A 72,089-nucleotide genomic window follows, 5' to 3' on the forward strand; every position below is an offset into this window, starting at 1 on the left:
TTTGAAGATCCAATATAAGTGCCACAGCCGCCATATTGAAAATCGTCAAATCATATCTCTGCTTCTGAATTGTTGGTCATATCGTCTTGGTGTTTTCACTGAAAGACTTCGTATGACCTGTAGATAGTTCAAATGGAAATCTAACGTCCAACAGGGTGGTCATGTTGAAAATATTGGTATCGCTACTGCTTGTGACATATAGTTGGTCATACAGGAAAATTATGTCGATCTGACAGCCAAAGTAGTCAACATGACAACCATCTTGAAAGAATTGTTAATATAATGGCCTTAATGCTAATTAACAGTCACATAGATTACACCTTTGACCCTTACTTTACATAATAATGAATTTCTTAAATTTCAGTTGTAAAACGTATCTCCAGTTGACAGTCACGCAATTAAATATTCTTTATTGGGAACTTAATACAAGTGTATCAAGTTATGCAGTGAATACTTTGATTCATGTAGAACACTTGTGTTCATATAGAATACTTCGATTCATATAGAATACCCATCTTCGCTAGAAAGGTTCCGATAACCCCCTCTACACCTTGGCATATCGAGCAGATATTTCTGTTCTTCGGGTCTGTGAATTTCATTGGATGCGGCGGCAAGCCACCGCATCCAATCAAAATTAAGTTGTTCAAATTTGAACACTTTTCCTACGTGATCGAGACAAGGGAAGTAGACAGTTCTAATGAACTGATAAATAGGGAATTTTCCAGTGCCGGTCCGTGTTTGCAAAATTACCTTTCACTCGAATACATCTGTGCTTGCGTCGCTCTTGTACATAGTCATACTTTCGATGTTAAACTTACAAAGTATCCTTGTTAGATCAATTGCCTCCACCGTTTTCGGCCGATGTACAACACACCACGCTATTGGTTAGTTGGCATTACATACTAAGGGAGGCAACACATTACACCCAATAGATGTCGCTAGGTCTAAGCACCCATATAGCTGTTCGATCCACCACGGGGCAGATAGGGTTAGCGGAACATTGGCTAGCGAAGCTGATATAATACCTAGATAAATATGGCATGCTTAAGTACATATATAATACTTGAATTCACGTAGAATGCTTAGATCCATCAAGGCGTTCCCACGTGGCTCTCGTGGAGGCAGAATTGCTGTAATCGCAAAGAACTCCATAATCTAACGTCTTAACCACAATACAATTTTCAGTTTCGACCACACATCGTTTGAACTGATCCAAATCTCACTCACAGTGGTGCAAAGGTTGGTCCATTTTTTCCTGCCTCTACCGCACTCCTCCTAGTCGAAAGTGATTATTCTTGGAGATTTCAATTTTCATTTCAACAGTGCAGGGGGCCAATACTCGTAAATTTTATTAATATTTTCAAACTCATACAGCCAGTGAACCATCATACCCATAATATGATCACGTGTTAGACTGGATTCTTCACAGACCTGATGATAATATTCTACAGTCGTCATTGGTATCCCAAGAACTTGCATCAGATCGCCTGTGCGTCGTATTTCTTCTCAAGGTATCAGTCTCTAATTCTCCATCTCTGTTTTGCTACTACGAGAAATCCACGTGTGATAAATAGAACTCAACTGATGCATAACATACAAGCAAACCTGAAAACATCGTTACTTCATACAGCTGTGCATCTTGATAAATGCTTTATTTACTGCTTGACAAACATGTCCCAGCAACCAAGTGTAGAAGGTCAATTCAACAGTGTTATCCATGGTATAGTATTGTTGGGGGCACTTCGCAATGCTAAATGAGAACGCAATAAGGCTGAGAGGATTGGGCTTACCACCAGCCTCACGATTCATAAGCAGATCTATGAAGCTGCTAAGAAAAATGTCACAAATATAGTTTCTGTAGCAAAATCAGCATCCTACAGTACTAAAATCATTGAAAATTCCATCTCAAAAACCTCTTGAGATTAAGAACAAGTTAATCTCAAGGAATAAATGTACACCACTTCCAACGACCTTCTCTCTGGTCAACCTTCCGAAACTGTTTGCGAATTTCTTCCGTGACAATGTACAATCCACTAGAGATAAACTTGACGACACAATTTCATTTGACTCGGCGTCACTGTACAGTTGTGATACAGAGTATCACCGGCAACCTTTGACAGCATTTGAACCTGTCTGTAAGGATGGAGTACAAACATATTTGATGAACAGCGCCCCAAAGGCAGGTGCACTCGAACCGCTTCCGACACCACTGCTGCATGAGTGCTTAGATTCAATGTTGCCTCCACTAACCGATGTTATCAATATTTCTCTCTCCTCCGGGGAATTTCCGTCACTTTTCAAAACTGCCATTGCAAAGCTGCTTTTTAAAAACCGACGCTAAGCCATAAAATTTAAAGAACTACCGCCCTGTTTCTAACCGCCCATTCATGTAAAAAAAATCTTCGAACAAGTTGTTCTATCCCAGCTTATATCTCATATGTATTCAAATATTCATTCTAGCTATGTAGTCTGCATATCGCTTTCGCCATAGTACTGAAACTGTCCTTCTGAGAATATTTAACGACCTTCTCTCTAACAGTCCTCAACCTTCTTGACTTGTCTGTGAGATTTGACACAATAGACCATGGCATATTACTTCAACGTTTTTAGCATGTATTTGGTATTCAAGATGCAGCTTTACTCTGGTTCAAATCATACTCAGTCAACAGGACATAAATCGTGTCCGTAAATGGAAAATAGTCCAGCCCATTTGTTTTATGTTTTGGTGTTCCGTAAGGCTCTGTTTTCGGCCTCTTTCTTTTCATTTTATACACTCAGCCGCTCTCAAGTGTCATTGATCGGCACTCAAATGCACAAATTTAGCTGCCCAACTGAAGTTGAGGCTGCCATCCAAGGCATAGTGAGGTGCATTTCCGATGAGAAGTCATAGATGAAACGTTACAAGCCGCAGATGAATGATGATAAAATCGAAGCCATCCTGGTCACCACGTAAAGACTTTCTCATTCACATCCGTTACATCAAGCAATAATCATCAATAATGCCAACATTAAATGCACACAATCAGTACGAAACATTGGCGTCACTCTCGACAGTACTCTGATTACAGCTGCATACCAAGGCTGCATTTCTGGAGCTCAGACGCATCAGCTTCATTTGCAATTTTCTTTCGCTTGATACTACTAAAACGCTTGTATTTCCTTAGTACCTTCACAACTGGACTATTGTATTCACTTATATCTGGTTCGTCTCTATGTCTGCTGGAGAAACGTCACAAGTTCAAACACAGCTGCTCGGTTTATCCTTTGAGTACGAATAACTGAGCACACCTCCTCTTCCCCATCCCCGCTCTGTAACCTCCACTGGCTACTCGTTCGATCCAGAATCAAATAAAATCTATTGACTGTGCTACAGTTCGTTGACTGGCTCCAGTCCAATATATCTATCTGACACCACCCATGTGTATACCCCATCTAGAAACTTAAGCTTTTTTTTCCGGACACTCTTATTTTCATTGTTCCCACTTTTAAAAGAAGTCATACGGATAACGTTATTTTGTGCACTAGGAACCTGCTACGTGGAACCAATTGCCCATTGATCTCAGACACAAAGACACCGTAACCTCATTCAAGAGTGCTCTTGAAACTGACATATTTCGACTACAAGTTCAGGCTTAGAGAATTATTAATATTTACTTCCTTAATTATTGTCAGCATGTTTTTGTTTTGTAATTTCATGTGTTTGTTTTTCTAATTTTATGTTTGTATATGTGTTTATGCTCTGTCTTATACCGAATAGTGGACCACAACGTTACATTTCCACATGGGTGCTTTAGTGGACCACCGCGTTAAATTTTAATATGGGTGCTTTAGTAATTCACTTCTATCTGGTTCGTCTCAGTATCTACTACAGAAAAACCGAGCACACCTTCCTTCTGTTTTGTAACCTTCATGGAATCAATAACAAAATAAGTTCACCAAGCTATATTTTTTGTGTGACTGGCTCCATCCATCTGACCTCACCCATGCATTGACCCCATTTAGAAACTTACGCTTTTCTTCGCATTCTCGCATTCTCATTGTTTCCACTGTTAAAACGTCATTCGGACAACGTTCTTTTGCGTATCAAGGCCCAGCTACGTGGAATCAATTGCCCATAGATCTTAGATCTTAGATACAAGGACATAATCTCATTCAAGAGTCTTCTTGAAACTCATCTATTTAGACTACAAGAAGAAACTTAAAACTTAACAATGTTTGCTTCCTTAATTATCGTTAGCATGTTTTTGTTTTTTAATTTCATGTATTTATTATTGTAATTTTGGTCACTATGTACGTTTTTATGTGTTCAAATACTGAAAAGCACTAAATTCTTCTTCTTCTTCATCATCATCATTTAGAATACTTGGATTCTTGTTGAATAATTGGATTCTTATGATATGATCATATTTTCTCCGTTAACTTTACATGGTCTTAACGGTGCAGTATTGTTCCATACTGCACGGCCTTATATTGCAAGACACGCGTGTCTAAAATTAGTAGCATGCATTAGGAACTCCTTTGATTGTTAACAATGTATGTGCATCTAGCTTTTGGTTTATTATATTTGTTTGTGGATGAACTAAGAAGCCGTTTCGTCTATTTGTAAGTAGAGATGATAAAGTTTACGATGTGACGAGTTTAGTGATGTTACAAATGAAACTTGCAAACAAGAAAACGAATGAACGTGGTATTCGCAATGTCCACAAGAAACGCGAGAGACTTAGTAATGACACTACCATTCTGATCATTTAAACAGTTATCTAAGAGAAATGATCGTAAGTTGTGGTAAATGGATTGGTTCAGACTACGATCAGTGATCTCTGGGGTCTATAAAAATAGCATAGAAAATTACATTGAGGCTAAGGGCAATTGTATATCTATAGAATCGTACCATTTTATAAGTCAAAGTACTAAATCCTAGAAAAAATGCAGCTACAGGTTTTAGTAAAAATGTAAGAACCCCAGTGCCAATAAATCATGACGAGGAAGAATTCTTATTTCCGCTGGCTAAATGGACTGTCACTCAGCAACTGCTTTGCAATTTTCCACGTTAAATATTTTGATACAATGTTTTGGATTTAGGCTAGAGATAGAAGCCATACAGGTTAGGTAATAAGCCGGGGTCCCTACAAAGACCATGCAAACGACCAGTCATAAACATGTCTTCTTTAGCTTGTAATAAGAATGGCAAAACATATACTTACTCACATCCTCTTTACTGCACTCAAACTGAATTGAACCTGATATTCTGCAGTGTCTGTTTGAGAAGTTCAGTTGCAAGAATTATTATTTTCCCCACATTATGAGTCCAAAAATTCATGACAGAACAGAAACACCCATGCAGCCGATTCAAGGCGGTTCCAGTGCTCAAATCACATGTACATCGTACGGAATTGACACAGCTAATAAATCCAGACCCTCACAAGCAGAAAAGAGGAACTGAGTAAAAACAACAGAGGAAGAAAAAAAATCCGTACATTTCAGACCAACTGGAAAAGTTGTTTCAATGCGCATTCATTCACAATATGACTCTAAATTTCAATTTTAAGTAGACCAGAACGAGAATTAGTTTTGATACTTACGAGGGCGCGAACAAGGTCAAAGGTCGCTAGGCGGTGCTATATGCTCATTAATATTGTTACTGTGTATTGATGAATGTACGGTTGTATATTTATTTTGGAATGCAACATACATTCAATTACTTTGTTTCTTGAAGTGTGTTTTTATTATTAAGCCTTATGTAGATAAATGAGCATAAAATAAAAAGGTTACTGTATTTGTGTGGGGAAAATATGAACTCGTTTTATTCGGATTAATACTGTACTCCCAAAGTCGTGCAGTATTACTAAGAAAAATTCGTTCATATTATCCCATTATCATGTAGATAACTCAGATCCATGTGGAATGCTTAGATTCATATATAGTACTTGAATTTACGTAGAATACCTTTATTCATGTAGAATACTTGGATTCGCATAGAAATACCTGGATTCATGGAGAATATCCATATTCATGTAGAATACCCCAACTGTTATAGAATACATGGATTCATGTAGAATACGTGGATTCATGTAGAATACGTGGATTTATGTAGAATACGTGGATTCATGTAGAATACGTGGATTTATGTAGAATACGTGGATTCATGTAGAATACGTGGATTTATGTAGAATACGTGGATTCATGTAGAATACGTGGATTTATGCAGAATACGTGGATTCATGTAGAATACGTGGATTTATGTAGAATACGTGGATTCATGTAGAATACGTGGATTTATGTAGAATACGTGGATTCATGTAGAATACGTGGATTTATGTAGAATACGTGGATTCATGTAGAATACGTGGATTCATGTAGAATACATGGATTTATGTAGAATACGTGGATTTATGTAGACTGCATGGATTCATGTAGAATGCATGGATTTATGTAGAATACGTGGATTCATGTAGAATACGTGGATTCATGTAGAATACATGGATTCATGTAGAATACGTGGATTTATGTAGAATACTAAAATTCATGAACATTGCTTAGATTGCTGTAGAAGACGTGGATTCATATAGAATACTTATATATGTGTAAGATAGTTAGATTTCTGTAGACTAATTGAATTCATATATATATATATATATATATATATATATATATATATATATATATATATATATATATCTGCGTAAACTTCTTACCTTGGATATAGTTTTAAAGACTCATTGATCAGCCACTACAACAATGCGAGTATGACTGTATTTCACGGATACCTTTAATAAGTCATGACTGTGTATTTCATGGATACCTTTAATAAGCCATACTTAAACTACAAGTGAAGATTGATGTTGTATACATAACGGAAGCAACGCCATTTAATCAGCTTTCTAATAAAATCGTTGTCCTGTGCGTTGTAATGAAATTCCACCATTAAATGGCGATTACACGTTTTTTGCCTGTGAAGACTGTTAGGATTGTATTGTGAATCAAAGAAGAAACAAATAAAAAATCACATCCTTGGTTCCTGCTTCCGCCATGTTTATGGTTGCCATTGCGTAGAAGTATTGTTTACGTTATGTTTTGACTGAGCAATGTATTTAGATCTTTCTCGAAATATTTTTCGGTACAGTTGACACTGGAAGACTTCCGCGGGCACCATGTCCAAATAAAATGTCCGGGAGTGTGTTTGAATTTGTAACGTAGCCTTAACAATTTTAGTGATATCGCTACGATGTGGCAATGTGACAGTTCATGGTGATTATCACTGTGGCATCCTGCACCAGACATGTAGCATGATGTCCCACTCAGTCCCATTATCCTGACACCAGGCCGACCAGTCCTAACACTAACCTCTTAATGCTGAGTACCAAGCGTGGCAGCTGCTTGTACCAATTTTAAAATAAGTCTATGGTATGACTCGGCCGGGGTTCCAACCTGCGTCCTCCCGCGTCCGATGTGGACGCTCTAACCACTAAAGCCACCGGAACGGTTCTTAGAAATGAAGAAACACTTGAATAACGTAAAACTTCGTAGATATTCACGCGATCTCTCTGTGGCAGAGAAAATGAAATCGCATCATAATATTTTATGAAAATAATTACATCATATATCAAATTCATATTATTTGTTTATGGAATCAACAACCAAACATGTGTCACTTTTATAAAAAAAAACAAAAAAAACCAAAACAAACAAGAGCATCAAATAACTTGTCTTAGATGATGCAGCAGGTGCCCCGTGGTCATGCACATGTTCAACAAAATTTGTTGTAATTTAATAAATCACGTATATGTAATTCAGAATTGGGCAAGAAAAAAATAAACAAAACACAAATGATACAGAGTTACCAGAAAATTTTAAAGTAAAATACAAGTTTTACGGGATATGAGGTCATAATATTATACGAAAAAAGTCGTTGTGTTTGAAAATGTGCTTTTCATTAAATTTACAGTAATTAAGTAAAAATGGAGTCGATACAACTGATAACTCTAGCTAACACAAGCTAACTCCACTTGACACATGCATGGCATGACACTAATGAATATGACCTCCACTTGACATACACATGATCTGAAATACAAACTTCTCATTATTAATACATGCTTGATGCAAATGCACGATTCGTGTCTGGTGGTGCTCTGCCGTTTCGTATTTTGCATCCGGTTAGATTTGTAAAGAAACAGAATATACCCGACTGTCCTCACTGGTTATACTGGCTATTTCAAAAATACCGTGTAGATATTTTGTATTGTTCAAAGAACGTTTAATTCCTTTATTTTGGTGTATGGTTGATAGGTGTCATATGGGTTATAGAATATACAGCTTGGCTTACTTCAGATATACACCTTTCAAACAAGTGCTAGTGCCGCAATGTCTTTATCACTTCATGGACATAAGAGGTCAGTTGTAAAAAAAAAAAGAAGAGCTAATATCATTTTTTAAATACATTTTACATATTTGGGAATTCATTCGTTGCAATTTTAGAAGCTACAATTGTCTAGTCTGGCTAAATTCGTTTCCCTACTCTAGTAAGCCATTCTGTCAATTTTGATTAGCGAAAAGTCGTTGGATTAAACCATTATTTCCTGTTTGAATGGCTGGCACTCAGGTGTCTGACCCATTGTCTCCGTTTTGATTAGCGAAAAGTCATTGGACTAAACCATTATTCCCTATATGAATGGCTTTCATTCAAGTGACCGACCCATTCTTTCCGTTTTAATTATCGAAATTCATTGGACTAAACCATAATTTCCTATAAGATGGCTTTCATTCCAGTGACCGACCCATTCTTTCCATTATGTGCAGTATGTGTTGATTCAAAACTAAATTCCTATATAATAAGATAAATCTGGATGGTAAAATATCACATGTCCGCTAAGGAAGGTTTTGGCTTACTTGTATTTCTTGAATATAGTTGATTACGCAGTGTTATAATGGGAAGGTATATTTTTTTGTCTGGAAATTGGGATTTTTTTAAGCAAAGATGTCTAGTGTCTAGTTGCCATGACTATCGTGTCGCTCAAACGAAACATTCTCGCACCTCATTGGGGTACATTCCCGTATCTCATACATATACTCTTGGACTATGGAAATTCGATAGGTGGCAACCTAATTGTTCTTGGAGATTTCAACTTTCACTTTGACTGTCCCGGAAACTGAACTACATAAAAACTCCCAGATTCCATTAATGTTTTCAACCTCAAACAGTCAGTTAACCAACCCACCCATAAGCATGGTCACATTTTAGACTGGATTCTTCATAGACCCGATGATACAATTCTACGGTCCTCCCTGGTATCCCATGACCTTGCATCAGATCACCTCTGCATTTTATGCCATCTTGACGTATCAGTCCCTAACCCTCCACCTTTATCTGCTACTAAGAGAAACCTCCGTATGATAAATATAACCAAATTAATGCACGACATCCAAGCTAACCTAACAACTTGCTTACCTCCTACCGCAGAACAACTCGATAACTGTCTGCGTTCATTACTTGACAAACATGCCCCAGCTACAAAGTGCAGAGTATCAATTAAAAAGTGTTCTCCATGGTATAGCAGTGTTAGGGACCAGCTTCGCACTGCTAAAAGAGACCGCCGTAAAGCCGAGAGACCCTGGCTTTCCACCAGACTCACTATTCATAAGCAAATCTATGAAGCCGCTAAGAAGAACGTCACAAATATAGTCCATGCAGCGAAATCAGCCCACTACACTAATAAGATCATGGAAAGTTCCAGCTGCAAAGAGCTCTTCGAGATTACTAACAAGCTAATGTCAAGGAACAAATCAACACCACTTCCAACTACCTTCTCTCCCGTCGACCTTCCGGACATGTTTGCAATTTTTTTCCGTGACAAAGTACAAACCATTAGAGATAAGCTTGACACCACAATTTCAATTGACTCGTCGTCACCATACAGTTGGGATACAGAATTTGAGCGGCAACCATTAGCAGCATTTGAACCTGTCTCTATGGATTTTGTACGTACAATCCTGATAAAGAGTGCACCAAAGTCATGTGAACTTGATCCAATTCCAACATCACTGCTGCTTTAGTGCTTAGATCCAGTATTGCCTCCACTAACTGATGTTATTAATACCTCTCTCTCATCTGGAGAATTCCCATCATTTTTCAAAATTGCCATTGTAAAGCCTCTGCCGAAGAAACCAACACTAGACATAATGATTTAAAAAACTACCGCCCATGTTCTAATCTCGTATTCATTTCAAAATTCTTAGAAAAAGTTGTTCTATCCCAGCTTGTATCTCATCTAAATTCAAACAGTCTTTTTAGCAATGTACAATCTGCATATCGCCCTTGCCACACTACTGAAACTACTATTCTAAAAGTAGTTAATGACATTCTCTCTGCATTGGATAGTGGAAAGATTACAGTCCTCACCCTCCTTGATTTGTCTGCAGCATTTTACACAATAGACCATGATATATTACTTCAACGTCTGCAGCATGTATTTGGCATTCATGATACAGCCTTAATGTGGTTCAAGTCCTACTTGGTCAACAGGACACAAATTGTATCTGCAAATGGAATACACTCCAACTCAGTTGATCTATGTTGTGGTGTTCCACAGTGGTCTGTTCTTGGACCTGTTCTCTTCATTCTGTACACTCAGTCGCTCTCAAGTGTCATAGATCATCATCCAGTGTCTCATCAATTGTACGCTGATGACACGCAAATATACAAAACTAGCCATCCAACTGAAGTTGATGCTACCATCCTAGGTGTAGAGAGGTGTATTTCTGATGTGAAATCTTGTGGATGACTTGTATCAAGCTGCAGATGAATGATGATAAAACTGAGGCCATTCTGATCACAACACAAAGACTTTCTCATTCACATCCTTTACCTAAATCAATAAATATCAGCAACGCCCACATTAAATTCACACAATCAGTACGAAACCTAGGTGTTACTCTGGACAGTACTCTCACATTGCACATCTTGAGCTGAGACGCATCATCTCAATTCGCAAATATCTTTCAGTTGATGCCACTAAAACAGTTGTGTGTTCATTAGTACTTTCAAGACTGGACTATTGTAACTCAATTCTGTCTGGTTCATCTCAATATCTACTCCAGAAACTTCAAAAAGTTCAGAACACAGCTGCTCGGGTCATACTTAGAGTACCACGATCAGAGCATACCTCCCCGCTGCTCTGTACCCTACACTGGCTATCCATTCGATCCAGAATCAAACACAAAATTTGTTCTCTGTGCTACATTTCACTGTCGGACTCTAGTCCAACATACCTATCTGACCTCACTCATGTGTACACACCAGCAAGATACTTACGCTCCTCTTCTGACAATCGTACACTCATTATTCCAAGTATGAAAACAAAGTCATATTGACAGCGTTCTTTTGCATACCAGGGCCCAGTAACGTGGAATGAATTGCCCACTGAACTTAGACACAAAGACACAGTGATCTCATTCAAGAGGGCTCTCAAAACTCACTTATTTCGACAGCAAGAACAAACTTAAAGACCTAATAATGTTTCCTACCTGAAATATTCTCAGCATGTTTTTTATTTTTTTAAAATGTTTTTCTAATTTCATGTTGTTTGTTGTTTGTTTTTGTAATAATATTATTATGTTTCTTATCTTATAGGTTTTGTCTAAAGTTGTAAAGCGCTTAGAGCTTCTAAATATTAGGCGCTAGATAAAGTCCTCATTATTATATATATATATATATATATATATATATATATATATATATATATATATATATATATATATATATATATATATATATATATATACGACAAGAAGTCGATGGTGGTGCGAGAATAAAATTCTCATTTACTCGTTTTTTTTTCTTCTAATATCATTTTGGGAACAGTGGTTATTCAGGAATATTTGTCTTTGATACAAGAATAACTCGTCAAGAATTTTTGATTATTCCACATATCCATTGGTCTTCAACATAAAATGTAAATATAAAATTTTAAAGTCTGAAAATCGCAACCTCCGTAGAGCATATAGTCGTTACAACAGTGTGGACTGGGAACGCCCTATAAGTTTTAGCATTAACTGTGCTAAAACTTAATGGATAATATAGCGTCGTTACTGTGAACCATGAACGTAATGTGTCTGTAATATTAACCAGACTGAAATTTAATGAAAATATACGGTTGTTACAACACCGTGAAATTTGAACGTAACAACATCCGTAACATTATCTCGACCAAACCTTAGAGGAAAATATGCAGTTCTTTGTAGTATAAGGAGGCGATAGAGTCTCAAGTAGAACTCGGCCTCATTTTCCTCCATTTTGAAGTAGGACACTGTGGCCTCACGGGAAATTTAGCATTAATCCATAGTTTTGACATAATTAATCTATGTGCACTCAAGGAAAGAATTATAGTCTCTAACTGGAATCTTTATTATACAAATTGTCTTTCGGTTTAATATTGTGGGGCTGAATGATCTCAAGGAAAAGTTATGGGAAAGTTAAAGTTAAACATGTCCAGATGTTTGAACATTTAACAGCTATTGATAAGTAGCCACACCTAATAAACAACACACAGATGCACTGATCTGAACAATGCCTACTAACACCCGCATCAACTGAAGAAAAATCTATATCTACTGCCTAATACCGACGCTTACTGACCAACACCCACATGTACTGACTAGCATTCATATATACTTACCTATGCCACACATTTACTGATGAACACCTACACTTACTTAGCAGCATGCACACATATTTACTAAACCACACCTACTAACCATCACGCTGTCTGCCTGACCAGCACCTAGTCATCGACTAACCAACATCTACACTTGCTTAAAGAAAGGGTTTCAATGAGTCTACGGTTAATACTGGACCACATTCTAGTTTCTTGTTGAGTCGACGTCGAATGACAAGACTGGTGAACGCACAACTTTATATTCCTTGAACCAAAATATGAAGGAAAACACCCCTTAGATATATATATATAAATTCTAGTTGTTGTTCTAAGGTTTAACGCCATTTTTCAGCACAAGATAGGCTATACATGGCGGCCAGTATAACTGGTGGAGGAAGAACCCTGGAAAACCCAGGGAAGAACCACCGACCCACGAGAAGCTACTGGCAGGCTTTCCCACATGCCCACGCTAGCCAAGCCTTGGACTCGAACCCACGCAGACAGAGGTGAAATGGCAGTGATCAGGAACGGTGTATATATATATATATATATATATATATATATATATATATATATATATATATATATATATATATATATATATATATATATATATATATATATATATATATATGTGTGTGTGTGTGTGTGTGTGTGTATGTGTGTCTGTCTGTCTGTATGTGCGTGCGTGCGTGTGTAACTTCGATTGCGCGACGCTCATTCGGCTTTCCATTGATGGCCTTTTACTGCTACTTTATTGAAGGTTTCGTCACAATACAATACAATACAATAAAATCCCTCCATAGCCAGTTTTATGAGCCGAATTGTAGTAAATGCTGCGTTGTTATCTTTTGAAACAATCTGTTATTTTATTTCTTCTTGCCTCAGAGAGGAAGGTATCAAGAGGACTTCCAGCTTGGGGGGGGGGAGATGTTTGTGCAGAGGATTTTTTATATCCCACTGCCCGTGTCTGTTCTTGTCTTTGAGCTTGTGCTACCGTTCTTCTTTCATCGGTTTTCATGATTCACATTCACATTGTTAAATTTGGCATACAAGCAGACCTTGAACAAAATATTTTAGTCTTTAAGGGAATAGTCACAGTGAACTATATTTTCAAAATGAATCTCGACTGAACGGTAACTCATATATCCTGTGTACCAAGAACTAGCGGGAGAACGAGGAGATAGTTTGGGAGATATGTTAAAATCAGACTTTCGTATAGTGGCTCCAATCTTAAAATCTATGGTAACTCGATGATTGCATACGTCAAAAGAGTCAGCCTTGACGCAAGAAAAAGACTTTGTCACTAAAGCATACTCGTTGACCAACAAAGTCTCAAACAATCTTTAATGAAGGCAAAATTAAAACAAATATGTTGATCCAGACAGGAAAATAACCCTTTGATCACCGAGACACCTCTATTAATTCACTTCACATCCCTCTCGAAGGCATCGATTCATCACGCACGCCACTACAGCGACGAGAGAGAAAGAGAGAGAGAGAGAGAGAGCATAAAAAGAATAAGTGAAGTAGAATTGTTAGAGATTTAGGCATTTTAGATCGCTAAAGTACGCTGCACCGAGATTCCATTGTGTACGTATGCATACAATATGTCAGAGAATGAACGATGCATGAAACGACATAAGCGGATAATGTTTAATATATTACAGAATGTTTCCCAAATGTACAGCCGTGGTAAGCACAACGTTTGCACTTTGCAATAAAGTACATTTCGTAAAAACAGAAATTTAATGTCTATGTGTACATTATTAACAATATAAAAAAGAAAAAAGAGAGAAATATTCTTTAAGTCATGGACAAACAAATAAACGAGTATCCAGTCAAATGTACCTGACATTGTTGTAAGATACAGCTACCATATTCAAATTGTACCTGACATTGTTTTAAGACACAACTATCATAGTCAAATTGTAACTGAAATTGTTTTAAGATACAACTATCATAGTAACATCTTACCTGAAATTGTTGTGAGATACAAATATCCTAATAACTTTTATCTGAAAGGTTTATGTTCATCAAGATCGATTTAAGTGCCATATGGCATTTTACCTCGTGTAGCCTGAAACACAGAAGGTGTGTGTGTATATATATATATATATATATATATATATATATATATATATATATATATATATATATATATATATATATATATATATATTTATTTATTTATTATATTATGTAGGTTGTGTCAATGATATACCACGATATGTAGAAATGATTCATTAAAAGGAAACACGGCAAGCCTCGTTTCCTTTTAATGAAAAAGTTACGCAACGAGTGGTATATCATTTATACAACGTACATACTATACATACATTTTTTTTATATCACATACAAATACTCATATTTGCCCTTTGAGCGGAGTTAAGATATGTTACTGCCAACTGTGTATTGACAGAGTGAATGCATTCTTCACATCACTGCCAAGTGTGTCCACTACAAATTGTAGTTCCATGCCTTTTGCTGTTGTCCACAATCACCTTTGCAAACTGATAAGTTGATTGTGTTGTTTTATTCTGAGTTTCTATTTTATTCATATTATTAAAACAATATAAGGCACACTTAAGATTTAAACATGAAAGATAGTTTTTATGAAGAAAGTAGAGCACTACAAACACGGTTAGCTTCTTGTACATTGAACTATCAGGCATTCACGAACTGGCGTGTGGAAATTAGCGTGAATAGAATCTAAGTAAACCGACGAACAAGAAGCGGTAATTAAAATATGTTAATATATTTATGGTTGAGCTAAGTTATTATTCTGCTTTAGTTAACATTACTACCGACCACAAAACTCTCTTTCTCTCTTAATTAGTATGAATTAAATATGAAAATGTCCAAAAGGCCCCTCCCCTCCCTCTTTTGAACTTAAATGAAAACTTGTATATGCAGTTTTCTGGACATGATACAATATCAGTTACTGATCGAAAATTGGGTAATCTTTATTAATATTTTGCCAATGTTTAACTGATATTAATATATTAATAATAAGAAAAATATTTATGAAAATGAATATACGACATATTTTATTCCATCACATTATAATTAGGAACAATCATCATGAAGACTTCACGTAGAAGAGTTTTTCTACTGTGAAATAACAATTTAGCAACCTAATGTTTAGAATTTCGAAATGCAAATAGAGTTGGTGTGGTTTGGTTTGGTGTTTTACAGCACAGCAGTGCACATGTCATTTAGAGCTAAGGCAACTGGAGTAAAGTTTCTTGATCAAGATCATCCTAGATTGATCTGATGCCCAGAGATATACCACGGTAGTCATCCCAGATTGATCTGATGCCCAGAGATATACCACGGTAGTCATCCCAGATTGATTTGTTGCCCAGGGATATACCACGGTAGTCATCCCAGATTGATTTCTTGCCCAGAGATATACCACGGTAGTCATCCCAGATTAATTTGTTGCCCAGGGATTCACCACGGTAGTCATCCCAGATTGATTTGATAGTCATCCCAGATGGATTTTATACCCTGTGATACACCACAGTAGTCATCCCAGATTAATTTGATGCCATGGGATACATTACGGTAGTCATCCCAGATTGATTTGATGCCCTGGGAATCACCACGGTAGTCACTTCAGATTGATTTTATAGTCATCCAAGATGGATTTGATGCCCTGGGAATTACTACTGTCATCCAAGATGGATTTGATGCCCTGGGAATCACCACAGTAGTAATTCCAGATTGATTTGATGCCCAGGGAATCACCACGGTAGACATAACAGATTAATTTGATGCCCAGGGATACATTACGGTAGTCATTCCAGATTGATTTGATGCCCAGGGATACACCACCGTAGTCATCCAAGATTGATTTGATGGCCAGGGATTTACCACAGTAGTCGTTCCACATGAATTTGGTGCCCAGGGATAAACTATATTAGGCATCCCAGATTGATTCGATTTCCAGGGATTCACCACGGTAGTCATCTAAGATTATATAATCCTGCGATTCGCTACCGTAGTAACCTCAGACTGATTTGATGCTCAGGGATTTACTACAGTAGTTATCCCAGATTGACTTGATGACCAGGGATTCACAACGGTAGTCATTCCAGATTGATCTGATGCATAGGGATACACCACATTTGTCATCCTAGATTGATTTGATGCCCATGGATTCACCACAGTAGTAATCCCAGATTGTTTTTGATGCCCAGGGATATACAACGGTAGTCATCCCAGATTGATTTGATGCCCAGGGGTACACCAAAGTAGTCATCCCAGTGTATTCGCGATCGCTCCGATGGCCTAAGTGGTTTGAGCGTCCATAGTATCATACTAATATTAAACCTGTGGACTTAGAGCGTTCGCCTCGAATGCGGGAGGTCGCGGGTTCGAAAACCGGTCAAGCCATATCAAAGACTTACGAAATGGTACAAGCAGCTCTCTCGCCTTGCGCTTGGCATGAAGAGGTTAGTTTTAGGACTGACCGGCCTGGTGTCAGGATAATGTGAATGGATGGGGCATAATGCATGGCTTCGGCATGATGTTTCAGTGTTAGACATCACAATAAACTGCCCACTCCAGAGATCGTAGTGGTATGACTAAAAGTGTTCAAGCTACACTAAAAATCTAAATCTCACATGCACACACAGTTTCTTCGTTAAATTCACATATTCCCCTCTCCTACTATCAATTAAACTCTGGAGTCTTTGAAGTCTCCATACAATTTGGTTTCACGAAAATAGTCCTAGCAAAAGCTTTATATATGGAACAATTTTATCAGTTTTATACAAATATCACATAATAAAAAGTCTGCACAGTTATATTTGGCTTCTGTGTGTTTGGTTCAGTATCTACTGAACAAGTTATTATTATTATAAAATCCAGAGAACACCATTACTCCATCTCGTGCTACCTTTTCTCGGTTCAGCCAATCAAGTTCTTATTATATAATCGCTAGCCTATCATTGGTCCATCTCGTTCTACCTTCTCTCGGTTCAGCCAATCAAGTTATTATTATATAATCGCTAGCCTATCATTGGTCCATCTCGTTCTACCTTCTCTCGGTTCAGCCAATCAAGTTATTATTATATGATCTCTAGCATATCATTGGTTGAAATAGTCATAATGCAAAACCATGCCCACGTACGTAACACAATTTATTTTCGTTCCTTTTTTTCTTCATATTGATACCATACACGATTACTGTACACGAGAACGGCTTTGTTTCTCAATGGCAGAGAATTCAAAGTTTCTGCGTTCAGCAAAGCCATTTCGTCATCTTTCGATCATATATTCGTGTAGTTCGTTCCAGAAAGCACACTGTACTTGTGTAACAGAATGTAACTGGATGCAAGGGCCGAAATGAAGGAGATCCAGCACGTGCTGTGGCAGATCATGGACTGGAATGTCCTCCAGAAAAATCAGAATGAGAACATTTCTATTCATATAGATGCTTTCTATTTGAGCCATATGCATTTCAAATGTCCACCATTTGTTTTGTAAAGACTTTCGGCTTATCAAAGATATCGTTTTTCTGCTCTCTCGTATTGCTTTAAGTATCGTTGTTGCCAAAACTTCACCAGGCAGAAAGTCTCGATCTTTGATAACCAACCTGTGGCCTCTGTTGACTTCCAGCTCAGGTATTAGACAGTTCTTGACGAACTGATCGTCATTGTCATCATAAGACACGAATCCAGTATTGGCGTAAAAATATTCTGTATTGGCTGCCGGCTTTTTTGGCAATTTAAGTTTTGTCATGTAGTAAAGATACCTTAACCTCCACCTGTTTCTGTATACGAAAAAGAATATAGCAAATGATAGAGCAAAGGTACCTCCTATTGCGGCACCGATGTAGAACATGGTATATGATTTGCAGCTTGATTCTAACAGGCTTACAAGAGTCGATTGATTGATGTAGCGGATGCTTCCATTTTCTAAAGAACAGAAATACTGACTTCTGTTGATTAATGTAACATTCGTCATTCTCAACCATCTCAAAAACGGAAGCGTTCTGCACGTGCACAATAGATTGTTTCCGCTAAGGTCGAGCGACATGCTGCGATCCTTTGCTAAATGATCCAGATAATTTATGATTTTTGTCTTTAAATACGGCAATCGATTGTTTGAGAGGTCCAAAGTCCGAAGAAGCGTTGAGTTTTCTAAATTTACATCAAAGTCGTTTAAATAATTAAATTTGGCGTCCAGCGTTTGCAGATGACGCATTGCTTGAAATATATGTAGTGGTAGGTGGGATATGGAATTTCCTGATATATTTATTGTCTGTAAACTGTGTAGTGACTGGAACAAATTCCAGGCTGAAGTTTCAATAATTGAATTTCCCAGGTAATTATTGGACAAGTCAAGATATATAAGAGATTGAAGTGGTACAAATGTAAGGGGTTCCAAATTAACAATGTGATTATTGGACAGTTTTAAAAACTCAACTTTGGACAACCCTGCAAAATCTGAGTTACCTAGGACGGGAATATAATTACCCGAGATATCGATGTATGTGATATTGTTGTCTACGCCACTGAAATTGAGGAACACAAGATTGGACTCACTACCACTGCAGATGAAGGTAGTCAACGCCATTTTGCGATTTGGGGTGGTGACCGAGAGTTTTGATTCCAATCTCAGAGCAGCGTTTTTAATAGCAGCTCTTTTGCCTCTTTGAATCACATCCTTTTTTTGATCTGGAATGATTGTGTCAGATTTTTGAAAGAAATAATCTAAATCTTGCATTGTCTCATTCCTGTCTTGTACCAAAACATTTAAAGAACTTGGATCCTTGACTACATGTCTTTTTAAATTGTTATTGTTGAGATCTTTCCAAACAATATATCTGTTTGGAGACACTCTTTTATTATTTAGCAATTTGGGGATTTTCATGTCCTTCCTTCTGTTTTGTCCGTACGTAAAGTCACTTGAAGTTTTGTACTCCGGGTTAGGCCTATCTGAGTGTTCGACTCGAGCCTGCTTCCGTGTCCTTTTTCTCATTTTGCTGCTTGTCACGTGTTGTTGATTTCCTGCATCGAAAATGAGAAGATTGTCCAAGCTGAATATATCATACATAAATAGGGTAAAAAGCAGCCTATTTTCTCGAAAATATAATTTTCGCAAGGTGGGTGGAAATTTTGATAATACTCCATCCTCAATGGATTCCAATGCATTTCTGTCCAGGTACACTTCCTCTAACTTTGTTTCGTGCAAATGTTTTACGTCATCGAGTGACAAGATGGATCCTTTCCCATACGGAGAGACTATTGACGTGACATTTAAGACCGTTATAGAGGTGTACTTGAGACCTTCCAAAGATCGTCCAAAGTTGTTAAATCCGAGAGCTACATTTTCTGAAAGATCCAAAGTCTTCAGATTCTTCGAGGATTTAAATGCATCAAAGGCAATATAACTCAGCTGGCAGTTTATCATGTTGATATGTTGTAGATATGGAACGTAAAGAAATGTTTCCGATTCTAATCTGGCAATATCACATTGACCAATCCAACCAGACATTGTAAGGGTTTTGAAGTTTGTAAGGTTCTCAAATCCCGGTCCAAACCTTATGCCATAAGTTCCATCTATGGTCAACTCTTCCAGGCCAAGAAGATCGGCGAATGTCTCATCTGGCAGACGGCTTAAGTTAGCAAGAGGTGTATTAACATTTCCATGTAACTTTACACACCGCAAATTTAGAAGCCCTCCGAATAATCCTCTTCTTAATGCTGCTTGGAGTAGTCCAAGATTTGTTTTTACTAGCCGAAGATTCTCTAAAGCTTTCAAAGGCCAGAAAGTACCGATTTCCATAAAATTAATATCATTGTATGACAAATCCAAATTCCGCAAATTAGATAACCCAGTGAAAGAATTATTCCTTAGCATAGTGATACAGTTGTTGCCAAGGTCAAGACTGGTCACGTTGCTAGGAATGCGAAATGGCACGTGTGGTAGACGGCGCATTTTACAATCGACAGCAAGAGTATCGTTTTCATCCGATGCACAGCCACAAAGGTTGCAAACATTTCTGGAGATATACAGAATGCCTATCCTTTTACACCGAGACACAACAACATCAGATAGTAGGACTAGAAGAAGGCAGGAAATTAGTAGATTCTTCATGTCCGCTGATCTAAAATAGAGGTCAATCGACAGAATTAGTTACCTGGATTAGTCACATAGTTTGCAAGGGACGCAGTATGAGACTTATGGGGTCATCAACTGACCCCATAAAATCACATTTTGGGTCAGTCACAAACTACATAAGACATTTTTGAAGATCGTACTTTTGAAACAAAATTGGAAGAATTCTTCTTCTTTAGCTGACCATTATTTTTCTTGGGATTTCGTTTTTTTAAATCAGAAATGTTAAATTATGGAATTTAGCTTAAAATATATCATAATTGACAGAAACAGCGTAGTTTGATATTTAATCATTTTCTATTTCAAACATAAAGGAAATTGTAATGAGCCGATTCCTTCACTGAATTTATTATGTGTCTGTTTGTCGTCTGCTTCTCGTGCATTGCAAACTTTCAGTGGCTCATCGTGCAATAGGAGATTCTGAGCTACATATTCAAGATGTTATTTTATATATAAAAATATACTTCCTCTTTGATCTTTGGGACGAGCTGTACATTATCAAATCAAAGACAGTAGTTTGTATTTTAAAAACACTTTTCAAAAACTCAGTGACGGATCTTTCTTTTAAATACGTTACAAGCTTTTTTTCTTCTTCAAATTGATTTCTGAACTCTTGCTAATCCTAAAGACCATGATTCAGTTAATGAGCTAATCCTAAAGACCATGATTCAAATAATGAGATAATCCTATAGACCATGATTCAAAAAATGAGTTAATCCTAAAGACCATGATTCAAATAATGAGCTAATCCTAAGGACCATGACTCAAGTCACGAATGCAATAGTTAAGAAAACCCGTATACACAATATGCATTTAAATACTTCTTAGTTGTGAAAGAACAATCTATGTATGTCCGTGTAAAGCTATTGCAGGACCAGATAGGGTCAAGTGTGTGTGTGTGTGTGTGTGTGTGCGCGCGCGCAGTATTTCAACAGGGCCCTGACTTTCATCGAAAGGGCACCAAAGCAAAAGTTTGTATATTTACACAGTGTGCATAATAGCCAATAAACGTGCGTAATAATAAAAGGATGGTCATATTTCAAGTGACATGTGACTGTACATTTTTTGGAGGGGGTTCTGGTACCCTGGAAACCCCTACCCCCTCCCGACCCAGCCCTGTATTTGATAGAATGGAGAATTTCCCTGTATCTGTTGAGAGTAACACGTCGTCAATGACACTAAACTAATATTTTGCATTTATAATTCAGATACTTGCAGATGGGATTATCAGTTTTGTTGTTGTCTTTCCTCTTTGTTCTTGACCGCTCCGGTGGCCTAGTGGTTAGAGCGTCCGCCTCGGATGCGGGAGGTTGTGGGTTCGATCCCCGGCCGAGTCATACCAGAGACTTAAAAAATGGTACTAACAGCTGCCTCGCTTGGCGTTCAGCATTTAGAGGTTAGTGTTATGACTGGTCGGCCCGGTGTCAGGATAATGTGACTGGGTGGGACATCATGCTACATGTCTGCGGCATGATGCCCCAGTGCTAGACATCACTATAAACTGCCACATTACAGACATCGTAGCGATATGACTGAAAAATTGTTAAAGCTACGTTAAAAATCAAAATCACATCACATTACATCCTCTTTGTTCTTCGTACATGGCCATGCGGAACAATCTCACCATCCTCCGTCACGAGTGTGTGGAATATTTCTGCCATTTTGGCAACCACTTTGTGTGACAACCTATCGTAATCGTTGATTGAAGTATTTGAAAGTTAGATCAGCCAGTCACCCAAGAAATCCAGCCTAGATAAATGGCTCCTGCTTCAGGGCCTTTGGTGTACGATATCATTTTGACGTCTCATAATTTGCTATAGGCGTCATAGCGCACCAAAAAATACCAAGGTGGATGCTACTTACCTCAGGAGGTTTCATCGTCAGAGTGGCATTGAGTTTATCGAATACTTCAATCAATATTTTGAATCGGCTGAGAGGGGATAGGATTATACAGTTCATGGAAGTTGTTGTAGGTTTATCGCCATTTTTTTGCGCATAAGAGACTATGCATGGAGGCCAGTACTAAAGGTGGCTGAAGAACCACCCCGGGAAAACCCCGGGAAGAAATACCGACCCACGAGAAGCTTCTGGCAAGCCTTCTTAATACACATATAATCCAAGCCCAAGACTCTAACCCAGATGTGAGATGGTGGTTGTCGGTTAAGGCGGGCGCTTTAGACCACTCGGCCAGTCTGGGCCCCGTTAATGGAAGTGATTAAAAGAGTTGGACGTAGCATGGTGGATAGGCCAATATTTAAATCACCTGGTGAACGACGATTATATTTATCGCACTTTATACACTGAACCCTAGAAGGAATTTGCACGAAAAGTCTTAAAGTTCCATCTGCAAAAAGTACATTCTCTTTTATCTCTTTTATTTTTACTGAGTACATGTACAATGAACTCCCATGGAAGGCAAATCCTACACAGATTATCTTCTCCCCAAATGCCTGTAATGTGCGTCACTGTGTTATTATTCAGCAAAAGAAGTGCAGTATTTTAGCATTCGAGCCGTCTAAATGTAAATAAAGTAATTCCATGAAACATCTTTAGGCAGTTTACAGAATAAAAGATCTGGGAATCTCGTCAATCATTTCATACTGGTCCTGTAATCACATATATCTATAATCTGTTACTTTGCCTTTTATCACATTCATCCGCATACTGCAACCACAAATTTATGACCTAATGTGTTTTCTTCCATTAAAAAAAAATCCTTTCAAGAAATAAAATATCACTCATATAGTTTAGATTATCCGACTACCTCTCCCTCTTCCTGTGACTAAGGATTATGACATGAAATCTGTTAGTGAGATTATGTGTTCTCATTTCTGGACAGGCATTGTATGATATAAAATTAATACAAATAGGTAAGTGTTAACATGAACTTCGCTATGATTTGTACGCTTCGTGTCATTACATTATGTCGGAGAAATTCTATTCAAGTAAAGTATGTATACAGGCTGTATATATATATATATATATATATATATATATATATATATATATATATATATATATATATATATATATCCATCCTATCTTCCAGGCGGAAAGGGGAACTGAATACGTGCCGCAAGAGCAAGCCGTACCGATACCACTCCCCCACTTGAACAAAGTCACTTGGCGAGCGGAATTTCACTCTCTTCTATAGATCTATAGTCAACCACTGAGGTTTCCAGTGCTTCTCTTAAATGTTGACATCTGTGTTTATAACAAGAAGCCTAATAGGTATGTGCTTTTAATTGCATACAAGGTGTAAAAAGTATAGGACAAGAATCTAGAGCCAAACGGACTCCAGTGTTATACAGTGTAAAATATTTAAAAGCCAAACGGGACTCCAGTTTTATACAGTGTAATATATATATATATATATATATATATATATATATATATATATATATATATATATATATATATATATATATATATATATATATATATATATATATATATATATATATATATATAACCAAAACGGGACTCCAGTGTTATACAGTGTACAATATTTATAAAGCCAAACGGACTCAAGTGTTATAGAGTGTAAAATATTTAATAAAGCCAAAGGAGTAATTAACATCAAACCGCCATGATGAAAAGCATAATACAAACATTTTTGCTTTAAAATTGTTTCATGGACTTTTCATATGAGGTCAGGATTTAATTTAAACATTTATCCTTGGCAAATAAAGTAGGTTATAAATTTTGTTTGGTTTTGAATTTTGTTTGGTCGCAAGTACTCTTACATTATCAAAGTGTTGGGAGAGACCTAATGCCCAGTCTTTCCTCTCAATACTAATGGTTTAGTAAAATCACGTGATGGAAATCCTAGATAGATTGTGTTTACTTTCTTTAAAGGTCAATATAATGTGTTTACTTTCTTTAAAGGTCAATATAATGTGTTTACTTTCTTTAAAGGTCAATATAATGTGTTTGCTTTCTTTAAAGGTCAATATTATGTGTTTACTTTCTTTAAAGGTCAATATGATGTGTTTACTTTCTGTAAAGGTCAATATAATGTGTTTGCTTTTTTTAAAGGTCAATATGATGCGTTTGCTTTTTTTAAAGGTCAATATGATGTGTTTGCTTTTTTTAAAGGTCAGTATGATGTGTTTGCTTTTTTTAAAGGTCAATATGATGCGTTTGCTTTTTTTAAAGGTCAATATGATGTGTTTGCTTTTTTTAAAGGTCAATATGATGCGTTTGCTTTTTTTAAAGGTCAACATGATGTGTTTGCTTTTTTTAAAGGTCAATATGATGCGTTTGCTTTTTTTAAAGGTCAACATGATGTGTTTGCTTTTTTTAAAGGTCAATATGATGCGTTTGCTTTTTTTAAAGGTCAATATGATGTGTTTGCTTTTTTTAAAGGTCAATATGATGTGTTTGCTTTTTTTAAAGGTCAATATGATGTGTTTGCTTTTTTTAAAGGTCAATATGATGTGTTTGCTTTTTTTAAAGGTCAATATGATGTGCTTGGACATGATGCTATTTATTCTTTACTAGACCTAATCATAAATGTTTTAAAATCACAATAAATGATGAATGGAACCTTTAATTGATTTTGATAGTACCTGAACGCAATAACTTAATTTTATTCTGGCAAATCGTCTGTTGTATTACCTACCTTACAGCATAATCTTTAGCCTTATATTAACCTTTCTTGCATATTAGAAAAGTTTAAACATTTCTTTTTATTTTTATTACGTTTGTTTTTCTAGCATGATACTGATTTTAAAGTTTTTTAATTTTATATAAGGGTATTTTCCTTCGTTATTGTTGTCTCATTCCCTGCCTCGATTAAAAGTAATAAACGTATCCGAATATTTTTCCTTCTCACATTGAGGTAATTTGAATTTTAGATGTTATTTTAAATTGCATAGAGTGAAGTTGTAATTTCTTTTCTGCATTTGCATTTTAACATTGTATCTCTCGGTAGTCTAATTCTTCTTTTCAATTGTGCATTTTGTTTCTATTAACTAGGTTTACGTGGCATCCAGTTACATATTGTTTAAAAACGTACACATACAAATATTTGTTGATGGCAATTTCTGCCTGGTAATTGTATTGTAACACGTGATGGCTTATATGCGATTGCTATAGCTGTCTACCAGCTTACGGCTGCCGTTTAGTTATGAATAATGTCTTTAATGTTTCAACAATCAGTTATTCCTTTTTTTCTAGTGCGTATTAGCTGGTAACGTTTATTGCCAATTAATCGCCTTAAGCGACTTTTAGTGACACTCAGTAATTTTTATTGGGACATTTAGCGATCTTCTATTAGTAAAAGTCAATGACTTTCAATTACTTACTTTCACCTCACAGTAAGTGAATATGCCTAAGCAGTGTCAATACTGACATTACTTTTGATGGGATATACTAAATCTTACACATCACGTATGAAACCATTATCGTAATGGGACACATGAATGAAGTAATAGGAAGTAGCAGCCAACATCGTAATGGGATATATAAATAAAGTAATTCAAAGTAGCAACCATCATCGTAATGGGACAGATGAATGAAGTAATTCAAAGTAGCTACCATCATGGTAATGGGATATATAAATGAAGTAATTCAAAGTAGCAACCATCATCGTAATGGGACAGATGAATGAAGTAATTCAAAGTAGCAACCATCATCGCAATGGGACAGATGAATGAAGTAATTCAAAGTAGCTACCATCATGGTAATGGGATATATAAATGAAGTAATTCAAAGTAGTAACCATCATCGTAATGGGACAGATGAATGAAGTAATTCAAAGTAGCAACCATCATGGTAATGGGATATATAAATGAAGCAATTCAAAGTAGTAACCATCATTGTAATGGGACAGATGAATGAAGTAATTAAAAGTAGCAACCATCATCGTAATGGGACAGATGAATGAAGTAATTCAAAATAGCACCATCATGGTAATGGGATAAATAAGTGAAGTAACTAAAAGTAGCAGCCATCATCGTAATGGGACAATTGAGTGAAGCAATTCAAAGTAGCAACTATCATGGTAATGGGATAGATAAGTGAAGTAATTAAAAGTAGCAGCCATCATCGTAATGGGACAGATGAATGAAGTAATTCAAAATAGCAACCATCATGGTAATGGGATAAATAAGTGAAGTAATTAAAAGTAGCAGCCATCATCGTAATGGGACAATTGAGTGAAGCAATTTAAAGTAGCAACTATCATGGTAATGGGACAGATGAATGAAGTAGTTAAAAGTAGCAACCATCATGGTAATGGGACAGATGAATGAAGTAATTAAAAGTAGCAACCATCATCGTAATGGGACAGATGAATGAAGTAATTTAAAGTAGCATCCATCATGGTAATGTGACAGATGAATGAAGTAATTTAACGTAACAACCATCATCGTAACGGGACAGATGAATGAAGTAATTAAAAGTAGCAACCATCATCGTAATGGGACAGATGATTGAATTAATTAAAAGTAGCAATCATCATGGTAATGGGACAGATGAATGAAGTAAATAAAAGCAGCAACCATCATGGTAATGTGACAGATGAATGAAGTAAATAGAAGCAGCAACCATCATGGTAATGGGACAGGTGAATGAAGTAAATAAAAGCAGCAACCATCATGGTAATGGGACAGGTGAGTGAAGTAAATAAAAGCAGCAACCATCATGGTAATGGGACAGATGAATTAAGTAATTAAAAGTAGCAAAGCATATACCATAACTTGTACAAGGAAATGAAAGACCAAGCAGATAACGAAACCAGATATACAAATATTGCTGTTGAAAGTCTTGATAAAGTTCTTATAGCTCTTATCATTAATTAGGGAACATGTTGGAAGCAGCCTTACTAGTTTTAAACATTATGTTGTTGTTGGAAACTACTATTCAATTACAAAATAGGCCTGACTTGTAAACTGTATTTTTAGAATAATATAAAATTGAATGAATCTGAAATTAGGATAGACTATTTAACCATTCATGACTTGTTTCTGACTATAATACCTTCTTGTAGATAAATAAGTCATATCAGCGTTATAAAAGGTGGACTTAACGTGCAAAACACAGCTGTTATCATGCTTTTACAGCGTACTTTTTTATGTAACATTTCTCGTAATATCGACACTTTTGCAAAACAGTCAGCAATTTGCTGCATTCCTAGTTTCATTTTGTCAGTGTAAGAATTCAATGTTTTGACAGTTTTAAAATGCGTATGGTATTGTTTTTATGATAACAACAGTGTAAATTGTAATTTTGTCTAACTTTTTATACACCAAATCTGTTGAGATCGTTGATGACACATGCATTCATTTTGGTACAAATATAAACCTAGTTTTGCATAATTTTTCACTATTTAAGTAACCTATTATATATGTAATTTCCATTTTAATTTTGGAAAGCTTTAAATGAAGCACTGGAAAAAAAACTTAGTCAATGATGTGGGAAAATCTCGAAGATGAATTAAAAATGCAGCATATAGGCAACATGAAATCAACCAATGAAATCATTCTCGAAAAGGCAACCGAGTCATTTAACAGAATAACCAAGCCAAAAGGCAACCGAGTCATTTAACACAATAACCAAGCCAAAAGGCAAGAGAGTCATTTAACACAATAACCAAGCCAAAAGGCAACCGAGTCATTTAACACAATAACCAAGCCAAAAGACAACCGAGTCATTTAACACAATAACCAAGCCAAAAGGCAACCGAGTCATTTAACACAATAACCAAGCCAAAAGGCAACCGAAGTCAAAAGGTAACAGAGTCTTTTAAAACAACAAGGAAACAAAAACGCAAACGAGTCTTTTATCACAATAACAAAGCCAAAACAACAGCCTAACAAGATGCAGTGCAAGAACGTACTACGATAGGCGAAGATGTACATAGAGCAAGGCACGTAGCTACTAGACAAACGAAACATATGTATCGGTTATTTTTTTCTTTCTTTTCCAAACAAATTGCTCCTTTATTCTAGTCATTTATTAGAGTCATTTATTTCAGTCATTTAGTACAGTCAATTAATACAGTAAGTTAGTACAGTCATTTAGTGCAGTCATTTATTACTTTTATTCGAGTCTTTTTGTACAATCATTTAGTGCAGTCATTTAGTGCAATCATTAGTACAGTCATTTAGTACAATCATTTAGTGCAGTCATTAGTACAGTCATTTAGTACAGTCATTTAGTGCAGTCATTTAGTACAAACATTGATTCCAGTCATTTAATGCAATAATTTAGTGCATTAATTTAGTGCAATCATTAGTACAGTCATTTAGTGCAATCATTTGTACAGTCATTTAGTACAGTCATTTATCGCAGTTATTTAGTAGAATCATTGAGTACAGTAATTTAGTGCAGTCATTTAGTATACTAATTTAGTACTGTCATTTAGTACAAACATTAGTACAGTCATTTAGTACAGTAATTTAATAGTTATTTAGTGCAGTCATTTAGTACAATCATTTATTCCAGTCATTTAGTGCAGTCATTTAGTGTAATAATTCAGTGCAGTCATTTGGTACAATAATTTAGTATGATCATTAGTACAGTCATTTAGAACAGTCATTTAGTACAGTCAGTTCATAGTCATTTAGTGCAGTCATTTAGTACAATCATTTATTCCAGTCATTTAGTGCAATAATTTAGTGCAGTCATTTAGTGCAATCATTAGTACAGTCATTTAGTGTAATCATTAGTACAGTCATTTAGTGCAATCATTAGTACAGTCATTTAGTGCAATCATCTAGTACAGTTATTTATTGCAGCCATTAGTACTGTCATTTAGTACAATCATATAATACAGTCATTTACGGGACGCTCACCAGTTAGTATGTACGTTTGAGAGATTAACTTATGTAAGGTGAAGTTGTTTGTATTTGAAACATGCACAGTTGAGAGAATGTTGGCACATCTCTATGCTGCGTTGATGTAATGTGGTTGATAGTTCTTTGGATGTTGTACTTGTGGAGATTGCACATGATGTTAGCACACTGCTAACTAAAATGACTGTTCCCTTGTGTTAAAAAATCAGTCTGAATTAGTCTAAAGTACACTATCTTTAGCAGCTATTAAAATAGGGAAAATGAATTTTGCCAGACTAGACAATACCAGCTTCTGAAAGTGCAATGAATGAAGTACCAAATATATAAAATGTAAATAAAAGTTATTGGCTCTTCTTTTTACAATTTACCTCTAATGTTCAGAAAGTGAAAATGGCCAAGTAGAGCTAGTTTTTTAAAGGTGCACATCTGGAGTAAGGCCAAACTGTATACTTTCTAACCCATATTTCACCCATCAATCATACACCAAAATAAAGGGAATTAAAGGTTCTTTGAACAATACCTAAGATATACAAGGAAACCCGGTGAAATTCTTTTTCTTTAAAATTTTAACCCTATGAAAAATACGAAATTGTAGAGCACCACCTAAATACAGTCATTTAGTGAGGTCATTTTTATTCCGGTTATTTAGTACAGTCATTTAATGCAGTCATTTATTCCAGTCATTAGCGCAGTCATTTAGTACAGTAATTTAGTGCAGTCATTTATTCCAGTCATTTAGTGCAGTCATTTAGTATAGTCATTCGAAAGCTTATGTACAATAGATCATTGATATTTCTGACATATTTAATGTTATGGCTTAGAAAAAATTTCTAGCACACTTGGTTTATTTGAACACAGTTTAATTATATTTTATGAGAGAGTTCCTAGCAAAAATGGTTTACTCAAGGGTTTCTGGCACAAATGGTTTACTCAAGGGTTTCTGGCACAAATGGTTTACTAAAGGGTTTCTGGCACAAATGGTTTACTTTTTACTAAAAGGTTTCTGGCACAAATGGTTTACTTTTTACTAAAGGGTTTCTGGCACAAATGGTTTACTTTTTACTAAAGGGTTTCTGGCACAAATGGTTTACCAAAGGGTTTCTGGCACAAATGGTTTACTTTTTACTAAAAGGTTTCTGGCACAAATGGTTTACCAGAGTATTTCTGGGACAAACGGTTTGCTAAAAGGTTTCTGTCACAATTAGTTTACTCAAGGGTCTCTTGCACAAATGGTTTGCTCAAGGGTTTCTGGCACAATTGGTTTTCTAGAGCGTTTCTGGCACAATTGGCTTACTATTTACTAAAGAGTTTCTGGCACAATTGGTTTACTTTACTAAATGGTTTCTGGCACAATCGGTTTACTAAAAGGTTTCTGTCACAGTTAGTTTACTCAAGGGTCTCTTGCACAAATGGTTTACTCAAGGGTCTCTGACACAAATGGTTTACTCAAGGGTTTCTGGCACAAATGGTTTACCAAAGGGTTTCTGGCACAAATGGTTTACTAAAGGGTTTCTGGCACAATTGGTTTTCTAGAGCGTTTCTGGCACAATTGGTTTACTAGAGCATTTCTGGCACAATTGGTTTACTATTTACTAAAGAGTTTCTGGCACAATAGGTTTACTAAAGCGTTTCTGGCAGAATTGGTTTACTATTTACTAAACGGTTTCTGGCACAACTGGTTTACTAAAGGGTTTCTGGCACAATTGGTTTACTTCAGCGTTTCATGACCATTTGATTATTTAAATATTATTTACTAGAGAGGTTATGACACACTTAGTGATATGGGTTATTATTAGTAGTATACATTTGTATGGCACACTTAGTGTTATGGGTTATTAGTAGTAGTATACATTTATATGGCACACTTAGTGTTATGGGTTATTAATAGTAGTATACATTTGTGTGGCACACTTAGTGTTATGGGTTATTATTAGTAGTATACATTTATATGGCACACTTAGTGTTATGGGTTATTAGTAGTAGTATACATTTGTGTGGCACACTTAGTGTTATGGGTTATTATTAGTAGTATACATTTGTATGACACAGTGTTATGGGTAATTATTAGTAGCATACATTTGTATGACACAGTGTTATGGGTTATTATTAGTAGTATACATTTGTATGGCACACTTAGTGTTATGGGTTATTATTAGTAGTATACATTTGTATGGCACACTTAGTGTTATGGGTTATTATTAGTAGTATACATTTGTATGGCACACTTAGTGTTATGGGTTATTATTAGTAGTATACATTTGGAGAAATTATGTTACACTTGATGATATAGTTTTAAAAATTAGTGAAAGATCAGTTAAACAATCAAAAACAACCCTGTGAAGGTGAGTTGGTCAGCTGTTGACGGTCAGTTGGTCAGCTGTTGACGGTCAGTTGGTCTGCTGTTGACGCGTGTAAACTTTGAAATTTCAAGTAGTTGATATTCTAGCACTCTCAGTTAGTCATAGTTTGTTCCTAACTGACTGACTTAGTCTGTATTACAGATAGTCACAGTTTGTTCCTAACTGACTGACTTAGTCTGTATTACAGACAGTCACAGTTTGTTCCTAATTGACTGACTCAGTCTGTATTACAGATAGTCACAGTTTGTTCCTAACTGACTGACTTAGTCTGTATTACAGACAGTCACAGTTTGTTCCTAATTGACTGACTTAGTCTGTATTACAGATAGTCACAGTTTGTTCCTAACTGACTGACTTAGTCAGTTTCTAACTGACTGACTCTGTATTACAGATATTCATAGTTTGTTTCTAACTGACTGACTCAGTCTGTATTACAGACAGTCACAGTTTATTCCTAACTGACTGACTCAGTCTGTATTACAGATAGTCACAGTTTGTTACTAATTGACTGACTTAGTCTGTATTACAGATAGTCACAGTTTGTTCCTAACTGACTGACTTAGTCTGTATTACAGATAGTCACAGTTTGTTCCTAATTGACTGACTCAGTCTGTATTACAGATAGTCATAGTTTGTTCCTAACTGACTGACTTAGTCAGTTTCTAACTGACTGACTCTGTATTACAGATATTCATAGTTTGTTTCTAACTGACTGACTCAGTCTGTATTACAGACAGTCACAGTTTGTTCCTAACTGACTGACTCAGTCTGTATTACAGACAGTCACAGTTTGTTCCTAACTGACTGACTCAGTCTGTATTACAGATAGTCATAGATTGTTCCGAGCAGCAGAGGGGGCGAATCGGACATTTTGTCCAATCGTTATTTTGCTTAATTATTACTTTCTGCACTCAACGATCTAGTGTCGTCAGCGCCTGGTAAAAAAAAACGACGACGTCGTTGGGGGGTCGTCGCGTCGTCATTTGGTTTAATTAACACCTTCTGCGCGCCGATCCCCAGCGTCGTCAGCGTCCGGTAAGCACATCGACGACCGCGTCGATGTCATCGCCCCCTCTGCTGCTAAGTGGTTATTTACAATGAGGGTCTTTATGATCTTACAAACAGAGTGATCACTAACTCCTCCTCTTGTAGATCAATTAGGTTATTTGACTGATCGGTAAGTCTAAAATTAATTCTCGTTAAAAACCGATTATGGCATCTCATATAGACCGGATTAATCGGACTCTCAACGATTAAAAATCCCGGAGGGGCTGTTGGTGAAAACGAATAAAGGATATATCCCTGTTGAGCCTGATTTGATTGCTTGGTATCTACCTGGTAACTCCCTTCGATAACATCACACACTAGATTGATTGCTATCACCGATGCGATATTTACGTTGTATGGAGCAATATGCATACCACCATCTCCGTTATCGTGTCTGAGGATAGTTGATGGGGCGAAAAAATCATCAAGAAACTTTCTTAGTTCTGGTGCGTTGTATCCTGGAAACTTGAAATCGGGTAAATCGGCTTCTGTGATATTATACTCGGTTAGGAATTTTTGTTTATCATCAGCTCTACTAGCGGATATTATCCCGACGATTCGTTCATTGATATATTCCATGTCTGATATAAGTTGATTTAACACCTCAATGTGTTTTTGTGCTTTTGTCTCCCGTAGTTGTTCTAGTTGTGATTGGTAAATACGATTAATCTCGGCAAACATATCAGTGATATCATTTAAATTAACTGTGACCTCGACTTGTGATTCAGGAGTTTTCTCATACAACAAATTCCATTGCATGGTATTCCTGTCTTGAAATGTAAACCAACTGAGTAATGGCGTGCCTTTCATATCAGACAATCTATCTCGATAACTGGGATTAATCTCATGATACGATTGCGCATTCGTGTAAGATTCCGGCGGACTTTCATGAGGTGGATTCTCAGGCCATCCTAGTATGGTTCTTATTGAACTGTTATAAATATCAACCATATACCCCGGTGTGCTTATTTCAATCGTCGACGATAACGTCGGTTCATGAACCGTAATAGCGATTTTTGATTCTTTTCCTGTGATCGATTTTATCCTGCGTTGAAATTCTTTATTGATTTGTTCTATTTGGTATGACCCAGTTGGTATTGTAACCTCCTTCCAGTCTGGGGTTCCATCGGGTTTATTTGTCCGTGCAAAAACCAGCGAGTTATTGGGTTGTTGTCCGTTAAATGCGTCCGCTCGGATATTAGGCCAACTGTGATATACTCGCAATTTTGCCAGCGCTATTTCCTTCACTGGAACCGGCGATGGGAAGTTCACACTAAATTCGGGTTTCGTTGACGTTATTGATATCATACTTGTTTGTACCGGAGTGGTGTTCTCCGCGATCCGCTGAAGTAATTGAAACCCTTCGGGGTTCAGCGACATTATTATTATTCGTTGTCTTTAGTGTCTAATTTCAACAACCAGGTGGTTCCGGCTTCCAGTTGAAAATCCTCGATTTTTGACATCGCGGAGCTATACAACTGGACCATCGTGGAGAATTCAACATCGGATACGAACAAATTATCAATCGATAACGAGATCAACCCGGATAATTTCGAGTACGCGTCGGATACTATTTGATGTTTTACTGTATACTCGTTGAGTTTTTTCTGAAAACACGATGATATCTTCCTAGTGATTGCGTTGGCGACTCCAGCAATTGTTGTCATTGCGGAGACAACGATTGGAACAGCGATCGGGGCTATCGTGGTTACCGTGGATAAAATAACACCGGCGCCAGCTACTATGCCCGACACTGAGTACACGACCGCGTCGATGGCGGTTATTTTACGACGGTATTTTTTTATTTTTGCACGGTATTGTTCGGAAAGCGTTTTCAAGTTCGCGGAAAATTCTTTTGCGGTATCGAATCGATATTGATGTGACGTCGGTGATACCTCTGATTCAATTTCCTTGGTGGTCATTTTTATTTTAAAAGAGCTAGTGTTTTTAATTACTTAGATTCGCTACAAATTCCACATACCATGTAATGTTTGCCCTGGTTAAATTTCCATCAACGGCATAAATTGTAAACGGTTCAGTTGCGTCCTTGTCTATAATTGTTGATATTGTATTGTTAAACCCGGATGAACTCGACGATAATATATTAAACTGCATCATTGAAACCAGTGTCAGTCGATAAATGCCCTTAACAGTTGCGGTAATATTTACTGTATTCTGTGTAGGAGTCCAATCGAATGATCCATGCCGAATTGTGTATACTGTGTTGATGATGTTCTCATGAGGGGTTTTTATTTTTTCGAGTTGCTCTGCCATTTTCGGTAGTCTGTCTTTAATCGCTTCAACATCAGTTATAACTATTCCTACTCCCCGCCAACTCGCGTCTATATTATTCTTGTTCGCTGCAACATTAGTTTTGATTGTTTCTATTTCCCGTGTATTCTCGGTCATACTTTTTTTGTTCGCTGCAACATCAAGTTTGATTGTTTCTATTTCATATGTATGCACGTCTATACCTTTTTTGTTCGCTGCAACATCAGTTTTGATTAATCCTATTCCCCGCCAATACGCGTCTACATTTTTTTTGTTCGCTTCAACATCAGTTTTGATTGTTCCTATTTCCTGTGTATGCGCGTCCACACCCTTTTTGTTCGCTTCAATATCAGTTTTGATTGTTCCTATTTCCTGTGTATGCGCGTCCACACCCTTTTTGTTCGCTTCAATATCAGTTTTGATTGTTCCTATTTCCTGTGTATGCGCGCTCTTATTTATTATGTTCTTTGTAACATCAGTTTTGATTGTTTCTATTTTCCGTCCATGCGAGTCTACATTATTTATGATCGTTGCAACATTAGCGCCGATTATTCCTATTTCCCGTTCATGCACGTCTACACTCCTTTTGTTCGTTGCAACATCAGTTTTGATTGTTTCTATTCTCTGTCCATACGCAGTGATATCATTTATAGTTATTGTAATCTCATCCGGTTTGGTATTTTTTTTGCCAAGGAATTTATCAAAGTTGTCATCGATCCTGTTAACATTTTTTCGTAACGTGTAAAATTGGCCCGACAGCGTTGTAAACTCCGAAATAGTATTTTTTATTGTTGCAAGATTTGGTTCGGTTACCGTCGGGGTCCCAAAAAAACTAGCAGTAGTGAGTTGTATATCGGTGACAGATTTTTTCACCTCGGTGGCAGATTTTTTCACCCGCGCGTCGAATTCGATCATAGATATATTCAACGATGTAAGTCTGTCTCGAACGGATGTTATCTCATTCATCACCTCCGATATATGTTTACCCGGTTTGAGTCGTCCGTCGCCGGTATACAACGCGATAGTGCCATTGGCGACATTAGGATGTCGTATTAAAACGTCATCCAGCGACACATTACTGGATTTCAATTTACCCTGGCGGTCTTGAAATACAACTATTTCACCTGGGTCAACACTTGTTAAATTCAACGTATCAGCGATTTCATCCTCGATTAGTTTTTTTATGTCATCGGTGGTAGGCGTTTCCGTGGGCTTTTTCAGCGCCGAAACCGGTCGTCCCCAAATATCAATCATTATTATCTAATGTAATTGTCTCTAAATTTCCCACTAGTGTATTCGTTTACAACCACATGAGGTGGTTTCCGCGATGATGAAATCGCCGCGAGTACGTTCAATACCTCACGGCCGCATATCGGTGGGTCACTTAATTGCTGTGTTGGCAGCGTGGAATAAAAAACCCGGGCTGAACACGCCGGGGCTGAACACGCCCGGATATACCGCATGAACTCTTTCGGCGGGGCTAACCCGTATGAATCAAAATAGACGATCACACGCGGATCAATCGCGTATGCAACCCAATGAGTTCCCGCTCCGGAGGACCCATCGAGGTTAATTATACCGGTTTCAATATTTCTTGGTGCCGCCGGTAATTGATCCCTCATAAAAACACCTCTGAAGTTTTTTATCGCTAGCGCGTTTGCGGCGTCTATTAAATCAAAATTAGACATTGGAGTCATTAAACGGTTCCCGGTAGTCTTAGACCCTTTCCCGAGTACCATGAATACGGGGTTCCCGGTAGTCTTAGACCCTTTCCGGCCACGGGTCGTTTTTTTTTGTAGCCTTTCCCGGTTGCCTTCTTTAATGCCATTCCCGCCGCGGTACCAACGGCTCCTAACGCCGCCGCCTTAGCCACTGCTGGTGCGGCCGCGGCAATCAACGCTGGAATCGCAGCTAACAGCGGAAATATCCCACCGGTCTTTTCCATGTTTTTAATTGCTGCGGCTGAAAAATCTATTTGAACTCCCTTTTTATTCTTCATCGCATCATTGAAATGTTTTATTTGACGCGCCGTCAACGATATCTTATGATTACCACCCGCCATCTGCGACGGCTTCAGCGTTATTGTGGTTCCGCATTGTTTAGCCGACTTTGATCGTAATTTCTTGACTTGACCATCAGTCAACTCTACACTGACGACACTATACGACATTTATTGTAAACGCGTTTTGTGCTTTCAATTACATGTTTTCCACTGGCGCATCAACGATTCTCATTCGTCCACCAACACCTTCCAACAGCATTGATTTATCGCTGAGGATGACAACAATAGCTCTATAATTAGCAATAACGCCGCGAGTTACATTAGCTCGGAAGTGTATATCAACGACGGACTGTCTTGTTAAATCAAGATGTTCCAGCGAAAAGTAATAAATCGGATACAGGTTTTTAAAATCAAGTTGTGATATTTGCAAACCAGTGTCGACGTTTTGATCACGACCCATGTATGACAGCAATCGATGATACACACGTGCGATATGGTTTTGACCGTAATTAAGTTGTATATCCTCAGATGGTTCCTGCTGGCCGTTTATTCTCAGCGAGACGTCAGTAACGCCTAATTGATCAAATATCATATGGCTGGATAATTGATTATCAACTCTCGTCATATCCTGCAACGCAACAAATATATGACGCGGAGCCGAAATACCTTGTTGTGATGCCAGGTTCCATGTGAATATACCATTGATATTTGATTGCTTAGTATCTGTTGTTGTTGTTAGCCAACTTAGTAATGATTTTCCTCCCTGCTCCATGAAGGATAGCAATCGTGCCTCTGTGGTAATGGATGGAGTCAACACCGGCATCCACAATGACATTTTAGTTAAAACGACTTTACCAGGGTCATTATTTGGATTTGCAGTATCCGCTGCAATTCTCCAAATTGCATTTCTATCATCACCTTTTCGCACAAGTACCACGGTATGCTTTGCTCCGTAGATAACTTTTCGCACGTTCCTACAAAATCCAAATATATGATGCAGTGGAATCGCGCATGAGAAAGATTTACGCGGTCCTGTTAACATTGATATGCGTGTTGCAGCTCCGAGGTTGAAATTAGGATCGCTGTTTATAATCATATTCTCAATATCAGCATCAGCGTCACCAGCATTTTTTTTTGGTCGTCTTACCACAGATTGCGAGTTTCCGGCAGTGTTTCTAGTATCCTTTGCAAACATCATAGATGGACCCGCTGATCTTGTGTAATCGTCGGAATATCTTGCTAGCCCGATTATTGTTGTAGCAACATCAACATCGCGTTCTATAGACTCGATCTCTCGCCCGTCAATGAGATATTTTGCGCTCTCAAACAGCGCCATTACGCCGTTATTGACTAAGCCAACTTTGGTACCATCTGGATACGGTGCTGGTACAGCAGGAGTATCGGCCTCTGTTACAAGTTCTCCTTCGATTTCAATAAACGCTTCACACGGTAAAAAGTATTTACTGGTATCATGGACTTGAAGTTCAATTCGCGATCTTATGTCGGGTTGTACTGCATAATAGGAATAAAATTGATAATTACGGACGGAATCATCCTTGTGCACTGGTGCGTCCATATCAAACGCCGGGTCAGCTGTTCGTTTAAACATTTTATTTAATAATACGCTGATGCATCTAAATCATCGTCGTCGTTTTAAACCACTCCCCGCTATTATGTTTGCGGCGTCATCTTGATTACTGTTTACCAACGACTCTAGTTTTTCTTCCACGGCGTTATTTATTACTTTACTGACATTCGCAGGCATCACTGTCGTTGATGGCATCTGTTTTCTTTTTGAAAATCTCTTGGATTTCACCAACGACATTAGTTTGTCCCGCGCGGCTGAAAGCGCCTTTCCGGCAACATCTCCAATAGCACTAATACCCTTATCACGAATAACATCAATAGCCTTCATTCCTAATTGTTTGGCTAACGGCGCTACTTTTGGAGCCATTCTTGTAAATAACCCCGCAATGGTGCTACCGAGACCATCTCCATAGTACGCGCGGTAAACAGGCAATCGCGAGTTTACCACGTAGACGAGTACTGGTTTATCATGGTTGTAGTGTATGATCATCCTTATTAAAAACACCAGTTTTCCAATTAATCATCCACGAGTTCGTCTATGAGCGTTCGATATGCATTAATGTCCATAATACCGCCTGCAAATAACCGCTTGCAAATATCAGCGGCCTCATTGATTATTTCCGGAGAGTTATTTCCGGCTCGTTTTCCTCCAATTAGTACCTCTAGCCGTGATATATCACTGAGAACACTACCAGGACAGGTAACGCCGTAGGATTCTTTACCAACAGAGTATCCTTTTCCTTTTTTTGATGTTCTACTCTTAACTTTCTCGAGGAATTCATCGTAATCGGGATCACCACGATGTGGTAATGCGTCTCTATGTTTACTCGCTAAATACACTATTCTTGCCCAGTTCTCCGTCGAGGTTATTTTTTTCTTGTAACCTTCATTGATATACTCATCTCGAATGCTCTTAGTTGATGTTGTAGCAACAAAATTAACTAATTCTTCATCGTCGTCGATGTCTCTAATTTGATCTATTGCGGACTTTTTAAGAACATTACGGGGTATATTCCCCTCTTTCTTTTTTTCTTTCGGTGTTTCTTCTTCTGGTGTTTCTTCGGGTATTTCTTCTTCTGGTTCTCTTGCGGTGGCGCCTAGTTCTTCTTCATCGGCCATTGTAACATAAGGTTCTTGTGGTTCGGTTATAGCGAGTGGTGGTGGCCTCCGTGTTGTAGCAGCCGCTATTTTCGCAGGGAGTGTTTCTAAAGACCTTTTTGTTTGTTTTGTCTCTGCCGCTATCTTTTCAAGCGCATCGAGGACGGGTACAGTTGCCGCCGTAACATCTTTGGTCGCTTTAGTTACCGGGGCAAAGAGTTGTTCGCTTCCAACAGCAAAATCAGTTTGTAGTTGTTGCCGCGTTTGAAGTTGTTCTCGGACCCTGTCTCGTAACGGTATAAACTTTCTAAGCGCTGCTAGCCGCTCTCTGGCTAGCCGAGTAGTAAGTGATTCGCCTACCATTATTGCAATTGCTCCGCAATTTCTAATTTCCCGCCCAGTGCGTCATCGGAGGCTCCGTCTATAATCCTTCTAATGTTTTTGATCTTACTAGAAATCTCCCGGCGTCGTTCATAAACACGTCCAAGTTTTTTTCGTATTATTTCAACGGCAGTAAATAGTCCAATGAGTGCATTTGCGTCATTGTGGTACAAGTTTTCATTAATCGTATGTTGTAATCGTTTTATAAAAAAATACTCGCGGGCCAGGGTAAAACGCCCCCGTTTCGATTGTTCGTTAATAATCTCATAATCGGATAATATTTTTTCACTGTCGAGACCATCAGATAATTCAATTCCTTGATTTTTTAATTTTGAAATCTCGGCTAATATATTATTGATGTCTTCGATATTCATTATTCTTATAGAACATCTTGTTTTTAAATAAAAAAAAATGAAACCCCGTGTATCAATTCCGAAGGTGTTTAATAATTCGTTAGACGTGACCTCGTCAGCGCCATAGGCGCCGGTGACTTCATCACTCGCTGATTTCTGTTATATATGAAAATCGAATTCTATGCCCGGTCTTTTTTGAGATCGCTGAATTCTGTATTCCTTCTGCAACAAATCGTATTGAGGCGATATAAATGTCAAAATATTTTCCTGCCTCATTCATCGACTGAAATATTTTTTTCTCGTGAGTTGTTGTATCAAATGACTTTACGGGTTTTGCTTTCTTTGGGTATTTACCGGTTTGGCCTTTTTTGGTATTCTGACTTTGCGAGATAGCTTGCAAGTTTGTAAGAGAATTATCAGTCTTATTATTATTAATATGATCAATCACAAGCCCATTTTCGATTAATCCGTTGAATGCTTCAAATACAATCCTGTGAACATAATAGTTTTTTCCTCCTGCAGTAAATTGCAAGTATCCGTGATTATTTACGGTACCAACCGGCTTCTTCAGTTTGCGGTTTCTAACAATGCCGTCGCGAGACGCCTCATAACTGACGAGCACAGGATGCATCTGAAATTCTTGGTCCATTTGTATAATAATACTACTTGTCTAATTTATTATTTGGTTTAATTATGAATCTTTCAACGTAGTCCTGGGGGGTTTTGATGACGAAGTCGGCGGTGGGGTCAATGACGGCGTTTTTAATTCGCTTGTCATAATAGCGTTTTAGTTCCCTGTATCGCTTTCCGCCACAATTAATACACAACTGCGATTTTCCTCTTACACCGACGTGGCAAACCAAGCACGGGAGGGGACCAAGAGAACCATTACGAACGCTCTGTAAATGGTACCCGCAGAATTCACCTCTACATGATTTATTGCACGGGGTTGTCGACCCAATCATCAACCATTTGCAGTGATTCATTATACTATATTCTTTCATTTAAATACTTGTTTTAATTATATGGATGAGTTCGAGAGATTGGCAGCAATTAAGCCCCGGAAAAATATTAAGTTCAATCTCGATAGAGTCCTCAAGGACGTACCAAAAGCGTTAATAAACGATAGAACCCTGTTAAATAAAATACGCGATTGTATCAATGAATTCAAGCGTGATGGTGCATCTCATAGTTGGTCAACATTTCGAATTGATGGTGTTGTTGATGCTACCATGAACGACAACCGCGCAGCAACGATAATATCACAACTTGACGGTAAAAGGTATTTCTTCAGAGTAAAATTCATTGTCCGGGTGGAATCAGGCGATTGGATCATACGTGATAAATTTGAACCAGTTCTCGGCGACAAGAAAACAGTCATTGTCAGCCGCGACTCCAAGCCGGGGTTGTTAACCGGAATTGACAGACCATACTATGAACGAGCGTATCCTGAAACAGCAGTTGTTTATGGAATATACCCGTTAAATAAGAAACCTGATATCGGAAAACTGAAACCGATGAAACAGTCAACGGGGATAAATTGTGTAGCAGAACGAATAATAGAGCATTTTACAAATGCATGTCGAGGAAACAAATTGACTGATTTACGACGTAGCAAAATCAACCAGTGGGAACTAACCGTAAAAGAGCGTGGAGCAACCATCAGCGACATAGCGAGATTAGAAACATCGCTGAGATTTCCAATAACCGTTACAACGATAACCGGTGAAGTATTATACGAATCGAAGTATAAATCGAAGGGAGCCCCAATCAAAATTATTGATCATAACGAACACGCATGGACGCCCGCGATCACAATATTTCCACGGGATAGAACAGTAAAGTATATACCCGAAGAATTCCTGGGAGAACAATTCTCCAAGGACGGTTTTCTCGCGGAGAGGAAACTATTTGATGCTATCGCTTGTTTGTGTAAAAACGACCCTGTATCAGTGTGGTTACTTCGCAGCGCTGAAAACGATGCGGATACCTTTGATCAGTTTGTAAGACCAAACGGCGAATTATATCGCACTGAAGCATTTCACAACAGGATGAAAAAAACCGCCATAGAATTTGAGGAGCATGATGAACAACTGCTAACAAATTGTTTCACGATTCCATCGGTTGCGGCTCATGTTGCAGCAAGGAAAAATGCGTGGAGACCAACGCGCAAGGAATTTCTGCCGGATGTACAATCCAGTTGTTTGGAATACTATCACGGTGGACTATGGAACACTGAATACAACCGCGACGCTATGATCTCGGTTGATATGGTTGCCTGTTATCCAGCGAGTTTTCTCGGGTATGGATCCGCCGCTGAGTACTTTAGACGATTTGGACACCCCAGACATGAAATGACTCGTGTTGCTATTAATGGACCACTGCCTGATTTTGATTTAACCGGATTCGCTCGCATAGTATCATTTGAATTCGCAGCAGGACTTCATCGCTGTTGTTATATTTGGATCGGTAGACACATGGCTGAAAAGAAGTGGTTGCCAATAGCGCTGCTACGGTATATGATTGATTGTAAAATGCTAGTTTCGTTGATTGTCAGTGACGCGATTATATCATATCGGGCGCAGACTGAAGTCTGGTTACCAGAACCGGAGCGTCTAGATAGCATAATTGACGAGTCCAGAAAACACATTGATGCCGACGAGGAATATATCATCGAATGGTCCAGGAGGGTATTCAACCAACGAAACCACGAGGCAAAAGATCTCGGTAGAAGAATAATCGGTAAGTTCACACAAGGTGGAAAAAACCACGACTACAAACGATATTGCTCACGGCTGATTATAGATGACGCAGAATATGATTTCGTAATCAAGGACGCAGTGGCAAAAAATAGATACGTGAACTGCAAAACAGCTTTCTTGTCCAATGGAACGAGGTTGGGTACAGTTGTTACCTACAGCGATGGAGACAGCCCGGCGTATCCACATTTGAGGGCGTCTATGCTGGGTTATGCCGCTATCAATTTATTCTCGATGATAAATAGATTTCCCGATACCGCGGTTAGAGTAGCCGTTGATTCGTTTTATGTTGACGTAGCGTATAAGGAAAACGTAGCCGAGTTTACTAGTCCGGACGAGAGTTGGGGTACATGGAGAATTAAAAACGAAATACGACGCGATTATTCCCCGTCAGCAGATGTCACCGTTGAGAACAACTACTTACGCGGTGATAAATTGTCAGAATGGTCTGATGCACCACCGTGTTCTGATCCAATTTGTAGACACAAGACGGTTTATTTAAGCGGCTGTGGCGGGTCAGGAAAGACGACTCGGGCAATTGAATTATTTCGAACGCGGGCAAGTATAATCGTGCTTACACCGACCCATAGACTAGCGCGAGAGATAAAACAACGAAATGTTGACGCCGTTACTTATCACAGCTTTTTTCGATACAGCGGCGGTGAGTGGACTCCTGATCGAATGGGTGAAAAATTTATTCCCGACATTATCATCTGGGATGAGATATGTACTGTTTCGTTAGATACTTTACAAATGTTTCTTGAGTGGTTGCTGCGCGCGAATACAGCGGTAATCATGTGTGGGGATCATGGCCAACCACCACCATTTGTCGGCGAGGGTCCACATGATTGGTTAAGGGGTTTTGTGGACTATTATGAAGAAACCGATACTGATTACCGAGCACTTGATGAACAACTGCGCGAGGTTAAAAAACTAATCAGATTACAGCCGGATAGAGTTCAGTGTGAAATAATCCGCGAGGTGATTCCGGAAACGCCGTTGAATGAATTCTGGGAAACATGGAGACCAAACGATTTGATTGTAGCGAGTAGAAAGATAGTCAGAGACACACTTCAGCGGAAGTTGTTTACGTTGCATAAGGAAAAGTTTCCAACGCGTCCAGTGCCGTTATGTTATAGACCCGCGGACACACGGCGGCAGAACATTGAAGTTGAAATTCCAGGCCGGACAGAAAAACAAATTCTCGTGCTGAATGATATCGTGCTCGTTGATATCGGTGTCGTCGAGGACGCGCTACGTGCTGATAAATCCCCGTGGACGCTAGGATACGCAACAACAATACATTCCTCGCAGGGACTAACCATCACGGACACAATTGTTTGGATAGTTGATAATCGCATCGAATGGTCGAATCTAGTCTATCTTGCAGTGTCCAGAGTACGAAGGATAAATCAGCTTCGAAGAATTGTTATTGACGGAGCCGGTGACGGAGTCACTGACGAAGCCGGCGACAAAGTCACCATCGATGCAAGCGTCATTGATAGAAAACTCTCGGGTTACCGCCAACAGGATAAAAAAAAAACAGCGGCGTTTTGATATTGATGCCGAATTAATAATCTCGCTACGACAACAACAGAATAATCACTGCGCGAGTTGCAATTGTATAATGAGTTGGCGTTATTCGGATAAAGACACTCGCCAATTTACCGTGGATAGGATCGATAACAGTCTCGGTCATGTCAAAAACAATGTGAGGTTGACCTGTCTTGAGTGCAATAGACGCAACGGCGCTAGTTAAGACCACGTGGGGGTAATTGAGTATCGTTAGGTATCACTTGTAGTTGCTCGCGTGTAAATCCGCGCTGAGGAGCAGTTGAATCCAGTCTATAGATCGGTGGTCTACCAGTTGATCGTGTTATCGTTGATATGTTATGTGTGGTAACACTCCAAATAGGATCAGTAGCTCTTTTTTTACCGTCTTCAAGCTCTCCTGGTTCATATAGATATCTAACGGTGACATCGCCAAGAATCGGCTTGGAAACGCTATTTATTTTTGATTTTCCGGGTATATACTCGTATTTAATCGCGTCGCTGGGCTTCATGTTGATTGCTCGGGTAATCTCGTTATTTAACGCTGCAATTACGCCTGGCAACCTTTTAACCCATTCACGAGATCGTTTTTCTTGGATGAATTCCTTCGCGTATTGATATCCAAATAACCGTTCAGCGAGAGTCCGATTGAATCGTTCAACAATTGCCTGATCACGATGTAGCGCAGTATGACCTCGTCGTATCGCGACGCTATGATGTTTCAGCGTTGATAAAACAGCGCCGCGAAATTCACTACCAGGATCAACTTGTAATAGATTTGGCCAGCGCAGAGGGCCTCTTCGATAAATTCTTTCAAACGCAGCGGCTACTTCAGTTGCCGACTTTGTTTTTAACGGCTCCGCTTGTTTGTATCGACTCGCAACATCAACTACGGTTAGCGCGTATTTGTAACCGTTGTCATGCGGCAAAAATAGTATATCAGCCTGATGAACTTCATTAGGTACGCTGACATCAAAGCGCGAGAAGTTGATTTGTTTAGGCGGTGGTAGATAGATTTGCCATATAGCCTGTTTGGATAACCAATTAGCCGCAGTGGTCTTTGTTACCTTTGCAGCGCTTGCAAGCTTACCAATTGCGGCCTTCCCCTTCCAGTATCCTCTCGGAGAATAATAGATGGATTCCATGTTGTTATTATAAACGCTATCGTTTTCAATTACCAGCGCCAGAAGCTCCGCTTCCAATCATTAATTTACCTTTCATAGCCGATTTTACCAACCATGAGGCCAATTTTTCTTTGACGGATTTATCAGGAATAGCATTTAATGCGTGAATTAATTTTACATCCGCGATATGACGCTGTTGCAGATCGCTACTTTTGTAAGCAACATCATGAGCATGACACGCCTTATCGATAGCGTTTATTGGATACTCACCGGGTTTGGGCTGATTTTGATCATCGAGTCTAATATCTAATCGTGTTCCGGGGCCACAGTAGTTATATCCTGGGAGGTGTTTTTCTCCTGGATACTTTGCCCACGGTGTTCCGGGGAGTTTTGCCAATTTGGCTGCGATGTCACCTCCTCGCTTTTTTTTAAAACATCTCCGGGTCTAATAGAAATAAATCTAAATTTCTTTGTACCGCATTGTACACACTTACCAGTAAGCGCCGATCTGTTATTTCTTGTTGTAGCGGTTGTCATATCATTTGTGCCAGTACGTACTCTACACTTCACACAATATAGATCCATAATTTATGTATAGAGATATGAATATAATTGATTTTTCGGCGACTAAAACAAGAGAACCAGTTAAGCATGTTGCAGCGTTACCAAACTCGATCCGGATGATTATCATCGGACCATCTGGATCCGGCAAGACGCAATTGTTACTCAATTTAATAATGAGATGGATGAAGTGGGATAAGTTGTATTTGGTGGCTCCTAGCGTAGATGATCAACGATGCTACGAGGTGTTAAAAGATTTCAACGAGAATGCATCAGCGATCGCTAAAAAAAATGTTATTGAGTTTATTACGGATATCAATGATGCACCGGGTATTGATGATATTGATGGCGACGTTAACAATCTAGTCGTGTACGATGATGTTATGTTAGACAATCAAAAAAACCCAGCTAGGATATTTTCCAGAGGCAGGCATAAAAACACTGACGTGATATATGTCACTCAACGATACACTCAGATTCCAAAAGTAATTAGAGACAACTGTAATATTCTTGCTGTGTTCAACGGCGTTGATACACACACGCTACGAAATATTTGGCAGACATGGTGCGGCGGTGACATGGACTTTAATGTTTTTCGAAACTTTTTTAGTCATGCTCAGTCGACCCCACATGGATTCGTAACGATAAATTTACATGATCCTCGGACACGATATCGTATCGGACTTGACCAAATATTCGGTTAGTTGTAAATAATTTTCATTGTAAATAACCACTTAGCAGCAGAGGGGGCGATGACATCGACGCGGTCGTCGATGTGCTTACCGGACGCTGACGACGCTGGGGATCGGCGCGCAGAAGGTGTTAATTAAACCAAATCACGACGCGACGATCCCCCAACGACGTCGTCGTTTTTTTTTTACCAGGCGCTGACGACACTAGATCGTTGAGTGCAGAAAGTAATAATTAAGCAAAATAACGATTGGACAAAATGTCCGATTCGCCCCCTCTGCTGCTTTCCGAACTGACTTAGTCTGTATTACAGATAGTCATAGTTTGTTCCTAACTGACACACAAGGTGGAAATTACCACCCAGAAATTTGAACAAACTCATATACGGAGAAATAATATTATAGATTTCCAGATGGCGGAATGAAGTCAATTTCTATTAAAATTCTGTCTGTCTGTCTGTCTGTCTGTCTGTCTCTCTCTCTCTCTCTCTCTCTCTCTCTCTCTCTCTCTCTCTCTCTCTCTCTGTGATTTGGATTTTTAACGTAGCTTTAACAATTTTCAGTCATATATCTGCAGTGTGGCAGTTTATGGTGATGCCTAGCACTCGGGCATCATGCCGCAGATGTTCGTACCCTTTTATTAAAACTGTTTTCTTTCTATCTTTTTAGACATAAAGCAAGAAAACTTGTTGAAATAATTTTTCAGTTCCTAAAGCGCGTGGTTTTCCTAAACGTTAAAATTTTACGCCATTCATAATTACCAGAAATAGATGATCCTCAAACAATTTTTAGTGTGTAAACTTGCTGGTACAAAAGAGGAAAGTTGGAACCTTTTAATGCTAAATACATTATTATTATTATTATTATTATTATTATTATTATTATTATTATTATTGTTATCGCAGTAATGGTATCTTAATTGCTAGTTCACGTCGAGTTGATTGCATCAGAAAATCCGGATCCGACAATCCCTTTACTAATATTGATGAAGTATAAATCTTTTGGATGGTGACAATGCAAAGCAGCACATCGTTTCAAAAATGTTCCGTGACCTAAGCTAACGCGGAAGCAAAACCATGAGTGCCAAACATTACGCCTCTAAGACATTCCACAGAGCGACTCGAAAATGTGTGCAACTGGTTCAATGCAAGGCGAAACCACGATATCAAGATAGCGCGTGTTCTGATGCTTATGCCAACAAGGAAGAGCGATTCCATGAAGACAAAAAGAGAAGAAAAAAAAAAAAAGAAAGAAAAAAAAGCTTTTCCGTGAATTATTCAATTTTCCAATTTTTCAGCCCACAACGTTCTACAACATACTTCAATAACATTACGATGAAATAATTGTATTCTCACTGATGACGTCACTTGGTGCAGTGGTAGCATATTGGCCAGTCGCGAAAGAGAACCAAGTTCGAATCCCGCGATGAACTTAAACATTTTGTCTCCAAATATGTGCATTATTAAATTGGGAAAAATAATGATGTTACATCTTATGTTTTCCGTGTGAATGGTTTCTGTGTGAATGGAGACAAGATAATCAGGTTACTACTTATGTTTTCTGTGTGAATCGAGACAAGAGAATTAGGTTACTACTCATGTTTCTGTGTTAATGGAGACAAGAGAATTAGGTTCTACTCATTCTTTCAGTGTGAATCGAGACAAGAGAATTAGGTTACTACTCATGTTTCTGTGTTAATGGAGACAAGATAATTAGGTTACTGCTCATGTTTCTGTCTGAATGGAGACAAGAGAATTAGGTTACTACTCATGTTTCTGTGTTAATGAAGACAAGAGAATTAGGTTACTACTCATGTTTCTGTCTGAATGGAGACAAGATAATTAGGTTACTACTCATTTTTCTGTCTGAATGGAGACAAGAGAATTAGGTTATTACTCAGATTTCCTGCGTGAATGTACACGAGAGAATTAGGTTTCTGCTTATATTTTCTGTGTGAATGATTTCTGTGTGAATGGAGACAAGAGAATTAGGTCACTGCTCATGTTTCCTGTGTAAATGTAATCAAGAGAATTGGGTTACTGTTCATTTTTCCGGGTTAATGTACACAATCAATCTGCTACTTCAGTCTGTTAAACTCTTCTGTAGCTGACATTTCAGCACAGAATAAAAGGAAAATGTGCTTGTAACAAGTGATTAACGGTTATGTTTAATCTTTTGGGTGAAGCATACATCCTCTATATCTTCGATAACGTTGAGAACAGGACCAAAACGCAATGTGCTTTGTCTGATTGACCTATATCATTGTTGTGACCAATATTTAATGATGCAGCCTTGTACCATATTTATAGACAGTATTATTGATAATATTAAGTGGGTATTACAATACCAATTATACTAACGTCTTTCTGAACATATAAAATATCTTGCCGACAAGTTCTTTGATTACGTACTCGATGACCTTAGCCAACACTATTCATATGTTTATGGCGGCAGATCAGAATTTCGGTGCCCTTATAGCTTTTTTCAATGTTCCAGCAACTCTAAGATTGGCGATATAGCCAATTCGGTGCCCTTACAGCTTTTTTAAATGTCCAAGGAACTCTAAGATTGGCGATAGAGCCAGGCCCATTTGACATTATGAAATGGTTGCATTTCTCTGAAATCAAAACCAGCAAAAGGTCATCCATCCATCCATGTATGTATGTATGTATGTATGTATGTATGTATGTATGTATGCATCCTTTACAATATCAGATAAAGCAATGAGAGAGAGAGAGAGAGAGAGAGAGAGAGAGGTTTACCTCTGATCCTGATTTCAAATCGAATGCGATTTCTTTTAAACTACTGCAAAGAATAGGTTAGTGACTGACTCGTTCACTCGCACGGGTTCCACCTCCAGCTGTTCTGCATCTATCACGTAAAATGAAAATTATTTAAGCTGTTGTTCATTATACAAGATAAACACGTCGCAGTGAGTTACACAGATATGCTATAAATAGGTATACTCATCATCTAAGCGACGCGTCACCATGGTTCAAATTTTCGCCGTTTCAGTTTGTTTACACTTCTAGAAAAAATGTCAGTAAGTTCACAGTATAGAATGAGAGTCAGTTTGCTAAAAGACGAAAGAAGTCCCTGTTGATACAATGATATATACATTCCTGATATCGGCTTTTGTACAAGACCATGTTGATACAATGATATATAAATTCCTGATATCGGCTTTTGTACAAGACCATGTTAATACAATGATACATGAATTCCTGATATCGGCCTTTTGTACAAGAACATGTTGATACAATGATACATGAATTCCTGATATCGGCTTTTGTACAAGACCATGTTGATACAATGATATATGAATTCCTGATATCGGCCTTTGTACAAGACCATGTTGATACAATGATATATGAATTCCTGATATCGGCTTTTGTACAAGACCATGTTAATACAATGATATATGAATTCCTGATATCGGCCTTTGTACAAGACCATGTTAATACAATGATATATGAATTCCTGATATCGGCTTTTGTACAAGACCATGTTGATACAATGATATATGAATTCCTGATATCGGCCTTTGTACAAGACCATGTTAATACAATGATATATGAATTCCTGATATCGGCCTTTGTACAAGAACATGTTGATACAATGCTACATGAATTCCTGATATCGGCTTTTGTACAAGAACATGTTGACACAACGATACATGAATTCCTGATATCGGCTTTTGTACAAGAACATGTTGATACAATGATACATGAATTCCTGAGATCAGCCTTTGTACAAGACCATGTTAATGTGCTTCATACTTCTGAGTTAAACTATTAGCGTTTGTTCCAGGACGACGACGACGATGATAATGCTGATGCCATCATCGTAATCATCATCGTCGTCGTCGTCATCATTATGATCATTAGTTTCTTCTCTGCAAGATTGCCGAATATAGTAATTTACGTGGAATGAATAACTTGATTACAAGCACAGCACTATCATAAAATGTAATAGGTAGGTACCATTTGTGACAAAGTCAAGAAATAATTATTTACCAAGTTAATTGTTCTTGTATATATTTATGCCTCAATGACCATCATTATCGTGAAAGAAATAAATACAAACTAAACATAAGAAATACCAGTAGTTTCAACACTTATGCCAACACGTGGTTTGCACACAAAAACTAGTGACTTTGTTCTTGCAAATCTGAATAGACTAAGGAACCTGTAGATATTAATGCAAATATATTGACACCTATATATACAAATAAATACTTATTGGCACCCTTATATACAAAAAAAACCCCACAAATATATAGACACCCGTACATACAAATAAATATTAAAGACACCCGTATGGACATAGATATGTTTCCTACAAATATATAAACACCCGTATATGCACAGATCTGTTTACTGTAAATATATAGCACCCGTATATGCACAGATCTGTTTCCTACACATATATAAACACCCGTATATGCACAGATCTGTTTCCGACAAATATATAACACCAGTATATGCACAGATCTGTTTCCTATAAATATATAAACATCCGTATACGTATGTTTTCCTGTCATGGTAACAGTAAGTATACGAGTATGCTGTCATGGTAACAGTAAGTGTACGAGTTGCGTACAATAGTTAATCTATTTCTGATATGTCTTATAATCGTTTTCTAAATGTACAGTTGATTTCATTTATAGATTGTAATATTTTCCGTTATGTAAAACAACCAATGTATTCAAACATTCAGCCATGTTTGGAAAATGTATAAAATACTACCAGAATGTACATACAATGAGTTATGCTGGAGACCCAAAGCCAATATAGCTGGTTAGGATTTGGAGATGACCCCTCGTTTTGTTCTGTAAGAGTCAATTGTTATATTTTTATTTATGTTTGACCATGTTTTCGCTTTTTCATGTATTTCGTGTTCAAGAATAACGCAAGTACATATAAGATTTTAGAAAAAGAATTTGGATCGAGGTTGCTCTTTCCTGTTATATTTTACTTGATTCTCTTTGTTTGGCTTCGTCGCCTTTCCCCCATATTTGTATTTCTTTAGAATAGTTGTGACTTTTGCTTGAGGTCAAGTAAAATTGTCCCCCTTACGTGGTGCAAATGTTCTGGCGCGGTCGTGGTTGAAAACATGTCCGTAGTAAAACATTATCATCCGATGACTGTCGGGGTGAAAATAAGCTCCGAGAGTGAATTCTTCTGATAGATCGTTATATATTTCATGGTGTCATGCAACGAGTCTAGACAAATACGTCAGCCTTATGAATACAAACTAAACTGGAGAGTGTGTAGACAACTGATTTGATATTAATAGCTCTTTAATGCAGTGAGTTCCGAGAATAGTTCTTGTTAATAGATCGTTATAGTGTTTTCGATTTTACAAAATTAATTTATGCAAACCATTCCGCCTTATTTTAAAAATTGGCTTTGACATTTATGACCGTCTAGCGCAGAGACATCCGGGAGTGAGTTCCACTTGATAATATGTATAACGTAAACAATTTTAAAAAAAATCATGATAGGTGTAAGTAAATGTTTATTTACCTCCAAGAAGGCTTACCCATGGGATTCTTCCAGCGCTTAGGGACCCGAATGCAAAAACTGTATGCACAGATTTGCGTAAGTCACAATGGAAATACCATTATGCACAGTTCCGTAGAAACCTCTCTGACCATGACCCCAATAAAGTTTATGTTTATCATAACTTGTTCTTATAATTTTGTCCTAGATTCAATTTACAATAAACATTGCAAATATGGTGGCATAATAATACTGCGTGTAGGAAATGTTTTCTTCATGAAATGTTTAAACATACTGGGAAAATTGTTCATCTTGACAAAATTATCCATCTTTAACTGGTTATTTCATAACAATGGCTTTATTTTTAGGTCGGATAACTCATCGTGTGCCGCCATTAAAATAGAAAAGTCAGTTGAGATGCAGTTAATACAGGATTATTATAGAGACGAACAGTACCAATAGCGCTAACGGATTTAAAGTTTTCTTGTTCTTCAAGTGGTCCACATATAGTAGTTTGTAACCATGTATGAATACTTTTATATTTTGTGAGATTATGAGATTGGTTGTTGCATGTGGGCCACTTGAAATTATAGAAAATAACTTCCAATTCTGTCCAAAAACAAAAGTAAACTTTAAAAGTCCAGACAAATTCCGAAACTGAAGTAGATGACGTGTCTGTGGTAGTTATTAAAGTGTTCACGTGTCAACAGTCTTTTGTTGAACCACAGAAATATAATTTCAGGTTTTAATTAATTATAAATTTCAGCGGATGTCTCTATCCAATAATTTTATCAGATCACTTTTGTATTTCCAGAGAAAATAAACACTTGAATACAATAATTTGAAGAAAATAAAATTCAGCCCAACTAGTCACAACATAGAACAACTTGAAAGTACTAGATGTTAAAGCACGAATGACCAAGTCCTCACCATTACAAGATTATGTAGTTCTCTACGCGACCTCAGGTCACAATCAGCATTTTCATTAAAAAAGATTACCCTATAGAAAATAACCTTATAGAATGAGCATGATGTTCACAAAATCAAAAAAAAATAACCTGTAAAATTCATTTAGGAAAGTCCAAAACATTGACCCAAATCAACGTACTTACTTCTTTATTAATAATAATTCTGATATTAAGCTCATCAACATAGAGAATAATGAAGCTATGTATTAGTTATTTGCATAAAATGAAATAGAAAAGGTCAAGCAGGTCAAGCAGAAAAGAACTCAGTTTTGGATAAGGTCAAGTCCAGCATACAATGTTACATTACAATAGCATGTAATGAAAAAAATAATAATTAAACTAACAAAAAAAACCCCAACCAAACAATTAAATTAAAAATATATAACACACTGAGCATTACAAGTTCAAAGGTACTTTTTTTTTAAATTTGTCAGAATTTGGGTCGGTGGTTCTTACTGTGGTTTTCTCGGGTTCATCCTCCACCAATTATACTGGCTGCCTTATATAGCCTATCTTGAGGTGAAATAAAAAGCAAAAATAAATAAATAAAATATAAACAAGCTGCGATGACCTCTTAAAATATAGAGAAAAGGAAAAAGTAGATCGGATATCATTTATACTGTCATGTCATCCAGATACCATTAAACTAGGTCAATCATCCGGAAATGCTGGCCTGTCGTGGAATCACGTGACACACTGAAGTCGGCCCTCCCAAGCAAATCAGTAGAAGTTTACCTCAGACCGCAAAACCTCAGAGAAATCCTAGTCAGAGCAAAGTTAACGCCGATCACGATCCAAGACCAAACTGGCACATCTGGGTACTGTGCAAAACATGTCAACATATGACAGAGACAAACACATCCTCTTGCACAGTGATCGGCACAAAATTTAACATGGATGGTTGAAACAAAACACAAAAAACAGAGAACGTAATTTGTCTCGTCGCTGGCAATATTTGCGACCTTCAGTATGTTGGGGAAACTGAAAAGTTACAAACAAGGATCAGTCCTCACAAATCTGATTGGATGACGAAGAAGCTGGACAAAAGTCCGGTAGGAGATAGCTTCTCTTCCCCTGGCCATACATTCAAGTCATTATATTAACTGCAATTGTCTACAATCGCAACTGGAGTTCAGAAACCCGGATAGAAAATTAATCTTACTGGATACGCCACCTAAAAGCACTGAAACCAATCGGATTGTAATGTAGTGGTGGATAGAAATTTAAGGTGTAATCTCGTTGAAGTACTTTTTTAATATACGAGCTGGTTCATTTCGGACTTATTTATACTGAAATTCAAATCCCCCTCTTTTTTCATAGGAAGTGTTTACTTAGGCTATGTAAATGTCGGACCATTTTTACTGGTCAGCACACGCGTCCACTCTCTGCGCATGTCGGATAGTCCGGTCGCGGGAAGTGTATGCATTTCATTTTTTACATGCTTTTCTACCGGTAGAACGTCGGATTGGGCGGAATCGCCGTTTTCGGTTGTTGATGCTGGTTACTACTGTCGTAATTGTGTGGCTTTATATCAGACTTGTTTGTCATAAAAGTTACTTAAACAAGACGATATAATCGTCTGTTTGGTGTGGAAGATGGTAAGAAATTCAGCACGGTACCATTAACTACATCATTTATCAAGTTATTTTATGCTTTACTAATTTCCCTCCTAAGTTTCGTCTCCATCCATCAAAAAACAGACCCTTCATTGTAACTGCTTATTTAACTAATTATTTACTTTTAATAAACTTTATTATTTTCACGGAATTTAATCTTTGCCTCTTATTTCCAGTAAGCAATAATTTCATTTAAGGAACTGAGCTATCTTTCTTTTTCTTCTCTCTGTCGTTCAACCTTTAGACCTTTCTGTCTTTCTTCCTCTCTTTCCATAATCTAAATAATATCACCGAATGCCATTTTAATAGAAAAGAATCTGGGTTAGAATAACTGAAATACGTGGGAATTACATGAAGGCTTCACTCTGTCCGTTCGTCCACTAACTTCACTGATGTTCATCAGCCCCCTCTTTGCAAACAAAATTGTCTCCATAACAGTATCAAGAAGACTCCAAACGGGCACACAAAAACAAATAAAATAAAATAATTATCTGTTTTTAACCATCTTTACGTTTTATATTGTTATTTTTCTTACTGAGTTCTACATATTTAAAATGGATTAACTTCCTATATTGTTGTGCAATACATTTTTGCATTTGTTTGGAACTTGGTCTTTAGTTACTTGTGTTTGGTTTGGTTTTGGTTTGGTTTGGTTTGGTTGGGTCTGGTTTGGTTTGGTTTGGTTTGGTCTGGTCTGGTTTGGTTTGGTTTGGTTTGGTTTGTTTGGTTTGGTTTGGTTTGGTTTGGTTTTGTTGGGTCTGGTTTGTTTTGGTTTGGTTTGGTCTGGTCTGGTTTGGTTTGGTTTGGTCTGGTTTGGTTTGGTTTGGTTTGGTTTGGTTTGGTTTGGTCTGGTCTGGTCTGGTCTGGTCTGGTCTGGTCTGGTCTGGTTTGGTTTGGTTTGGTTTGGTCTGGTCTGGTTTGGTTTGGTTTGGTTGGGTCTGGTTTGTTTTGCTTTGATTTGGTTTGGTTTGGTCTGGTCTGGTCTGGTCTGGTTTGGTTTGGTTTGATCTTGTTTGGTTTGGTTTGGTCTGGTCTAGTCTGGTCTAGTCTGGTCTGGTTCGGTTTGGTTTGGTTTGGTGCTTTACAGCACAGCAACATAATTAGGTTATTTAGTGCTGAGGCGATTGGAATGAAGTGTCTTGCCAAAGGACAAACCATGATAGCTGGGCTGGTCCAATGGTAGGAATCGAACCAGCACACTTTTTCGGTCGTTGAGTCCAGCACGTTAACCACTTGTCACACTTTAGTTGCCTTTAGTTGGCACTGCATAGCCACTTTTGTGCTGAGGTGGGGTACTACATATATAAATACATAAAATGTGGCTCATTTAGTTCATTAATTCATTTTGTGGTTCTTGGTGGTATTATTACTATTAATGTATATTACTGTATATTTAGTATTAGTGCTTATTGTTAATAAGGAGACCATAAATTCTACAAATATAATACAGTGTTTCCTCCTATATTTTACACTAGTGACTCCTATATTCTACGCTAGTGATTCCTATATTCAACGCTAGTGACTCCTATATTCCACGCTAGAGACTCCTATATTATACGCTAGTGATTCCTATATTCCACGCTAGTGACTCCTATATTCAACACTAGAGACTCCTATATTCTACGCAAGTGACTCCTATATTCTACGCTGGAGACTCCTATATTCTACGCTGTTGAGTTAGGCAACATTATACTGTGCATATGATATATCAAGAAAATTGCTAATGTCAGCAAATTTTTCATTGTCTACGTCTTCAAGACAGAAAATTGTTATTGGAAAGGCCATGAACTCTAAAGTCAGGTAGCGTGCGCTTTTGCGCAAAGGGGGGACTTTTTTTTTGAAAAGTAATGATTATAGAATCTCGTAACTTCTCGTAACTCTATAGCACGAGATTAAGTCCACTGTTTGAACCTGTACCCTTTTGTGAAGCAAGGTACCCATTCATGCCCCCCTCCCCAATGACTAATAAAACCTGCCATACTGAATGCACATGTTTTCCCTGTAGTTTCAAAGTAGATCCTTGTCAAGGAAGAGACTATCAATTCTACAACATATACTGACTACCCTGTTTAGTTGAAAATAGTCTTTAATGCAATATTTTTTTATATCTTACATTGCAAATACACATACAGTAAAACATGATCTTAGCGGACAGACAATGGACTGACCCATTCCGTTCCTTATCATTAACGGGCAGGCATTGGACTGACCCATTCCATTCCTTAACATTAGCGGACAGGCAGTGGACTGACCCATTCCGTTCCTTAACATTAGCGGACAGGCAGTGGACTGACCCATTCCTTTCCTTAATATTAGCAAACAGTCAGTTGATTAATCCATTCTGTTCCTTATTATTAGCGGAGAGTCAGTGAACTAACCCATTATGGTCCTTATCATTAGCGGACAGTCAATGGATTAAACCATTCGGTTTCATTTTGTTACGAGTCTGTGCTCTTAAAATAAGTAACAGAAAATAGTGAAAGACAAAAAGCTTTGTAAAATTTAACAAATATAATTTATTTCTCTAGAACACAAAGTGAAAATGAGAAGAAAGAGAACTTACGGTATTGCAAATTAAATTCCCAAATAATTCAAGAATTACAGACACAAGTCCTAATAATTTGATGTCCTGAATAAAACTCAGTTCAAGTCCCGAAGAAATTAAAAAACTGAAGGCGATGACGTTTTCTGTTATAGCTTACAGAGTGTTGATGTGTCAAGTCTTTTGTTGAATCACAGTAGTATAATTACAGGTTTGAATTCAGTATAAATTCCAGTGAATATCTCTATTCAAGAATATCATCAGAGCACTTTTGATTCCAGAGAAAAAAAATCACTTGAATTCAGTAATTTGAAGAAACAGATTCCTGCCCCAAATTTAAAAAAAAATAAATACTGGACACAACATACAAAACTTGATTCTGCTAAAACTTAAAGCACGAATGACCAAGTCTTCACAGTTGCAAGATTATATAGTTCTCTACTTGACATCAAGTCACAATTAGCATTGTCTAAAAAGAAACATCACCTGATGGAAAATAACTTCTTAGAAAGATCCTGCTGTTTACCTAACAATAACCTGAATCATGCATAATTCAATTAGGAAATTCCAAACCTTTGACCCAAATAAACATTTACTTCTATTAAAAATAATACTGATTTTATACCCATACATATAAAGAATAATTTAGCTATGTATTGGTTGTTTGCAATGAATAACATTTAAAAAAATCAATTCGGGTCAAGCAGAAATGAATTCAGTTTTGGACAAGGTAAAGCTCAACATACAATGTTACATTGCAATAGCATATAATGAAATAAAATAAAATAAAATTAACTAATAAACAAAGCAAATTAAATATATGTAACTTCATCCTTAGTGGACAGTCAATGAACTAACCCATTCTCTTTCTTATCATTAGCGGACAGGCAAAGGACTGACACTTTCTGTTTCTTATCATTAGCGGACAGGCAATGGACTGACCCATTCTGTTTCTTATCATTAGCGGACAGGCAATGGACTGACCCATTCTGTTTCTTATCATTAGCGGACAGGCAATGGACTGACCCATTCTGTTTCTTATCATTAGCGGACAGGCAATGGACTGACCCATTCTGTTTCTTATCATTAGCGGACAGGCAATGGACTGACCCATTCTGTTTCTTATCATTAGCGGACAGGCAATGGACTGACCCATTCTGTTTCTTATCATTAGCGGACAGGCAATGGACTGACCCATTCTGTTTCTTATCATTAGCGGACAGGCAATGGACAGATACATTCTGCTCATTATTACCAGCAGACAGGTAACTGATCCATTCTGTTCCATATGACTACCTGACAGACAACTGACTGACCCATTCTGTTCCTCATTATTAGCGGACAGTAACCTGACTGACCAGTTATGTTTATCATGAGCAGGTGTATATTAAAAGGATGCAATATATGAAAACCTGATTGACCTTGGTCAGGAAAATGGATATATATATATATATATATATATATATATATATATATATATATATATATATATATATATATATATATATATATATATATGAAAGAAAGGTTAAATTTGCTAAAATTTATTGATTTTACATGATCAAAAAATCAAGGCAGGTACGTGCTATTCATGTTTGACCTGCGACGGCCGAGCATCAGGCCGTACTCTATGCTATACTAGTGACCTTTACTACAGGCTATACTCTATTTAATGCTAGTGAGCTTTACTACAGGCCGTACTCTATGCTATACTAGTGTCCTTTACTACAGGCCGTACTCTATGCTATACTAGTGTCCTTTACTACAGACCGTACTCTATGCAATACTAGTGTCCTTTACTACAGGCCGTACTCTGTGATATACTAGTGTCCTTTACTACAGACCGTACTCTATTTAATACTAGTGACCTTTACTACAGGCTGTACTCTATGCAATACTAGTGACCTATACTACAGGCTGTACTTTATGCAATACTAGTGGCCTTTACTACAGGCTGTACCGTATGTAGTACTAGTGACCTTTACTACAGGCGGTACTCTATGTAATACAAGTGGCCGTTACTTCTTAACAATCAGTGTTTTTCATTGACACACCATCTTGGCGTATTTTGCATTGACTATTTAGATATGTTGTCATTAATACATCATCTCGGCTTATTTTATATTGACTATTTAGATATGGGTTATTGACACACCACGTTGACATATTTTTATTAGCTATTAGACGTGTTTGTCACTGATCCACCTTGTTGACATATTTGTATTAGCCATTAGATGTGTTTGTCATTGATACACCACGTTGACATATTTTTATCAGCTATTAGATGTGTTTGTCACTGATCCACCACGTGGACATATTTTTATTAGCTATTTTATGTGTTTGTCACTGATCCACCACGTTGACATATTTTTATTAGCTATTACATGTGTTTGTCATTGATACACCACATTGACATATTTTTATTAGCTATTAGATGTGTTTGTCACTGATCCACCACGTTGACATATTTTTATCAGCTATTAGATGTGTTTGTCACTGATCCACCACGTTGACCTATTTGTATTAGCTATTAGATGTGTTTGTCACTGATCCACCACGTTGCCATACTTTTATTAGATATTAGATGTGTTTGTCACTGATCCACCACGTGGACATATTTTTATTAGATATTAGATGTGTTTGTCACTGATCCACCACGTTGACATATTTTTATTAGCTATTAGATGTGTTTGTCACTGATCCACCACGTTGCCATACTTTTATTAGATATTAGATATGTTTGTCACTGATCCACCACGTTGACATATTTTTATTAGCTATTTGATGTGTTTGTCATTGATACGACACGTTGCCATATTTTTATCAGCTATTAGATGTGTTTGTCACTGATCCACCACGTGGACATGCTTTTATTAGGTATTTGATGTGTTTGTCACTGATCCACCAGGTTGACATATTTTTGTTAGCTATTAGACGTGTTTGTCACTGATCCACCACGTTGACATATTTTTATTAGCTATTACATGTGTTTGTCATTGATACACCACACTGACATATTTTTATTAGTTATTAGATGTGTTTGTCACTGATCCACCACGTTGACATATTTTTATTAGCTATTTGATGTGTTTGTCATTGATACACCACATTGACATATTTTTATTAGCTATTAGATGTGTTTGTCACTGATCCACCACGTTGCCATACTTTTATTAGCCATTAGATGTGTTTGTCACTGATCCACCACGTTGCCATATTTTTATCAGCTGTTAGATGTGTTTGTCACTGATCCACCACGTTGACATATTTTTATAAGCTATTAGATATGTTTATGATTAGTAAACCATGTTGGCACATTTTGTTTTGACTATTAGATGTGTTTGTGATTAATACACCATGTTGGTATATTTTGTATTGACTATTAGATATGTTTGTGATTAATACACCGTGTTGGTATATTTTGTATTGACTATCAGATATGTTTGTGATTAATACACCATGTTGGCATATTTTGTATTGACTATTAGATGTGTTTGTGATTAATACACCATGTTGGTATATTTTGTATTGACTATTAGATATGTTTGTGATTAATACACCATGGTGGCATATTTTGTATTGACTATTAGATATGTTTGTCAGTGTAGGGATTTGAAGACATACTGAGGTTTCTAAAACTACTTTCTTCAATTTTAAATTTAAAAAGCACTCCTTACCATGTGTCACGGTGAAATTAGATATGGGAGTGATGCATAGGTATATATGAAATGAATTATCTCACCTCATATCGTACATGTAGTGCACATTCGTCTAGCCGGTAAGCATCACTAAATATGTGGCACTTTTGAAGTAAATCCCATTACATTTATTATCATGTACATGCAGTTATAAAAAGTTTAAATATTACGTCTGGGTTTAGTTCTTTCAACGAAAAATCTGTCATATCTATTTTAGGTGATATACGTCGCATGCATTCCATCCTGGACATATACATAAAATATGTAATGGTATGAGTGTACACTATATATGTGGATAATGTTTACTTTTAATGAATCAATCCCATCTATACAGCTTTATATCCCTAAGGATGGGGTAGGGTATGGTAGGGGAGATAATTAGGTGATCATAAAAATGTATTAGAGATAAAGCATGTTATAAAAGCATAATTATCGTCTTTTTGTGTTTATCATTTTCATCAATAATTACAGCAAATTTATTAATAACCCTTACATGCTTTACATTTACTCTCGCTTTTCGTAGCTTCGTTTCGATTCACATGAAGTTCAAAATAAGGATTATTTACACAAGACTTCATACGATTCTGACCCGTTAGGTGCGGTCTGTCTGACCTGTTGGGTCCTTCTGTCGACTTCGGGGTGAGGCGGGGCCCAGTGGTATACTAATTAAAACACTAAGTCATATTGTAATCTACTGTTCGTATCCAATATACACTAAATTCTGTCCGTCTCTCCAAATGCTACAATAATGTTTATCTATATTGTTTCTCACTATATTTGTCCACTCAGAATGTCTATCACTCCATTATGTCTTTTAGGTATCCTTTCTCTTAACTCTCCATCTTGTATATCTCTGATTATTATTTCCAACTACATATTATCTCGGTTGTCCCTTTTTCTTTCTCTGCCCTATTTCTGCTTTGTGCCCTTCTGTCTCTTGTTTTTCTTTGCTCCACACTATATATTGTATCTATCTATATACACATATTGTAATTACACACCCTTTCCCTACTTACAGAATATGATTGGCTAACCATTACGATATGAATGGCAGCTCCCCGGATCATACCATAACTAAATGGTGCCGAAACAGCAGGAATATGACTCAGTTATTTAGATTTTTCATTATGCTGACCTGTTGACCCAGATTTGTCAAAGCCTTCCTGAAACCCAACAAATTTACTTGCTATTGATATGTTCTCACACCCAACTTATTTCTATGATTCTGACCTAGTTACCCAGATTTATCATTGCTTCCCTCACATCTGTCTCTGAAAATCCCATATTCACCCACCCCACATATTACTAGTTAGAAACCTGACATTGGTACTGCTATATATTTTACTTTTTCCACACTAAAGTCTCTTTTGTCATATATACTAAGAATCCCTTTGGTCATACAATGTTAAATCTGAGGAAGAAACGTTTAAAAGCTTTTATTACATGTTTTGTTTATATTATATGACAACTGTAAGAAAAAAGTTAAATATTCTTTAAGTCATGGACAAACAATAAACGAGTATCCAGTCAAATGTACCTGACATTGTTGTAAGATACAGCTACCATAGTCAAATTGTAACCAAAAATGTTTTAATATACAACAGTATTGAAGGGGGGCGATATAGGGACAATGGGAAAATACAATACAGACCCCCCTGGGCTTGTATAGGGACAAGATTTATAGGAACAATGGGAAAATACACTTCTTCCACCAGTTCCTAACCTTTCCCAATATTACTTTCTTCTTCTTCCTCTCTTCATTCTCCGTGATCCAGTCTGGATGACCTATGGCTCTGAATTTCTCTTGGACAATAGACAAATACTGATAAAACATTTTTGAAAAAAAATTGCGGGGAGGCAAGAAAGCAATTTGTTTTCGAGGCCTATGACGGGCCCTGAAAAGGGCCTTTGTTTTTTAAATACTATTTCCTCCATGTCTTCATCCATCTCCTTACTTTCTCAATTATTCCTTTCTTCTTCTTTTCCGACTCTGGCATCCAGTCTGGATGACCCAATGCTCTAAACTTCTCCTGGACGTTTATCCAGTTGTTGTTGAGTCTGTCAAATACTTCTTTTTTCTTTCTGTTCTCTTTTTCTTTCCTCTCCTTTGCCCATGTGTCTTTAATGTTCTTTAATTCTTCCAAGACATTTTTCATAATATCTTCTGCTTTATTGAGTTAGTCCCGTCCCCTTTTGACAACTGGCCACTCTGTCAAATTAAAGATATCATCCAAAAACACCTGATAACAATTTTAACATCATGCTTTAACGTTCCTACTCTGAAATATTCAGGATGGATGAAACTTCTCAACTTCTTTACCTCTTCTTCTATCATCCCTTCTATATTCTCCCTGGCTACTTTCATGTTGCTAGCAAAGTTCAGGCTGCGCGGGAACTTCCATTCTCTTTCAAGTCTTTCGACTGCATACTCCGCATCTATTACCCAATACCAACTCTCCTTCAAGTTGTTGAACAAGTCTGAGACTTCTACCATCTTCTTCTTTTACAGTTATTCCGTAGAATGGTGCGAATGGCGAACACTTTGAGTTTTTATGTGTCAAGCACGGACGTGAACGAAAATATCCCTACTTCTCTCTTCACATATTATCTACTATTCACACACGGGAAGGAGCTAAACAAAACACAAAATATACTATTCACACACGCGAAGAAGCACAAAAAATTACATAACCATAATATACTATCCACACACGCGAAGAAGTAAAAACTTAACTATAATATACTATTCACACACGCGAAGAAGCAAAAACTAACCACAATTATACTATCCACATACGCGAAGAAGCAAAAACTAACCACAATTATACCATCCACACAGAAGAGAAGGTAAAAAAACCACACTCTACTATCCACACAAACGCATGTGAGCGCTTACAAACCCTAATAATCTGCTATCCACACAAGCATACGTGAGCTCATTCAAACACACACACACACACACACACACACACACACACACACACACAATCTCACCAGTAAGGGAGCCAGTGTTTATAGTCACACTACTCCACATTTTCACCATTTGGCAACTTGAATAGTTTTTTTTCTAGAGTATTGGAGTAGCCCTGAAAACGGTTGTTTTTAAAAATTCAAGTCTCTTCTAGTGTTGGGGCCAGCGTGTTTCCAGCTCCAGTTCCCAATGCAAATCCTCTGAGCTAGGAATTGTGAAGACTGGCGGTCGTTTCTCTATTCTTATAGGCTTGACATTACAAATGGGTCTCATCATGAGAATTATCTCTTTCTCCTCCTCCTTCCCTTCTCATTCTCTTTTTTCTCCTCTTTAACTTCATTTCCTCCTCCTCCTTCATAGCTAATTCCTCTATGAGGCGTCTGGCATTCTCCAGATGCCACTGAAGTTCAACTATTTTGGTGAGTCTTCTGCTCATTTTTTCGTTCTTCACGAATCAACGACGGGTAGCCAGACTGACGAGCGTTTCCTATATATCGGCCAAGCACGGACATGAAGGAAAACATCCCCCGATACAAAAAACTTACATTGCCCACATCACTTCCCCAAAGAACGCGCGGACCTAAAAGAAAGACTCACTCACTGTTTTACTGACAAACTTTGATTACTGAAAATGAAGTGCTTATAGACGCACTTCTAACAAAGTTGAAGAAATAATGTGCTTATAGACGCACTTCTATTTTTTCTAACTGACTATTCTACCATAGGCAATTGAATGAGTATTTCTTTCTAGAGTATTGGGTAGCTCTGAAAAGGGCTGTTTTTCTTGTGGACGAGGAGCTATGGCAATCTTTTATGGTCTAAGATTGCGGGCTCGTCTGGCGGCAGGCTTTCCCACAGGATAGGGTCTGCTTCATTGGAAAGAGTAGGATAACTCTTTGGTGTCGAGACGGCAGTCGACAAAACCTCTGTCAGGTCCTGCTGATGCTGTTGCTGCTCTCTCTCTCTCTCTCTCTCTCTCTGCTGCTTCTGAAGTCTGTACTTCTCCGTCCATTCTTCTTGATTTCCTCTCTGAAGAGCTCTTCTATCAGGTCTTCAGTGACTTTCAACTTTCTGACATTCTCTATCTCTTCAGGTCTCGGTATCAGGCTTGTTATGACACGATGCAAATTCACGTAAGCTTCGTTCAGCTTGGCTAGTTTTGATCACATCTTCATAGAAGGATGAATCAACAATGGATGGTCAGATTGGAGACTACCCCGGTTTATATCGTTCAAGCGCGGACGCGATGGAAAACATCCCTACACCGTTTAGTTGTCGGAACGCTCAAATAGTTTGATTTGAGGGATAGAGAGAAGTCAAATAGCATGGTTCATGATACAAATGGCAAACAAACGACAGACGCATTTTTTTCTTCAAAACACAACATTTTTTATTCAAATAACTAACACCCAACAAAAAACAATTAAAAATAAACAATTTTTTTTAACAAACAATTATTATCAAAAAATAACAATCTATTTTGGACAAGCTGACAACGTTGTGGATTAAATTGAGATTTCCACTGTTGGAAGTCATTGGGCCGTTGATATCCACTACGTTTCCGAGATAAAGACAAAAGATAAGCCTAATGGTCACAGAACCATCGATTTACTTTCTCATCATTTCTAGAAGGGGACGATCAAAATAAGTCACTAAATGCTCTAATGAATATCCAAGACTGAGTTGATGCAGAAAATACACACAGTATTGTCCACACACCAATAAATCTGTGCCTTGTAATTTCACATTATTGAATCGTGTTTTCTGAGCATTTCTTCTCATAAAGTCAATGATATCGTCTTCCAAAGCGGGCAATCCATACGAATCGAAATACTCCACACATCCTTCTTTAGGAAAGTAGACGGCTACCCGGTGGGTTCCTGAGATGACTGTCGTCCGTGTTGATGACATAAGCTTGATGGTCTTGAGGTTTGCGATGAGGTAGTTCATCTTTAGCACACACGACAGGATTCCAAGAAGCAGTGTACGAAATATGGTTCAAAAGGTAATACAGTTCCCAGGTATCCATTTTTGTGTTGTTTTGTTTTTCTTGTTTTTTCACAGGTAATGATAAGTGATCAGTTCAATTCTGACTTTCTCTTTGAATTTGTCTCACAAGTAACCGTTTCTTCTTTTCGTCTCTGCAGTCTGAGCTAAGAGAGTTTCGATGCGATGGATCTATAGTGTCATCAATGGAGGAGAGGAATGTTCACGCAGGTCTTTATACCACTGATGCAACACGGTTTCTTCCGAGATGTCACTCCAAGCTTCGTTCAGATACTCGTCCAGTTTTTCTTCTTGACTCAAAGTCAGACATTCATCCTGCTGAATTTGACTGGGATGATCGTTTTGACATCCATAGCAATCTTTCTTGATCAGTTCCGTAATTTGTTCTGCCAAGTGTTTGGCAAAACAGGAGACTAAATGCTGTTCTTGTTCTGACCATCTGGATTTCATCATTATGATTTCTTCATCTTTGTCTTGGGGTTTTGCTTCCACAGTCTCCTCCCATTCTATGTCCAAAGATTCTCCACTATTCAAAGGGGGATAACAATCTTCCATGGCTTCTAATAGTCTAGAATGACTTCTCTCAAACTTTTAATTTATATGGTATTATCGAATACTGCATACAAGATAACGTTCACCGTTTCATCAGGATCTCGGTTTGCAAACTGAAGTTCCACACGAATCTGACCGGATTTTATAGGGTGGAAATGGTCCCTCGTCGCTGCCTTGGTCTGGAGTGAAATAAAAAGCCCACAAAGCAGAGCCTCCTTCATAATCCTCGTACGTAATGCCGTGACTGGTGTTGGTTCCTAACTGTCCGGTGGCTTCGTACAGGGACAAGTACGACCTCAAGTAATTCTTCTGGGTAAAGTTAGGTTCGAAAGGTCTGGTACACAAGGTCTTACCATCTCGACTGACTTCAATCTTCGACACACCAAAGTGTTGAAAGTGGAAAGGATTTTTTTCGAGGGCTCCGTTGAAGGCATCATTCTCGATGATACCAACGATTAAACGTTTGGGTAACTGTCCTTGGAACAGATGATTTTCGATCATGAATTTCTGTCCTCTAGGAATGGTAAACGTTTTCATTTCCACGAGACATGTCGGATACTTGGCGGTCTTCTGCTCAACGTGTGACTGATGTCATTTCCCACTTTAGGTAACACTTCCACACGTCGCACATAGAGCCTAGCTGTCTCGATTTTGGTTTTGTACTCAGCACCATGAGCCACCAAATGGAAAGCGGCACTGCTACGATTTAGTCTGAGGCGAACATACTCTGTTCAGTAAATACTTCTCTTGTAATCATATGTTCAAATGCAAACGGTCTATCAGTTCTAAACTACGACTTCCAGCAATTTTCTTTCGTCGTCCTATAAATCTCGAATTTACTGCATCCCCATCAAGCGTAGTGCTGTTGAACTTGGGACCTATTGTGTCAGGTTTCCATACCACACAAGCATCCAGATGAGTATTCTTGGCCTCTATTCCGTACGTCAAGAGATTTTCTAGGTAGGCACGGTAAGGTAAAGTATCCATGCTGCTGCTGACTAGTTTGTTATTCAAGTACAAGTCCACTCCGCTGAACAAGGAATGCATAAAATTGGTAACAGGAGCTACTCTGGACGTATCAACTAGAATGACATTGTCTGTTTCGGTTACGTTGACTTTCAAGTACAAGTAACTGCTATTCGATGTAATCTTCGGGCTGTCCTTTGATTTTAAACTCGATGGGAACTGAATCCGTCAAAGAGGAGACGGGATGAAATTCTACCCATTGGGATTCTTGCATCGTCATCATGGTGGGTGGCATGGCAAACAGATTCAATTCCGACTTGGAACAGGCACAGGACTCTCGGTGAATCATTTTTTGTCATGTGATTTTTTTTTTTATAATCACAAACGTCTAAGTCTCGGACGAATCTTCTTTTCTTAGTCGTTCTAGCTTTAGGAGTGTGAAGGCTTCTGAAGGGGTGTTTTCTTCGTCGTCTCTTTCTGCCTTGTCCTTGCTGTTTCGTCAGGGAAGCAGGAATGCCTGACTCGGCAGCGCCCAGGGCATTTATAGGAGTTTCTCGTCGGCCCAAAATGTCTTTACCTCTTTGTAGCAAGACATGTTTTCCTGCTCTCAAGAATGCTTATTTAGGGTTTTGTTTGTCGTTGATGACATTTTGGAGAAATTCTTTGCCTTGCGTCAATGTGGAATCTTTCTAGGCGCATAATCCTCGTGTCACCATCGGTTTCAACACGGGTGGCACCGGACGAAAGGCTGATTTCAGCATATCTCATAAACCATGTCCTCGCTGTTGAGCAATGCCTCGGTACAGAGGATACATAACTTACGAGTCGTTAGAGAATCGTTTTCGAAAATGGAGTTTCACCGTGACTTTCCATTTGGTGAATGGACTATTTTGTCCCAGAACTCCTTTTATAGCAATGTTGACAGTGTCAAAATAAGACTTGCTGACAGGTAAATAGTGAGGATGTACAAATTCGCGATGAACGTGATAAGTGTTTCTACCTTCGTCGTCAGCGTTCTTGGCAGAATCTACTTTGAAAGGAATGACACACAGGAGCGGTACGGAGGTGTGCCCCACCACGATGTATTCCACCACATCGAATACACAAAGATCAAATTCAGTCCTTGGTTCAGTTCTACCGGGGAACGAAATAACTTGACAAAAGAATTGTTGTCGGAAATGACTGGTAATTCAGGACAAAATAAAATGGAAAACACTTTACCCTCTTGAAATTTCATCAGGAGGCGACGAGCTACTTTATGGTACTCGATGGTGACACTTTTTCTGACACTCACCAGAGCTTTACCAAACACGGCATTAAACCTGGAAGCAATGGTGCTCACCAAATATTGTCCGCTAAAATAATAGCCTGGGTGATGAACAAGTGGTAGGCCAACTTTTGAGTTTTTGAGTTAGATATTTTATTATCATATTTTACATTGTATCCAAGTACTTTTGTATTTGCTCGTCATGAACTTCCACTGAAAGAGAATTTTGATTTGGAAGGATATTGAGGACTTGTATAGGGTGAATGATTTCTACTAAAGCCACTTCCCAATGGGCTTCGTGATCTAATTGGATGGCCTGATGTAATTTGGCCGTGTAACAACACAAAGTGTTATTGGGAAACACCTCCATGGAACTGTCACTGGGTAAGGTTAAGTAAAATTGGTTGTTGTTGTTCATAATTCCAGAGTTCTGTGGCTGTCCGATGGGTCACTGGAAGTCAGAGGAGTATCTCCGCCCAAAATGGGGTTGTTGTTGTTGGGGTGGTGACTGACACTGGACGCAAGAGTCCCGTTGTTCCCGTTGGAGGAGTATTTCAGGGAAGGATTGGGAAGAAGCTAACCGATGCAACTGCTCAATAAAATGGTCCACAATTATTTGTCTCGTTGTTGCGAACTCATATTGGCAATGACTGAACTGATGACACAATACACCACAAAGATTTGGCAGAAGAAGACGATTTGCGTTTTAGGCACACGTTTTCCGCACCACACACACAACGGTTGCTTTTGTAGATCTTGCAGAGAGGAACTGGGTGAAGGAGTGGTCGCTGCAGTGGTAGCGGTAGCTCAAGCTGTGTGGAAGGGCATGATGGTCACTTCTTTTTATAGTCGATGACTTGCAAAGCGTCGATCCAAGAATCAAAACTGGGTGGATATCCTTTCCAACGTACTTTGAATTCTTTGACAGGTCGTTTTCCCACTTTACGGGTTCTTCGTTCGAGAATGATTTCGATGTCGTACAGGTCGTCTTCTTTTTTGTGACACGTTGTAACTCGGGCAAGTAAAACATTCCTTTTAACGATTCCCCGTTCATGTCTTCCACTTTATAGACGGCAGGATGACGTCCATACACTCGTTCAGTGACACGAAACAATTCGGTGGTCCAGTTCGGTAAGTAACTTTTGTCCAATTACGTTTGGTTTTTCCAATGCGCACGCAATCTCCTACGGCCAACACACCACTTTTTGGGTGGACAGCCACCGTCGGGGACTTACCAAACAGGCTCTCAGAAGCGGTCACTTCGTTATCGGGAGTCACTTCTTGGGGGACACATCCGATGATTCGATGGTAAGATTGGTTGTACGCTTGGACCAAGTGCGGTAAGATGTCGATGTATTTGAGAGTGTGGTGATGTGTAAAATATTTACACATGCGTTCTTTCAAAGTGCGTTGAAACCGTTCCACGATGTTGAATTTGGTTTCGGGATTCTGGGTGGTGAAAAAGTGAATGTCACGTTTCTTTAATTCTTTTTGGAAGGCTTGGTTCAGAAATTCGGTGCCCTTGTCGGTTTGCCATCGAAAAGGGTGACCACCACTTTGTTTCAACACCAGTTGGAGGGTTCGCACTAATTCGCTGCTCGATTTGGAGGTCAATGGTACCACCCAGGCAAATTTGGAAAATACGCTGATGACACAAAACAAATATTTGTAGCCACGGTTGTAGGTGGCCAAATGAGAGACATAGGCTAAATCGGCTTGCCATTGATGATCTATGCCCTCCACTCGAGTGCGACTTCTGGAAAATTTTCGTCGAATGGGTTTGTATAAAGTGTAGGTGGCTTGTTCTTGTAACCATCGTTGCACTTGAGGTAAACGGAGACTTTTCAATCGTGTTTTGGCAGCACAATACAATTTGGGAGGCAAATGTGGGTCCGTTGTTCTTGCCAACGATCGTATTATATCCATCGTTTGTAAGGAACTAAAGCTAGTTTTCGTCCTTCCATGGGATTTCAAGGGTCACGTCTGAGATCTTTGGATTCCAGAGGTCCTTTTGATCTTTCTCCCACGAGTCCTCCCAACATAGTTCCCTATACTCCTTGCAGCAAAGGTCCTAACAATAGAGGCAAAATTCATCCGCGTTGTACCAACATCTTCTTTTGACGAATGGCTATTGTCTTTAGAACCATTTGGCGAAGAACGTGGCGATGTTTGCCTAAGCTTTGTTTCTGGTGTTTTGACAAAGGTATCGTGCCTTTCAAAACGTTCAGACAACATTCGCACACGGTATCGATGACATCTTTAGAGGCCGTTTGAATGAGTTTTTTTTCCGCATGAGTGGAGAAGCTTTGGACAGGACAGACATTTCCCCATGTTTGGCTAAACCTGGAGACAGCCCTTTCCTTTTCTTTCCTTTGGGTTTAGAAGAGGGATGTTTTCTGGGGTGGTGGTGACATCTTTGCTTGTTGGTTCCGGGACACACACTAAACATACATTGGCGACGATGACTAAGCACAAGCCCTTTTATCTTATTATTTTGACTACCGCTTCGTTAAAAAGGTGACAATTTTTTCCCAAAATCGGCAAAGATTCATCCTCTTTGGTTACTCCTCTTTTTCTTTGGACTACGTTGTCTTTTCTGAGGGTAACGTCGATGCTTGGCTAAGCGCT

At 38.0% G+C, this 72,089-nt stretch overlaps 1 protein-coding gene across 1 annotated transcript; it reads right to left on the reverse strand.

Moving 5' to 3' along the window:
• Positions 1 to 14,295: 14,295 nt before the first annotated feature.
• On the reverse strand, positions 14,296 to 50,290 carry LOC149770023 (toll-like receptor 4). Its single transcript, XM_089949517.1, has 2 exons — positions 50,133 to 50,290; positions 14,296 to 20,775 (listed from the first exon to the last, which is right to left on the reverse strand). The coding sequence occupies exon 2, from the start codon at positions 20,763 to 20,765 to the stop codon at positions 17,922 to 17,924; it is 2,844 nt and encodes a 947-aa protein (XP_089805643.1). The 5' UTR covers positions 20,766 to 20,775; positions 50,133 to 50,290; the 3' UTR covers positions 14,296 to 17,921.
• Positions 50,291 to 72,089: the final 21,799 nt, after the last annotated feature.

Source organism: Sinohyriopsis cumingii, unplaced genomic scaffold, assembly GCF_028554795.1.
Source record: "Sinohyriopsis cumingii isolate HCF-2022 unplaced genomic scaffold, ASM2855479v2 utg002845l, whole genome shotgun sequence".
NCBI lineage: Eukaryota > Metazoa > Mollusca > Bivalvia > Unionida > Unionidae > Sinohyriopsis > Sinohyriopsis cumingii.

Excerpts from the sequence above, each read along its gene's own strand:
- LOC149770023 (XM_089949517.1), bottom strand. The coding sequence starts at position 20,765 with ATGAAGAATCTACTAATTTCCTGCCTTCTTCTAGTCCTACTATCTGAT.